This window comes from Varroa jacobsoni, unplaced genomic scaffold (assembly GCF_002532875.2).
Source record: "Varroa jacobsoni isolate VJ856 unplaced genomic scaffold, vjacob_1.0 scaffold_1169, whole genome shotgun sequence".
NCBI classification, from domain to species: Eukaryota; Metazoa; Arthropoda; class Arachnida; order Mesostigmata; family Varroidae; genus Varroa; species Varroa jacobsoni.
In genome coordinates, this window is record NW_019214071.1 from 401,534 (window position 1) to 470,537 (window position 69,004).

At 39.0% G+C, this 69,004-nt stretch overlaps 3 protein-coding genes and 3 long non-coding RNA genes across 14 annotated transcripts in view; 2 read left to right on the plus strand and 4 right to left on the minus strand.

Moving 5' to 3' along the window:
* LOC147752549 (uncharacterized) overlaps window positions 1-3,729 on the minus strand; it is a 4,385-nt gene extending 656 nt beyond the window's left edge. The window contains exons 1-2 of the long non-coding RNA XR_015313749.1: window positions 3,539-3,729; window positions 2,427-2,530 (exon numbers count right to left, since the gene is read on the minus strand). This is a non-coding gene — a long non-coding RNA (uncharacterized LOC147752549). The remainder of the gene's footprint in view (window positions 1-2,426; window positions 2,531-3,538) is intronic.
* Window positions 3,730-7,336: 3,607 nt separating this feature from the next.
* LOC111267321 (uncharacterized) lies at window positions 7,337-12,251 on the minus strand. 3 transcript variants are annotated; one of them, XM_022845509.2, is made up of 4 exons: window positions 12,123-12,251; window positions 11,395-11,477; window positions 8,077-8,257; window positions 7,337-7,695 (listed from the first exon to the last, which is right to left on the minus strand). In XM_022845509.2, the coding sequence occupies exons 1-4, from the start codon at window positions 12,166-12,168 to the stop codon at window positions 7,523-7,525; spliced, it is 483 nt and encodes a 160-aa protein (XP_022701244.1). In that variant the 5' UTR covers window positions 12,169-12,251; the 3' UTR covers window positions 7,337-7,522. The 3 variants fall into 3 exon arrangements, with proteins under 3 accessions (XP_022701244.1, XP_022701246.1, XP_086827382.1); XM_022845511.2 differs by having other exon boundaries at window positions 11,395-11,495; XM_086971256.1 differs by having other exon boundaries at window positions 11,395-11,991.
* A 4,062-nt stretch (window positions 12,252-16,313) lies between these two features.
* LOC111267320 (uncharacterized) lies at window positions 16,314-22,471 on the plus strand. Its single transcript, XM_022845508.2, has 4 exons — window positions 16,314-16,534; window positions 17,361-17,459; window positions 19,430-19,675; window positions 20,832-22,471. Exons 1-4 carry the CDS (start codon window positions 16,526-16,528, stop codon window positions 21,132-21,134), a joined length of 657 nt encoding a protein of 218 aa, XP_022701243.1. The 5' UTR covers window positions 16,314-16,525; the 3' UTR covers window positions 21,135-22,471.
* Window positions 22,472-31,138: 8,667 nt separating this feature from the next.
* On the minus strand, window positions 31,139-57,351 carry aralar1 (calcium-binding mitochondrial carrier protein aralar1). 5 transcript variants are annotated; one of them, XM_022845494.2, is made up of 12 exons: window positions 48,575-50,531; window positions 47,904-47,957; window positions 44,632-44,840; window positions 44,235-44,424; window positions 43,634-43,810; window positions 43,058-43,360; window positions 42,695-42,848; window positions 42,337-42,467; window positions 41,916-41,996; window positions 41,330-41,609; window positions 40,397-40,797; window positions 31,139-31,579 (listed from the first exon to the last, which is right to left on the minus strand). In XM_022845494.2, the coding sequence occupies exons 1-11, from the start codon at window positions 48,587-48,589 to the stop codon at window positions 40,400-40,402; spliced, it is 1,992 nt and encodes a 663-aa protein (XP_022701229.1). In that variant the 5' UTR covers window positions 48,590-50,531; the 3' UTR covers window positions 31,139-31,579; window positions 40,397-40,399. The 5 variants fall into 5 exon arrangements, with proteins under 5 accessions (XP_022701229.1, XP_022701228.1, XP_022701230.1 ...); XM_022845493.2 differs by lacking the exon at window positions 31,139-31,579 and adding an exon at window positions 37,865-39,905 and having other exon boundaries at window positions 48,575-50,530; XM_022845495.2 differs by lacking the exons at window positions 31,139-31,579; window positions 48,575-50,531 and adding an exon at window positions 53,229-57,351 and having other exon boundaries at window positions 37,865-40,797.
* On the minus strand, window positions 50,872-53,201 carry LOC147752550 (uncharacterized). 2 transcript variants are annotated; one of them, XR_015313739.1, is made up of 3 exons: window positions 52,886-53,201; window positions 52,117-52,173; window positions 50,872-51,277 (listed from the first exon to the last, which is right to left on the minus strand). It is a non-coding gene; the product is annotated as an uncharacterized LOC147752550 (long non-coding RNA). The 2 variants fall into 2 exon arrangements; XR_015313740.1 differs by having other exon boundaries at window positions 52,843-53,041.
* On the plus strand, window positions 52,917-58,966 carry LOC111267322 (uncharacterized). 2 transcript variants are annotated; one of them, XR_002684526.2, is made up of 4 exons: window positions 52,917-53,055; window positions 57,388-57,453; window positions 58,092-58,230; window positions 58,767-58,966. It is a non-coding gene; the product is annotated as an uncharacterized LOC111267322 (long non-coding RNA). The 2 variants fall into 2 exon arrangements; XR_002684527.2 differs by having other exon boundaries at window positions 58,106-58,230.
* The last annotated feature ends 10,038 nt before the right edge of the window (window positions 58,967-69,004 follow it).

Genomic DNA, 69,004 nt, shown 5'->3' on the forward strand with positions numbered 1-69,004 from the left:
ACAGGAATCCTAACGTATCGCCGCACTTCCTCTATGAACACTGCCTCGACGTTCTGCTAGATTCCGGAGCCCACAATGAACGATATCATACACAGGTACCGACCTCTGGCAGCTACTAACACAGCGCGGAACTACAGGCAGACGACAGCAGTGAGCAGTCGTGTACTCGCGAGTAATCCTAGGGATGAGGCAGCTTTTTCAACCTCCCTGAGTTTCTCCCAACCGCCAAGCGCCTGTCTTGTCGTATGCTGAGCCACAGTTAGATTCCACATAAACATACATACACATACCTTATTGCTATATTAATCAGAGATAGAACTGGAAGAAGCAAGATGGAAAGAGCATCCAATGACGTTAGTGGCAAGCCAACATGCGAGCGATAGTAGTGCCGCAAGCCTCGGTTGATCGTTACATACTTTTCTGTGGGTCCCTCGTGCTCAGCCACTGCTGACACCCTTTTACTGCACCTCTAACAGCCTCTCCTGCTCCGAAATAGGGCGAGATCGCCGAGTCTTTCAGGGAGAAAATTTGTTGGATAGCCATGCAAAAGGAGGTGCTCCGGGGTGTAGGGGAAACTTCGGAAAAGGATAGAAGTGGTAGTCGTATGCAGAAGCTATTGCTAAAGGGCACTGAAGCGTTGATAACGCGTTTTCGATATTTCACCCGTTCGCTAATATGTCCCCCACGGTCCGGACGGATCTCTTTCCGTCCGGAAGACGCGAACCAGTGCCTGGATTCCTCTTAGAATCGAGGGGCAGCGACACTGGCTCAATGAAGCTTCCGATGGCGCCCGAGTGGAGTCTGCGTATGACTTTTGCTTGAACGAATAATCTACGTGAGTAAGCCGCGTTTATCGGACAAACGACATTGGTTCCACATACCCGCATGGTGAATGAAAAAACTGGCAAGGTTAGACCCAGTAAAGAAAAGGATTAGGTGAGCGGGCGATATTAAACTAATTGTACCGATCATTTAATTTATATTATAGTAGCTATGGCTCCGTCTATTAATGTTGTTCTGGTTATCGTTTAAGTCTTTTTTCTGAGCCATGTCATTTTGCGGATACAGAAAGAGAAGACATTAGTAAACTTCGTCACTTTACTCATAAACAGTAACGCTAGCAGGCAGAAGGACACGCTCTTAACGAATTCGTATCATGATAATAATAATAATAGATATCATAAAATGACAGCCAACATGCCAATAGGTAGATAAGAAAAAAGTGTTACATTTTTATGAGCAACTGATCAAAAAGCGCCTGTCAAGTTTTCGAAAAGCAGCTCTGTCATACTAATAGTTAACAATGATATCTCAATCAAATTGAACATTATTTATATAGCAAATAATACTTCTTGAAACCAGTTGAAGGAAAATTTTGTTTTCTTTTTAAACTCTTTGATTTATAATAGAAATAATGACTACAATAGCTGCTCAAGGTATTCGACGATCCTGTCTTAATGAAGGATAAAGCAGAAAACAATTAACTAAATCTAAAATTTTACACTTAAACAGATTTCAACATTTTATATATATATTCATACATTGTTTGTCAGTCATATATTTTGGACGAGAAGATGAGAGGGTTTTATGCAAAATAGTAAACCCCAGTAGCTTTTTGACGTTATGTACATTTAGTGAAAATGAACGGCCCCTAATTAAATGAGTCTGGCCGATGCTGAGTTCGTTAGCTGAAAATTGATTCGATTTTCATAGAATTTATCGAATACTCTTGCGAATTGATACCTGTTCGGCCTTAATTGGTTTAGTTGAATCACAGATGTTACGCCGTACGTACGTAAGTAGTGCATCAGTGGGCTGAGCTCAACAAGCCGCCCGTGAACAGTAGCCATAGTCTAAACAAGAACTGAACAAACAGTTTAAACATACATTGAGGATTTTCTCGGGAAAAGTCGCTAACCCCACCGGCCACATTGCCAAAATTGTGCCATTTACCATAATAGACCACATAAATGTTGTATGCACGTGAATGCTTCAGCGTCGTGTGTTCGAATCCTTGTGAATGCAAAAATCGCTACGCTATCTTATGCAAGTAAATTTAGTGATCTGCGTACGAAAGAAGACTGATTTACACGGTTAGCGCTCTTGCAGTGCATCGTGCGAAGAACGTAACATTGGCTATAAGGCTATAGTAAATATACAGCCTGCGCGCGTTTACTAATCTCCTTACCTAAACGTGCAAACATACATGTCTAACCGATCTCACTTTCGTGTTTCAAATAGAACATTATGGATGCAGTATTTAAAAACATACAACGAAACGGTTAGCCTAGAGCTGGAATGGACTGTTTTTTTTTACTGCTATCATATATATTTCGAAATATTGATGAACTATGCACATCTATTTATATAGTAGCCGACCGGTTTCGTTTCAAACACAGACTCTGCTTTGGTTAACGTGCACTTACAATAGAGTTTAAGGCTGGACACTACACCACTTGTTGCTCAAGCTATCAAAGATGCTGGTACTGGCTTCACGGTGTATCGCCATCGTTGCCATGCCACGTTGTTCCTAGCCAAAGAATAAAAGAAAGGACCTGGGGAGGAGAAAGTTTAACTTTTTTTCCACTCCCCTTATATGAGAGGATAGAACCGTGATTAGTTGATTGTTAATCAATATTCGATATCAAATTAGGACATGTCTCGTTCTAAATAAAGCCTGTCAGTTAAGAATGTAACGGATATACTGCCTTGGAACGAATGATATTTCATAAATTCTGGAAGCATTTACGAAATGCTCTACGCCTTAATACTTCAGCCGCAGTCTTTAAAATGTTTCAGAAAGCGTCCAAGGAGGATAATCCTGCTAGAAACCGCACCTGATCTTTTGAGAGCTTTACGTAGTTATTAATTTGTAAATATTATAATACAACAATCGTTTGAGTAGTAGTCGCAGAATTATTGGTAACGTTCTGTTCACATGAGGGATGTGCATTTCCAGCGATCTGTATATACATATACCAAACTGCATACTATCTATTTACAGTTAATTATGACGAAGTACGATAAAATGAACTATTACACTATTGCACACTATCTTTGCAAGCGTAATTACATACACATGGGTGAGGAGGCAAGGATTTTTGACGCAAAGCTGACATGGTTGCCTACTAAATTTAAGGACGCATGAGGAAATGGAAACTTAATATATCCACGCCTTTCGCTCCAGCCACCTGAAGCAACGCTTAAGGACAATAACAGCCGACGTGGAACTTAAAACATTTCAAATGACGACTACAAAGACTTCATAAGTTCCCAAATATGTAAATATCGTGGTGTTTTCTATTCGTATTAGATTTGTTCATAGATACAGTAACTGTTTGTAACTTTTCGAATTTTGGGCATTTTGGTTCATTGGGTGCAGCTTTCTTGGCCTATAGGACTTGCTTCAGACCGCAAGATTTCACCACCGGCCGCAGACGTCAGCATGCTTTAGTTTACGTTCTTTCTAGTATTAAAAGGCTGCGGGAACGATTCCTTGCGTTAAGAATTTTGTAGTTATTATACGATGTGAACTTACCTAGCTGCTATCCTCTTTCAAAAGCTACTTAAGGCGATTTATGGAAAGTGAGAAGCTTTCCTTGTAAGTAACGAGCTTTTCTTGAGCACTAACACTCTCAGCCCCAGAATCCTTGTCTTGCACGTTTCGTCTGCTCCGGCTTATTACGACACCGTTTTGATATCCGTAAAAAACAAATGAAATATGTTGAAACCTCTTCCCTGTGATCTTGTCTACTTTACTATGGAGCCCGAAGATAAAATCGGGCTCCATAGCAAAAACAGTTTGTGACAAAGAACAAAAAATAAAAAACCTTGAAAAAAAATCATGCTAATAAACACACAAGGACATTGTTCGTGCACCGACATTATAGCTCCTAGCAGAATACCGGACGGTCTGAACGATGTGCTAATAATTAGAATGCTCATCACTGAGATAGATACACCATTGTTTTTCTTTATCTAACCCAGGTAGCACCAATGTAGAAACTAATGCAGACCATAAAATGTCTTTCATACCTTACCCCTGGCGTTTTCGTTATTAGGCATTACTTTAGATGGCCTGCTCCCAGCACGCAACGAAGCGTAGCTACGTCTGGATTCGACCTAGACCATAACTTGCTTTAAAATTCAGTATGCAAACCGACTAAGCCAGGACGTAGGCGGATGAATAAGATGGAAATTTCAAAGACTTTGACATTTTGTTCCGTAGTAACGTGGGCACTAAATGGTGATGCATCAGTGCACTGAAAACAGTGTCAATTAAGCCATTCTAACTATTCAGAGTCGTGACCGCAGCTGATTGTAGATGTTCGATACGATGATATAATGAGCAAACTTGTATATAGATACTGTATAAAGCACTGATCCCATATCTTTCAACATGTTTTTAATTTCGGAACGTATAGCTAGGTGTCAGCTACGTTCGAGATACTCAGATAAAGCATCATGTTCGCTCAGATGTCACCTTAAATTTTCTTCGAGTGTTTAAGCTACCCTATTACTGCGTATAGTCAGATACAACGTTGCGATGCACCTTTGTCGTTCTTCGAATATCAAGATTGCGTTGAAGATATCAAATATTTTCTTGATCAATGTCATGTTATTTCTTCGAAAAGTATCCATTAAATTATGAACGAAAACTATATTTGTACTCCGTGACGACGTAGTGTAGAACGGATGAACGCGAAGTTCTACACACCTCCAGGTATAATATGTTTCTCTCGAAATAATCTTCCAGTCGTCCCTGTTTCGGTAAGCTAGCTCACTTCATGTATCGCAGAGGTGTGAAGGTGTGGCAGCTCGTTGATACCGGACAGCGAAGGGTAATTTCTTTCCAACTTTGCTTGTACCTTTTTAATATCGTATTAGTATACTCTTTTTAAGGCCTCAATATCTGTGCGCTGTTTTGAGTGTTAGGGTAGCCTTAACAAACTGGATGCCCACACGTTCACACTGATGTTAATCTCCCTAGATATAATTTCGTTTTAAAAACTAGATGATTTCTGCACACTGTACATTGGGATAGTGTTTAATTTGTCATTCAAACAACGTATGTTTGCCTGCCAGCTTAACGATCTTATTTGAGTAATCCCTTTACTGTTAATAGTAATTATTAAATAAATACGATATGGTTCTTAGTCGCCATTTTCTTACTTCTATTTAAATTATGTTGTAAAACACTTTTTATTCAGTATGCGTACAGGCGCTGTGTTATTGTTCAGTTATCCTCAATGAGTAGAAGCCCTCAAATCACCCATATGACGATTAGACAATAGCTATTTTCTCTACTTGATTTGCTTTTGAAAAACTTTAGAGGCACGCTCTTAGATAACATGATGGATTGAAATTTATGGATAGAACACAACTTATCATTTTTCGAATACGCACTCCTTATAGTTCTAGCCATCAACTTTATAGGCTACAAAGAAGCTGTTTGCCAACGACCGCTTATTTTCCACAAGTATGACGGTTAGTTGTAGGGGGTAGGCCACTGCTAAGGACGATACCACGCCAACAACGCTGAACACCTATACAGATAACACTGTGACGTGCATTAACAACCCACTGGAAACGTAGTTAGTCGTTCGCACACTTAAAAGTAGAGGGTATACGTTTTCAGCAGGTCTTTAAGACAATTGAAAACAGGCATCTGGAATACATCAACAAACCCAATTTCATTGCTGTGACATATATAATTCTATGCTTGTAATGGAGCGTAGAATCAATCGATCGATCGACATCAATATCTACTCACTATTGACAAGTTTAGCGTCGGCCATTGTATGGGGCATGAACTGTCTTTGAAGAAAAGGAATAGACGCGGAGAGTTCGTATACAGATGGCTGTAAAGGCAAGCCCTAAGGTTAGTTTGTTCCACAAAGCGCTGCTCGGCTATACACTTACCGGAGACTGCCATTTGCATACGAATTCAATGAGCGGCTTGCAAAAGGGAGATATATTTCGAGTTCTAAGCTCCATGTGTGTTTGTACGCGCAAAATGATATCCAGACATGGATACGCGTAAGGGGCTCGGAGTAATGGCACTAGTAGACCATTGTGGAAAAAATGATGATAATGGTGATGGCCTTTCAAAGGATAATGGTGAATGCTTTTCAAATTCTGGTTAATAGTTGTCGGCATTTTTTAGTAAACAGATTCTACCACACTTCAAATACAAAGATTCTAACTGAGATGACTAAAGTGCTAGAAAAAAAACCCACGTAAGCATAATGTTGGTAAATTCATAAACAGATTGGTAAACGTTACCATTGACTTGAAGATCGCATATGTCTTTTTGCAACAAGACCATCATTTATTTGAAATGACAATATTCACGATTCTGTTATCTTCTACAATCGATTTAATCGAATTCGCTGATGCTGCCTAGTACATATCGAGCCTCCTATGTATCCATATGCCATAACAAACATTGTTTCCATGATAATGGCGCGACAAATAGGACCGTCAATACAGTTGTTCCTCGATATAGGAAATGGCGCTCAGCTACGCTAACCTTCATCGCCTTACCACCGCTGCTTGCATCAGTTACGTTTGGAGACTTTCGGTGTTAAGCTGTCGAGCCTGTCAAGGTTCTGCCGAAGAGTGTCGACTTCAAGCTCTAGGATATGGACATTCCTCGTGTACTTTTTATATTAGAATTTAACGAATAATCGGAAGGCATGTTTTTGTTTGTTTAGGTGGTGATAGATAAGGCGAACTGATCAAAATGCCTGATAACAATCTCTCAACTAGAATAAGCTGAAATCCCTTCAGGTTTCAAATTTGTTTTCGGCCAGTCACCACGAAACACATGACACATCAGCATCTCTCCTTTGCTTACAAATAATAATATATATAGTTTGACCTGTTACGCTTTAGGCATAGTATATTTTATTGCTCATCTTGTTGATTGCCCTTAATATGGACTCAGCAACAGGTATCAGTGAAAGTACCCAAATTGTATCAAACTTCTAATACGTCAATATATGCTGTGCATCCACGATATTATAGAAACATATATGACACATGTAGCAGGAATATATTTTAAGTTCACCACATTTACTAGAACCACAAGTCTCCTTGTTTTGGTTTAGCGTGAATAGTTCATCTAGTCTAAAGCTACCCGAAGTACTTTTACGTATATGGTGGCTGCAGTGCCCTCTTCTTCGACTGTGTTAACTTGAACATACAGCCGGTGAATTTTTTCCGATATGGGACACTTACATTTATCTAGTTACTGTCACTCGAAATGCAAGTTACTAGATCTAAACATAAATAAGCATTTTTAGTACTTTCGACATAAAATGGTTAAACAGTGTTATTTATGTTTCGAGCTAGCGTGACGCGAAGATCAGAATAATTTATTGTGTACCAATGAAATCCGTTGGCCTACATCCATGTCACGGTAAATGATATTATCGTCTGGTCATAGGCTCTCACAGGAGCTATAGTTGCAATCGCTTGAAGACAGTGTTAGTACTCAGTACGGTGATAATCGTTGTATTTATTCTTCTTCTCCGGTTCCTTTCATAGGGGTATAAAAGCCGTTATAGAGCATGCATTGGCCATTAACCATTTTACGAGCCCCCACACACAGGCAGTGATGTTCACCTTTAGCCGTTATCACACAGCGCGAATTCGCAGGACAATCGCCATCATCACAGAATTTCATATAACCTACAATCAAAAATAGGGCAACAATATATCACAAGGATAAGATAAAGCCTTTCTAATCCCTTATATTCGTTTTACCCAATTCTATTATTAACGAAATGTTAACTTGAAATTACGCTAACATTTTGATTGTATAATATGGAGGTTCGACACCCTCAAGGGATCTTTACTAAGAACCTACTACTGCAGTGCAAACATGTCTGTTGACAGTGGTATACGTGCCGACTTATCAATGATGTGATAACTACCGTTGTTATGAAGGTAATAAGTAATTTTACAGTGCATTGAGCAACTTAAGTAGGCAAAAATAGAGGACGGCTCAACAAAATTAACGGTTTGAAATATGCATCTAGCGTAATGAATAACTTTTACTCGTACCCTCACCTGGGTGTAGCAGTAGCGTGCAAAAGAGCGGAGCTCCGGCCAAGGCAATGAGAGCCAGCACTATAAATAGCGACACCGTTAAGTCCCAAACATCTAAAAGGAACCCACGGATCTTGCCTCGTCTCCATCGGGCTTCGAAAATGTTGAGGCACCAAGTGGGTCTCTGAGCTTGCTTCCGGATCTATTGTACAGGCCAATTGAGTCGTTACACAGCGGAGCTAAACCATACGTTGTATAGGTCTTCACTCCGCGAACTACGTAAATATATCTACATTCGTTGAGTAAACCTCTTTCTATTATGATAGTCCATTGCTCATGTTGGATAAACCCAATTTTTTATGTACGACGTAAACAAGCAAAGCGGTTTGAGACCTCAATACGCAGTTACAGTCGGTATACATGGTGGCTTTTGGTATGTCAGGCTTGAAAGAACTGATTGCTTTGGTCATAGTTAATCCTTAAGCACCTATTGGCAACGGTTTTTGTAAGTACTAAATATAGACCATGTTCGACACACACAATAATATGGTTATTATCTTTTTTTTAACGACTATAATAGATGGCATTGTTAAGTGGGGCAAAAAAATTGGAATTATTTTTTTACATGTACAAAATAGTGCATGTTATTTGAAGAACCGTTTATCACCGGCGCAGCACTATATAACAACCGGGACGAGAAGCTATTTGTTTGTCCGTGTTTTCTAAATCTGTTCTATTTACAGAAAGCCCCTCTGTTATTGCTTTAGTATATCAATACGTCAATCTAACCAAGAGTATCGATCAGTCACTTGATTTTTGCTTGTTTCTATATCCCATTTTTATGTGTTTTAGTCGCCTAAAGAGATAGACACTTATGCGAAACATTTTACTTGTATCTTTATACTCAGACAGTAGTGTTTAAAATCGCCCGCTCCGAAACCTATTTCTTCATTGTGATTTAGACTCAAGAGGACACATCTCTTTCGGTGATATGGAACACAATTAGCACGTAGCCTGAGCTTGTAGATTTATATTTCGAACGCCCCGTCATGGAATAAACGTATGGACCCGTATGGAAAAATCAAATTAATTTTTACCACGAATAAGATACAACACTTATTCTGTTTCCATCATAACCTCTGCATAAAACGGCTAAAGATATGATTATATTCTATGTCGGTTCAATGAGTTATTATCATTAAGAATCGTGCAAAATTTCATCTAATACTTAATATATTGAATACAGGTTAATATCATATATTTTAGGGGTTTCTGTTTCAAAAAAAGGAAAAACTAGAATTTTTTTTCTAATTTTTTTTTTCTAATTTAAATATAACTATCCAGCATTTTAACACGAAGACACATATGCTTGGCTAAATGAAGGTTTTTCAACGAAAATTCCTAAATGTCGTAACTTAGCCCAACTTAGGGACAAGCTTGAATGTATGGTGCGTATACGAATTACCAAAGTTATGAAACAACGTTATTTGTGGACGACGATTGAAAATCGAAACTAGCATCCTTTAACTTTGGCATTGAAGATTCTGAAATAATAAGGGAGATTAGGGCTATATGGAGGGGACGCTATATGGCCGGCTGGGTCTCATCTTTAGTAAGAGAACATTGATCTTAAATTTCAATACCATTAAAATTTCGGAATTGTACGCAAGCTATTTTTGTGCGATTCACGTCGCTATTTTTTAATTTTAGAAAATCAAACGCTATTACGTTCATTGGGATCCGTACATTAAATTAAAATTAAATTATAGGTTAAATTATAGGATTACCTTGGTTGCGAAAGTGAGAGAGCACGATATAGATCAGTATTACGTAGAACTTTTATAACAAAAAAAACGTCGGTGTTTTCCTACAGCATCGTCGAAATTATTTAAACGCTCTACCCTATTGATCAGTGCCAAATTATAGCCACAGATTTCGAATCTCATGTTTTGTAATTTTCTACAGTAGCGCTTGTTACTGCCAATTTATTAAATAGCATAGTAAAACTGTTTTAATAGTGCATCGTCGAGACTGCGCAATTCTGCTGACAAATGTATCATATATTTAAATATGTTATGTTCCAACATGATTTGAACGCCGTGTCCTGTAAATTATTGCTGGATGCTCTGCATCAGGCGATCACCTAAAATAGCCAGTTCCGATACTCCATACCGTCCTTGCTTATGCGGGACGGATCGAGATCATATCTTCTACCTTCTTTCGTAGAAAATGCTACAGTGGACAAAATGATACGTATATACAACGAATACTGACTGATAAAGATAGCCCTGTGAAAAAACCAGTTGCAGTTATCGCACACAGAGGACTGCCTGTATCAACATACATCCATTCGCGATTGTGTTCGATGCGTATTAAGAACTTTATTGCCCGATACGAAAGAATTATGTAAAGTTATTCCATATCCAAGGTGGGTTTAATTATCAAGCCAACTGAACGTAAACGTCCCCGACAACTGCCACGTGCTAACGAAGGATTGTCTACGACGTTTTTTTCTACGGCACGATCAGTTTTCAGACAAAAAGATGTCTTTGACTATGGGAACGGTCAGAGTTGCCTTCCGAAGTCCGAAGACAATGATCGCTATACAAGTTCACTAAATCACAAGTGATCAAGAGAGCCGAGACTATTCGCTTGAATAACACCAAGAAAACGTGGAATCCCTTGTTTTGGTATTTGGAACAAACGAAAGTTCCACCGTATTTGTGCCCTAGAGCGCACTTTAAGGAACGTATTTTAATGAATGCAGTTTTTGGAAATCAAGCTTTTCACAAATCTCCCCGAATAGATCACAAAAGAAGCGTTTGAAGAGTGTTTCCCTCGAAAAGCCGAATAAAATAGTCGGACTGGCAAAAGCGTGTGCGGGAATCATTCACGATGACAATTACCGTTCGAAAATCTCAGAAGACAGGTGTCGTTCCTCTGAACAAGAACGAATCCATAGATGATGATCGTGTTTCTTCAGTGGCACAGGCTGATAATCACTCGGGGCCGTCGGGCCGTTACGATTTCATGAAACAATTAGCCCACATCACCAAATCCTTAAATCTTGTTAAATTGCACAGTTTTTTTTTGTAATGATTCTTGTCCGTTATCTATTACTTCATGCACCGTTAAGAAATATACTTGTATATAATTCCTCATTTTCACAGCTTACGTTTGTTTGTGCCATTTAATTTGCAGCAAGCTCCCACACATCTAGAAACTACTTGCTCTTATTCCATCGAATTTCTAACTACTCACACAAAATTAAGTGCCGTTGCATTGACGGGAGAATACAATGGGCTGCAAACCTGCCAAGAAAAACCAACAATTGCCTACCTTTGACTTCCGGTCCAATTGTAGTGACATAGTTTTTCTAGACGTAGCAAAAGGTACCGTTGGTGGCGATCTTTGTTGCGACTCTGCAGAACATTACATGACTGAGTACAGTGTGACAGTTATTAGGTGAGTTCAAGGGTAGAGAATTATCAATTGTTGATGTCGATAAAATATGGCATCCCTAGACCGTCGTCGAAGTCCATACACTTCCACGCGTGACCGATTCTGCGTCCAGACTACAGTATTGAGACAAGGCAGTCTTTGCAATACATGGATGAGTATGTCATGCGTATATAGTAACAATCACTACGACGCTTTACTCGGAAGAATCGACATTTGCATGAAATACTTGAACCTGTTGCCTCGCTGCATATTGTTACGAAATTACCTATTATAACCTGAGCCTGTGATCTATGACTACTTGACAGTTCCTATTGTAATTATAATCCCATGTTTTGTAGATACGAAAAGTTGTAGCAATCCAATGAAAGCCTCGATTTTGCTCTGCTCAAGCTTGACATCGTTTCGTTTAGCCAGGTCTGACTAGTGTTCTAGCCTACCCTGTAGATTATGACACTATGTTGAATATAGCTGCACCTATAATAGAAACAGAAAATGTAAAAATTGCACATTCTACATATTAAAAATGTGCGGTGCTTTGATCGAACGGGGAGAGGCTTTCGAATACGTATGTTTACTGTATTTGCCACTCAAAGACAGATACCCACTGCTGAGAGAAAGACTCCGGTTACTTCCTAGGCTAATGTCCGTCATGATGTATCTTGCCGTTCGATAAGCAAACGCTGGCTCTGTTTGGACGAGAGTATACACACGTGCCTTTAGAAGCACAGCAACAGTCTGACCAATGACGATGTGCGAGATTAATGACGAAAAATTGTGTTTAGCTTTAGTTGAAAGTAGTATTTTTTTTTTAAAAAAGTTTGCGTACTTTTAGCCCACAGACTGTTTTTGCCGTCGATGCTTAAGTGCCAATATAAAAACTTTGCTTTATGTTGCAGTTTGCAATTATCATGCGCTTTTTAATATCAACAACCTATCTTGCCCTAAGTGCTTATACTATTAGCTTACTACAGGTAATTCTCGAGCCCGACAATATATGAACGGGTAAATATCGTCCAAGTAAAATACAGAGCTACGCTTATGTTTACAAATCAGCTTTCAAATCTCTATCGTACTATTTAGAATGTGAAAAGTTAATTAAAAGGGTCTTTTCTTTCATTACGATGTCTGTTAGTATAGCATGGAGGTGTTTTTTTTTCGTTGTGTTTGTTTCGTAAAACAACTACTCCAGTTTGTCGAGTACTAAACGACGTACCAATCTAACTGAATCAATAATTCGTTGATCACAGGTCGTGCAAAAAAAAAACACGTATGTCTTTAACATTAAGAGGTAGTAGTGAACACTTTGACATTTACTATTATTTATATATATATTTCTATATATTTATTATAGGTTAGAAATGTTCCACAAATTATCAATGAGTTGAATAGAAAATACGAGATTCAGCGCAATAGATCTCGCAATAGAACATGATCGTTAAAATCGTACCCATATTTTGGTTCATTATGGCATGTTTGGCTGTTATTTTTACGTGACCAGATCCTTGTCACTAGGCGTTTAGTCGAAGTGAATTTTTCTGGATTTTTTTTGACGAATCTTTGACACGACATGAGCAGCTACTTGTATATTTTTTCAATTCCTTATTTAGTTCCTGCTTTCCTGGTTATTAATTTTAGGCATTAGTAATAATTTTTACGCCGTTAGATAATTCACTCGGAGGGGTGCGTGCCCTCCACCCGTCTCATGGCCCCCCTTAAAAACCGTGTTTAGAAACTAATCACACATGCTAACTATCGTAGCCCTGAAGCTATATGAAGGTATTTCATCTATTCGGATAGTTTTTCCTGTTCTCACTATAACGTTATTAGTCGATGTTAACAAACAAAACCAGATTCATTTAGCGCGCTTTTAATAAGTACGTATTTTGATAAACAAAACAGTAAAAAACACGACGTTGTGATCTGTATCTGTACATCTAGACAATTGTCAAGCTTAGAATAAATTTGTACGAAGATGATCACAAAAATATCGTAGTCTATTGACCGCGAAAGCCGAGTTCTATTATCAACCACACCCGTTGGCATTGTTACGTGACTATTATTAGTAGCGCTATGACCTAATCATCTAATGTTTCTTTCTCGGGTGACCAAATCTGGAAAAAAAACACATAAAAACAACGCCACTATGGCAAGAAGAGTAAAAATTTGCCTGATTTTCAACGGAAGCATAAAGATGACTGTGTTGCAGTAGTAAAATTCATTCGAGTTGAGTTACGTTAACGCACATGCTAAAGCCTTAACATTTATTAAGCTGACCTGTTTGCCTGACCACCACGCTTCATCACCATGTACCCGACGATACTGCACAGACGTGGCAAGATAATATACTCAACAATATATACGAATCAGAAACAAGGCTTCCCGGTAAGAAAAATATCATGACGCCGAAACAGTAACAGGGGCTTCAATGAAGCGCAACACTGATGGGCGCACAATCGTAGTCAATGGCTAGTGAATACTGGGTTATATCAACAGCCTAGATAGAGACACGTCGGGAAAGAAGAAAAAAGGTTTATTGAATGAGAGACCCTATACTCGTTCCTTCCACTTGTTTATTAATCTAACTTTAGAGCAGATACAATTCCCAAAAAAAGACCTCCCACAAAAAATACCCTATTAAGGATCAAATCGTACACTTTCGTTAGCACAACATCCGCGCTTTGAAGTCGCTGCAAAGAAATCAACGCTAGAACACTTTCTACCTTGAAGCGGACAACCTTATAAATATGGTTATTATTATTATAAATATGGTTTTGGCGTACTAAAGCAGCTGCGCGTATCAAAAAATAAATATAGTATTTTAGCTTGCTACGTATCCAACTAGGTCCGCCAAAATCAGAGATGCCCATAAACTAAATTTCCAATGGCTATACTAAATTTTGTCCCTGTGACTTTTATTTAATTACGTTGATATTGTGTAATTATACTAATACGTAAAATAGTATACCTTCATCGATTTCCCCTTCTTTCTTTAAATAATGGCGTTGTCCATCCTACTCCAATGTCGCTATCTGAAAGAGAGGAAAATTCGAAGTACTGAGTAGTCACGGGCGTTACTCACTCACGAACCTTGTTAATGTATTAGATATCAATGATTCGTCCGTAACAGTACATTTTAGCTTGTGCAATAGGAACTCTCATAAGAAACCTTCTTTATTTACATGAATCTACGCTATATATGTCGTTCGACTCGAAGCAGTATCGATGCCTGCTGATCTATTGCAACAGAGGTCTGTCCAGGCGAGCAATCATTGTTTTAGGGCATCAATAAAAGAAATATTATAATTACTTTTTATTTTTGCCAAAAAACAAGACACGTAGCATAGAGAATGTATGATCTTATCTTTCTTATATTTTGTTTACTGCTCGGTATAAGAGAATATATAATTTGTTTGTGTTTTCTTTTGCGTTATATCAAATCGACAGTCAAAGGTCGACCGATGTGCAGCTGTCGTATATAGGTTCCTAGCTGTCTGTGCTATTCTTATAAGTCTATGTCTCTTTACCAAAACGACAACATAAGCGAGTAGAATTATAGGGCCAAAGCGGCTGGTATTAGAAGGTCAGTTTAGCTACTTAATCGAAAGTTGGTTACAAAGATCATTAGAAAGTAAAACCCAATATTTAGATTATTCGTGTTGGTACGTTCTGAGTTGTACCAACATCAGGTCATTTGTTGCTTCTATTTGGAACCAGGTTGAGTTTACCTCTGGCAATTGCTTAAACCTCTAATCTAGGCCGATGAACGAGAAACCATTACACGGCTCGTTTATATGGACCACTTATTGGGATAGCGTCGATTTATCTCTACTTCAATTTCACATAATATAATAGCAGCTACTTAACGCTAGGCTCTGCTCCGACACTGGCAAGGCGGCTAGTAAATCTCTCACCGTTAATTGCTAAATCATATAGATCTCTCTTTTCCTTTACTTGATATGGCATATTTCACTCTTTTGGTACATGTAACTTGCTTAAACTTACTGTATAATGCCGCTGTAAACATTTTGACTTTGTTTCTGCAATTTGCACCTCGTGCTACATCTAGTCATCATATCATACATTTGTTTTTATTTTAGCATGTTTACAAGTTGGTTAAGGTTTTTGGGGACATTTTGTTGTTATTGTTGTTCACTGCTCTTGTTAGCGCGACTAGCAATAATAGCAGTTGCAACACAGAGTAAAAAATACGGGCTTCTTCTGTCTTCAGTTCGCTTCTCTCTTATTAATACCGTTATTATCACGGCGTTTGTGTGTTTTTATGCAATTTGCCGACACTCAACGGATGTACAGCCAACGCCGGAAAACATAATGGCAGCGTGAATGTGCCCAACGTACCATTTGCATTTTCCGATGGCTTTATGGGAAAACTAATTCATCGCACGCGTTTATACGACAATGACATTCAGCCACCGATAGCTCACGAAAATAGCGTTTAATTTAAAAACCTATTGCAGCCATTAAATGTCACAGGCTTGTTGCTAAATCATGTCGGAAGACATAGGCACTTGTTGTGTTCTTAGTAGCGAAGTTGTGGAAAAGAGGCGACAACCTAGTTAAGTCATTGGAACGAACCGATTTTGCCCACAGACGTGGGTGTGCCAGAAATGCTTATGGGGGGACTGAATTGGCGAGATTTTGGGAGAGGGGTTAGCTTGCAAGGCAGGGACGGGGCAAAAAGTGAACACGTCATAGTGGCCAGCCGTTCACGTTTTCGAAAACCCGCCCCGGAGTCATGTAAGTCCCACATATGCTAGTTAGGGGGGTGCATCGGCGTTGGTCCGAATTTTGAGAGGGAGCTTAAGTGCTTGATGTATTTTCTTGTGGTAGCGATAAACGCTTATAAATTCATTGGCCACGAAACGCGAAGCACAGTTTTCACCGCAGCTCACCTGTTGTAACTTTACCTGGAACTGCCACGTTTAGAGGCCGATAAGTCTGGACCAAAGGACAGAAGATAGAATCCACTTGCATCATCATCATCATCATCATGTTCCGTGTATGACTGAGTGATATACTTCATATGATGATATACAACGCGCGGTGCGAAGTGTTTAACTGGGAGATCGAGGTGTTATGTGACCGCTGCACATGAAGCTTCTCGGGGTTTCAGTTAATTCATCTACGATGTCCATAAATCTTTGACTTTTAGCGGAAGTGTTGGACCATTAATCTAGTGCTTTTGGTGAAGATTAAAAGCGAGTTTCTAATTGCTAATTTCATTAGGTTCAAACCGTTTAGATGAAGCTGAATGGACGTAAAACGGCGTAGCTTGCTCGATCCAGGGCCAATATGAAGCTTCATTAGGTATTCAGGCTCGTTGTCATTATCTGTGTTATGCGCTCGTTCTGATAACATATCATTTGCCTTGACGTTATTATCAACATGAGATTATCTTTCACCAAAAGTCGTAATGAATAGACCGCAAGTACGAAGAAATGATTCAGCATGTGCTCGCCTCTGACGGGACACGACCGAGGCAGCTGGAAACAACATCTGCCTAGCTTGCAGCTGTTGTACGCTCTAGCTACCATTGTAAATCTGAGCGATTGCAGCTCCGTTATCTTTTTCTAGGTGAATTATTATATTATAGATTACTCTTATACAGGATGTGGTTTCCCTTACTACTGACTGACATTAACCCGATGGAAAATGCTTGAGGTTCTCTTTTTAATATATATATATATATATATGCTTAGGCAAACGCGCAAATTCTCCCATCTTGGCTAATAAAAAATTAACGTGTGACGCCGCTTGGAACAATAAGCAACGTAATTGACTTTTAAGCCATAATTAAGACGAAACGTCTTCATTTCTTATTACAGTCACAGTGGGTCATCGCTTTCTCCATAGTCGTCGTAGCTGTTCGCTGTGGACACATCGGTGCCAACGGAGGATCTTCACTGACTTACCACAAACAGAAGGTAAGCTAGTTTGGTTTCGGAAGTCCGTTAGGTATTTTTTGTCGTACATTTTTTTTTTTCGTTTAAACGTTCCTTTATTAATATGGCAAACACATAAGTACAGTGCCTAGTGAGGCAATCCTTTTAGATCAATCCCGTTAGAAGTAGCACGAATTTTTGAGCGTCTTGATGCAGTCCCTTGAAAAGAAACATTTAAGATAGTCTGCATTGGGTCGTATCTAAAATTTCGTTCTAAACTTCCAAAATATTTCGTAAACATATAGACTTCCGCAAAGCTCTGATATCCTGCAATAGTTAACGTTTTAAAATAGCCGGCAGATCTGGTCTCCGCAAAAAGCAGATTAAGACTTTTGTAACAATGCTGTGACAAAATGGGTAGAAAACATAGATAAAAAAAACTTGTAAAGTTCGATACCAGAAAAGTACAGCGAAGATATTCTTTTTAGTCATATAAAATATATACATTATAGGAACATATATACGTTGCAATTTAGTATGTGTGTACGACTGTACGAGGTTACAGATCTGTGTTTGCCGGAGCTCTAAAGCGTGGGGTATTGGCCTAGAAATCAAAAATGGGTGAGTGCTCAAGGTTAGCTATTGCAACTCGATCCTTTGACGTTGGGGTTTTTTCCTCGAGATGAACGTTGCCTATGTTTAATCCGTCAAATTCATTAAGTTACAGAGTGACTAACTTTCGTTCTATACGAAGACTAGATGATATAAATAGTTTTTACATAATTCTATCTTGTGGTGGATGAAAACATTCAGCACATCTGAACGCCACTAGTTTTGGTTGTAAACATTCTATCCATTCCCCTAACAATTAAACTCACTTATATTAAGTTTAGTTCGTATCGGCTACAGTCGTGCACAACTTTTTTTTACTCGTCTTACTTATGCAATTCACAATATCTAATTATATAATTACGGAATATAAGAATTATATATATAATATATATATGTGTCCCCAATTAATTGCTAGGAGGATTTTTGTGTGTACATATTAGAACACCAGAACGCTAAATTGATTTATTTCACTTTTCTTGACGGCGTCTAAATCGTCTACGTTAATAAACGTTTCATCATTAGCTAAAAACATATGAACAAATCATAAAAATTATTTGAAATAATTTTATTATCGTAGGGCCTATTCTTTTTCGAGTCCTATTGATTTGGTTAATATAGAAAATTATGTTTCGCCGTACCGTTCGTGCACAAACTTAATTCGCCTTAAAAATGTGATAAACAATGGACGTGTTATAATGATCCGGCGAACTCATGCTTCTTGTTTGTTTATTGTTACATTTCGCTATCTTAGTTGCTTTAATGTTTGTTAATATCTGACTCTTTGATGTTGCGCTTTTTAAGAACATGACAGATTTCAAGCAGATTGACCCTTGCAGAACAACACTGGCAATGGGGTATAGGCAGGCTTTAGTTGATACATCAGTTTCTCGGGGGGGCAATTAGGGCCTCCCAAGGATGCTGTTCGCTGCAGCTTACTTTAACTTAACACAAGCGTGAATTAAAATAAAAAAGTATATACATTTCAGTAAATGGCTGTGTCTTCTAAGTAAATCTATATCATTTTTTTAAATATGATTAACTCATGTTAAATGTTTTCAAATAAAGTTGCTACTAATTTACCCTTACCATACCGAGGCAACTGACGATAACTTTGGTGTACCGCAGAGCATGTTTTGGACGCTTTAAATGAAGAGATCAGTGTGAATATTTGCAGGAGCTTAACGATGCTAATTTGGCGTACGTTAGTATACGTTTGTTCCTAAAAGGATCCTCCTACATTCCTCTACAAGTGTCGCCAAGAAGCGATAAAAACAGTTCTCCTTTTTTTGATGTTTTCTGTTTAAGATATAAGCATTCCTCTTTGGCGTTTCTTCAGTATATTTTGATTGAAGCAGCATGACATACAATTATATACTTATTTCTAATTTTTCACCTTTTAGAATGTTGGGCATTATGAGTTCAGATACGATATTAAGGATGACCACGATAACATCAATGGCCGCCAGGAGAAAGGATCACACGGTCAAGTATATGGCTCGTACTACCTCGGCGAAGTAGGCGGTCCTTACCGTACTGTTGAATATATAGCAGACAAATTCGGTTTCCGTGCTGTTATCAAAACGAATGAACATGGAACGAAAACGTCCGAACCGACCTTTGCTCCTATTACGTCGGACTTCGGAAAGGTTTGTCGGAACTGCGGTTCACGCATAGGCTATAAAATCGAATAGTGAAAAAGACAAGAACGGTTTTAGACTGGCTAAACTGCTAATTACGCATTTTTTTTTCCATTATTTTGGATTAGTGAAATATTGTTATTAAACATTTTTCGGACACAGTTCAACTCGAAGTGTGCGATGTGACACTAGTAATAATACGGTAACTTAAATTTTTTTCCTAATGACGCTAAAATTTAGTGCAGAAAGATTATTTTTTACGTGCTTTAGTAGTTTAATAATAAGGATGGAAATTTTTGGTATTGTCTACTACCCACTAGCAGGTCTAGTCAGGATAGGTCCCGCTGGAGTTATCTGTGCTCTGTCTAATAGAACTATGAAACGACATGATAACCATATGCCATAGTAACCATTTGCCAACGCTTAAATGACCAATGTCATGGTAACTCACTCAACAAGACGCCGGCCCCCCTAACAGCGGCAAACTTCCCCCTAGTAGTAGATGTGGGAAAATAAATCATTAGCAAGCTTGCGAAGTGTTCATATAGTAACTATAGTTTATTTTAGAGTCCCAATAACGTTACGAAAAGAAAGTTTTAATTAGCCCATTTGATAATTATTTAGGAATTTGCTCTTTGGCCATTATTCTAAGGCTATCAGATAACTATGGTACAATGGTCTCTGCACTAACTATTTATCTGTAATTTGTTTGATATGCATTATGAGAAGCATGGAAAACTACTCAATCATCGAAATACTTTTCATAAACCGTTGGTCACAAATATCAAAGAAAGAAAAACATTTTTAGCGAAAACCACGCAAGCCTATTTTTGCTTGTAATTAAGAAATCTAGCTAAGTGTAATCCATTTTAGGCCCGGCTGGTTTTTGTTATAGTACAATGATATCATGTTTTGATGTGTGCGGAAGATATCAAATACAAGTGAGTGGTCTGGCTATATATCTATTAAGAGAAAGTATACTGATTTCCCCTTAGTTTGCAAAAAATATAGTTTTCTATTATCTCATCTAGGCTCCCTTTCTAATAATTCTGTTAATCTGGAACAAAGCCTCTACGTAGCCACTACACACTTTTCTCGTTCACCTTTGTTGTAATCTAAATTGAGCTTATAGGCCAAGACTATTTCTGCCGCGTTTATTTTTCAGATTATTCCAAGTGGTTCGGCCCGAATCGCAGGCCATCATAAAATTCACTATGGCCGTCACAAGCAGACACTGGGTGACCACAAAGCCAGCATTCAGGAGATCCCTGCACACGGCCAGGACGTAAAAGCCTCTTACGAAAGCCAGCAGCCCGCCTATAAACAATACGACCAACACAAAATTCGAATTCACACAGGATCTACACCTGTGGCTTACCACATTCCATCGTTAAATTACAATGACCTGTTTAACTATGGTGCTGGCCTAAATGGTGGTTACAGAAAGGTTCTTTTTGTGAAAAACTAAACAAATTACGTTGCTTCATTCAACTGATAGGATTATAGATCTTTGCCAGAAGAAGGGGGCTAATGAGTAGTAATAGGGCATACCTGCGTCGTCCATTATCGCATCGAGCTTATTCCACGTAAGATATGACGAACGCCAATTATCATTTGTAAAATTCAGCAATTTTTACATAACTATCAACCTGGAATGAGGACTTTTATTTTGGCCCATATAGAGGTATACATGTTTGTACATATTGCTTTTATAATTCTATTTTGAGTATGGATGCAAGTGTATGTGTATTTTGAACTGATTTTTGAGAATTAACTGTAGTTGAGCTTCAAATTCAAATGACTGGATCGCAGCATCAACGTAATATTCAGTTGTGTGGTGAACTTAGCTGAACCAGTAGTCGATAATTGAAAAGTAACTTGTGTTTTGCAGCCGTAATGCATTTGTAATGCTACCATAATGAGCAAGAAAGCTTTTTATATAGAATCAAAGCTTGCCATAGCACAATAATGTTTTTTTGCAGTGTATATGACTACTGTTATTTAAATGTACAACCACTATTTTTCTAAAATTTGTCGAATGTAGTTATGCATTGCCTCCCTAGTTTTATACAATGCATCTCAGTTTTGGCTGTTGCCCGAGCTAGTGGGACCCCGGCTAGAAACTATTCTGTTTGTTTAATAGATCCCTCAAGGCTATCATAACATCTACTTAGGAGATTTTTACATATCTCCAATGTTTTTTTCTATCATAGATTAACAATCCAAAACAATCACTCGACAACAAGAAAACTACGAAATCTATCTATCTAATAAAAAGCGCAGGGCGCACGTCTGCGGTCTGCACCCGAAACGGTACGTTTCATCCAATAGTGCACTAGGCGTCTCTATGTAATTACGTGTCCATAAAGGACAGAAAAAACGTTGTCCATCTAGCGATGGGTCTAAATGACGTACGTAGCGTCGTGGATACGAACAACGTCATTTGTTTAGATGTCAAGTTCTATGTCCTGATATTTTATCACCTTACTTCATCACCTCTTCGGTAACGCTTAACACTATTGGTTTTGGCCACACTGTGTATAACTGATGCGCGAGAAATTAGAGTTCGAATTTGTTAGAGTTAAAATAGTTTCCCTACAGAGAGGCTTTCTTAATATAGTATAATAAATATATATAAAAAACTAACGTAAATCAATAGCAAGAATCGGATCGTCCCAAACAAATGATTATATAAAACTCGTGTCCCTATGATCTCCTTTCAGTTAGTGGTTACATACAGCGACAAGCATGTTTCCATAAACATGTGTTTTTAATAAAGCGGCAGGAGCGTGCGTGTCGTGATAATCACGGTGTCTTCCAATTTTCGTTTTCAGTCACAGCAAAGTTCTATTTCTGCAATTGATGTTATATTTTATTAGATAGTAGCTTGCTCACTGGACATTGATGTGTTTATTAGAAAAATATCCTCTATCTAATGTATAGTTGAGCCGTTGTTAGAAAGAAATAAGTTGAAAATAAAGTCTTCATCGTTGTTGACTGTATTGACTGCTATGGTCGTTCGCGCAAACACAATAACAGCATCAGGGGACCGTCCACATCTTTATTGCATGGTGCACTGCTGCCTGTTATAACTCATAAACTGTGCATTTGGGAATATTAGCAATATGGAAGGTTATGGGGGATACCTAATTTTAAGGCCTAACAAGTTTTGCCGTAGCTAACAAGGCGCCGCTGCAAGCTTCCACTTGGTTATATTGTCAGTCGCATAAGGTGCGTTTGTTGCATCCTTCTCTGTATGAAATTTATTAGTAAATTAAATTCAGTCACCCTATATAAGTTGTGTTCTTATTTCAATCATCCGATTAAAAAGGCAGCAAGAAAATATACTTTAGATGAAGTTACTTATTTTACAGTGTGAATAAATTGATAACGAACGTGGTAGTTTGTGGTATAGTACATATTACATCGGATAACTAATGAGCCATTATTATAATGTGAGTGATCTCTAGACGAGTAGTTTGAGCAGGTATTGCCTTTATGTCTACCACATAGTCTCAAATGGTGTTTTTTCGTCATGGCTTAATCAAATCAATAGGTAACACTTTTGGTAAGCAGACAAATTTAAAATAATACGAATCCTTGAAACAACTGAATAAAATTTTTTTACTTCGATACATAAATGCCTTTTTAATTATCAAATGCAGCAATAGGTACGACTCGAGCTGCTAAAGGCAGAACCATACAATCATAATCAGTTTGTATAAGGCAATAAATATACGATGAAAAATTCGATTAAAGGGTCGCAATGGTTTGAAGTCGCACGCCAGCTTCGAATGGCGGTCATTTTTGAATAAGTCAGTTTCCATCCGAAACTAAGATTTCCTATAACTAATGTTATATCGACAATCGAACTTGATATGTTGCGCCTTTAATTCTGCAAGGCTGTTTTCTTATTTCGATTTGACTGATACAGATTAACGAACACTAATGTTTAGTATATGGCTTCTAACCGAAAGCATAAAACGGAGCGTTGAATAGTTTGCTAGCTCTGGTTCGACTGATAGTGATCATAGTACACCTGAGTGCTTTATGCAAAACTGAATGGAACCTGTTTCTTTACGCATTCATGAAAAATGAAGTGTTCTTTTCGAAATTTTGTTCGTAGACGATTCACATTACTCCAGCTACTAGGCAATCCTCAATTGGTTTCCCGTTCGGATAGTTCGCGAGGTGCTGCAAATGTTTCTGGTGTCATTGTTGGGGATTAAATCACAAGTACGGCATCTATACAGGCAACCTTAAATGCACTGAAGACAATTTAAATTAATCAAAATCGCAGGATATTACGAAAGCAATCTTGTGCTTTAGCTCTTATACACGATCTCATTTTCGGGCTTGACCCCTCTAGGAGTACAAAGTAATCCGTTATATCACATATATATATATTGCCTATTTATCTATCAGCTGGAACAGTGCTTACCCCAATTCTTCATAGACTGCAGCGTCAATCCTCAACTTAATTGTGTAATCCAATCTATTCCGGCAAACACCGCAAAAGGCATAACACTCGTATCAATAATTTGGCCAAACAAGAATTACCTCTTGCCAATGACGCGTGACCGGATCTACCATGCTATTTGTATTTTTGCTTGCCCGTGTCAACTTCATTAATAGTAAAGTATCGGAGCAACGTGAGTTCATAAAAAAAAAAACATGAATACAGGACAGGACTGCGAGAAACCGATGTTCATATCGGGCTCGTTTATTATGAGCACCGATATTTTGAGTAGAGCGGGTAACTAAGTCCATCATCATTACTACTTAGACAAAATATAGAAAATTACTACTTATGGCTAGAAACTGTATGTTTTTCCAACGCAATACTCTAACTAGGCTTTAGCTGAATTGATTCGGTGCAGAACGGTGTAGTTAAGATCGTACGAAACGATGCCCATTAACCAGCAGCTCACATGTGAACGTGACTTGTAGAGAAAATAGCAGTTTTACGAATTCACAGGTGGGGATTAAACTTACTGCGGTAGATAGGGCATGTGACAACTTCCACGATTCAATATATATGCCCTTTATAGCTTTAGTTAAATACAATTATGTACTTAGCATTATAATGGCAGAGTGATGACTAGCAGAGGTTTATATCCACGACATCGCCTTAAAAGTGTCGCGGCCAGTAAATCGGCTTTTTAGATCCTTTGTGTAGACGCAGTCAAGTAGTAACTTACCTATTGTTGCCGCGCCTTTATTAACATGTAGTGACTAAAAATCATATTACTACTACACAATAATATTCTATATATTTAAGTAGTTTAATTGTCAGTGCTTAGAGGAGTCATCCTGAACATAGCATAGAAACTTGTCCGAAAGCAGAGCCATTTCCAAGCCATCTGGAGAAGGTTGAATCCCTAATTAATCTGTATTGCATCGACTCCCTCGTATTGAAGTCCCTCGTAAGCTTAACCGTTTACTCCGTTCTAATATCTCAAATATCTTTTCTTAGGCCAGCTGCAATACGCTGCGATCTAATCTGTTCTACAAATTTCACACAGTTCTTGACAAATATGTTTTTTTTCTATGCGCAATAACAATTATTATGGCTTCGACTTGATTGACTACTGATCAATATTATAAGTTATATGCAGACTAAAAGATACATGTACAACTGGAAAAATTCCTTTCTGGTCATATGACCTAAAAAAAAAGTTCCCGTAAGTAAACACGCACAGTCCCTGTAATTTTTTTTTCTTATTTAAATAATTTATTCTTCATTTGTAGTTCTGTTTGCAGCGAACTGAGAAAAGATATTGGGTTCTCATTGTTTGATTGCACAAAAATACGGTAAAAACATCTATCTGTTTCCTGGGCGAGAAGAAACCAGCATGTTGAAATCACCTAAATCGAAGCTAGAAAATTGTGACACACTAACTAAATGCGGGACTAAATATCTTGAGTTGTTATATTAAAAATTACGAATACCAAAAAAATATTATAATGTCGTACTAGCAATTTTACTGCGGAAAATTTTGATTTATGCGAATTTCAACCGTTATAATCTTGTCACCGTAAGTGTATTGTGTATTTGCTAGGCAATTTATGTGCGCCTATGTATAATGCAGAATGGAAATGTCTATAGCAGCTAGTCGTTCATTGTGCAAAAATAATGTAGGACATAACGGTAACCACATATTTATAGCTGGAATATGTTTTCCGCATGTGGAATTCAAAAGAATTCTTTTTTGTTAAAATTCACCTTTCCCCTTATACGTCCAGCTATGTTAAACTGTTTTTTAAAATTCCTAAAGTAACTTTCTACTTTGCAGTGCAAACGGTAACTACTTTTTATGTCTGTACTAATTATCTCCTACACAGTATACCCCAGGTCAATTAAGTGGAACCAATAGTCAGTTCCATTGGTGACTATTACACCTATCAGTTTGGACTACAACTGGTCACCTAGGACCACTGCTAGGACTACAGTATTGAATATTAGCTTCTGGACGACCAGTTCATATATCGTAAGTGACATGGTCGTAGCGATGTATAGGTCACCGTCGCTGACGGTAACGTAGTCGATACTACTGACAGTATCGGCACGTTGCGGTCCGCTTCGAACCTGGAAATAGACATACTTCGTTTCGGGTTCTGAACCAGCCGTCTGATGGAATGTCTAACGGCAATACTGGACGTAAATCCGAAATATTAGAGATATTTAGAATATGGATTAAGCTCAATGCGTCTATGTTTCTGGATTGAAGAAACGCAGTTTAATGTACTAGCGAAGGAAAATTGCGCTCACGTTAAATTAGGTGTTTTAGATAATGTTTTATAGCATATAACTAAATGTAAGTATATAAGTAATTACATCATAAATTAATGTCTGTCATAAATTAATTCTGATATTGCCGTTGTCTATTTATTTGTACATATAGTTTAAGAAAATCGAGACTTACAGCTGATTGCAAACGACAGACGAGACAAGCAAGAAACAGTTGTTCAATTAACTCGGTGCCCCCGGGCTCGATTTTGCTCGAAATGCCAACCAATTGTTTAAAACGCATACATTAACGTTCGAAAATTCAAATCTTATAGATTCGATTGTAGGCGCCAGGCATGTTTTTAATAAAATAGTTTGGGTTTTGACACGTATATCAGATTGTCGTAATCTCACTTCGCAGCTTGGGTTGAACGTATCAAAGATTATGCGTTTTTTACCGAGCTATCTGTCTATGCTATAAATGAAGTACCGACTACTGATAGCTAGCACACGAATTAATTACAACCGAAGGCAACATAAAATAATGTCCGTCTCTCCGCGAAAAAAACCGACTTCTGCATGATAAGGCCGGCGATCGGAGTGTCACTCCTTTGCTAGAGGGGTCACGGTATCTTCCAGAAGACTTGAACGCGCGAGCTCATAGTTTTTTCAATACAATTTCATAACACAATTTCGCGCATTCGCACGCCGTCAGCGTACCTAGTTTAGCGCAGTTGGCAAGACCACACCGGGTATTAGGTATAGAAATGTAGATAAGCTCATTGATGTTATGTAATTTTTAGCAAACGTACACGCAATCGCTGTCAGTTGAATCCGTCAGCGTTGGACTCGATTTCACAAAGCGGCTTCGTCAGTAGCTCCGTCAAATCTCGCATCAGTCACTGCATGTCGCTGTCAACTATAATACTGCTTTAGTCACTAAAGCACTTGCACGGCGACCTAAAACCTGGAATTTCATACATTACCTACTTCTGACAAATCTGGATTTCCTGACAAGTTATTGTATCGCCATTATGACGCGTTTTAACTTTATGTGCGTGACGCGGAAACCCCCAAAGAAAAACTCATCCCATAACTTGTACTTGATCTCCTGGTGCGTCGAAGTGGACCCCAAAAAAAGTGAAGACCGACAAATTGCTTGTAATCCTAAAACTGATTCAACGAACACAGTAGGCCGCACCACGGCATTCTATAAGTGCCGTATTGCGATCCACTATCCCACGTGACCATTCGTACCACAATCCGTTCAATGCACGTGTCCGAGCTGGTCATGACTACTTCTCGCCAATATATCGTATTACTAGTCGCGCCTTCAGGGCGACTGATTTTCGATGAAACGACCATATCACGTCTTCGGCAGATTCAAACCGAATACAACGGACTCTGTCAAAGCGCAGCTTTATCTAAACGATGCAAGCCAGTGCGGAAAAGAGACCGACAGGATATTTTCGCTAGGCGATTTCGAAAACCAAAACCTGTGCCGAACACTTCGAATCTTCGTGCTAGCAGTCAACATTACCTAGGAACTCTTGGCAAGCAGCTTGTCATGTATGCTGGCTGGTTCAGCCTGCAATTTCACTGAGACTTGAGCCAGCTTCCTAACTTCTGTGATAAAGCAGAACGTAACAGATCTGCAAGATCATACTTGTGCTCGATCGTAACGCGTAATGGTCGTAGTAAATACACCAGTATCTTCAGGCCTGGTTTGAAATCAAGTAGTCATGTCCGCTGCATTAGGTTAAACTGGACACAGAAAATAAGGCCTTTGGCGAAGAAAGGAGCAATTTGGGTGCTGAACCCAGTTAGCGAACAGTGGCAAAAAACTACTAGCCCAAACAGAGCTATTATAAATCTAACCTCAGAAGGTTCTCCGTGTTGAGAATAAATACTGCGCTGATGGTTCGAAAATCTGTGGACAACCAGGCTTCTTCAAAGTCAAAACACTCCCAGATAACAGGGAAGGCTCTGATCTAGACAAGTAGATGGCTAACCACACCTATTTAACTGCTAACTGGCGTTTCGATAGGCAATGAGAACATCACGTGGTTGCCTGTTGCTAACGCTCATATGTATATTCTCGGGGTCGACTGTTGCCATGCCAATGAGCCATCTGTTTAGAGTTAGCCTTACTGTTCTTGACACATGCACCACAATCAGCGGCCTGGAAGACATCAACAATGTGGTATAGCAGTTCATACACTCAAGTGAAACAGTCGTACCCATTATTTAAGTGATATCCAACTACACTTCCTAGGCATTATACTGTGGTGGGGATTCCGGACCCTGTTTGTCCATCTCTGTCACATCTTACTTACTTAATAGACAACAAACTTGGGAGATTTATGCGTAATACACCCAGTAATAGGCTATTGTTTACCTTTGTGCCATTGGCGCTCGATAGTATTGACGGCAATGTTTGTTTGGCACATTTCAGAAAAAACGACATTTTTTGTTGACACGTTTCAGTGGGATCGATAGTTCCGTTTGCGACATCTCGTATAATTTCTTTGGCCATTGTTATAATGCCTTACCAAAGACTCTGTTTAAGCCATAGATAAACATTTATTTCCTACTTTTGTCTGTGTATTAATCATGAATCAATTGTCGGCAACAGATATTCACTGTTAAATAGAACAATCCATAACGTTGCCTTGGACACATGTCGGGGCTATGTATTATTAAATCCCCCCAAACTGTTCCCTTCCATTTGATCTGTAAATAAAACCATCAAGAAATGTATAAAAAACAAGAAATACAAAACACTTGTATTTGTATTTCTCGGATTGTTAGTTCTTCGCCAACATTATTGCACACTGCTGTTTTATCAACTAAGGTCGTTTTTTGCTTCCAGCTCTCATAGTATCCTTTGAATGCTAGCCACACATTTTACACGCGGAAACAATAATAAAAATGTCATTAACGACACTAATAAACCTGTTCCTCTTGGAGGAATGAAAAAGTAAAAAAAAAAAATATCAGATTTTTAATAGTTTCACGAAATCGCCATAACTGCTCCCTGTAATGTTACGTCAATACGCATCCAGACTGAAGCAGTAAATCCGTGTCATATTATGGTAATATTGTGAAGCATGAATGAACAATAATGCATTTAAATAGTAACGACCCAAAAAATCGCCGTTACCTACTGAATTCGATTTCTTTGTATGGTTTGACTTTCGGTAAATACTACTATGATGTCGAGCCCGATCCCAGGTACAGAAGAAGAGGCGCTATTAATCGAAAGAACCATTTATAGTACTCATTTATAGCTTAGTTACAAAATAAACTACCAGCACCTTATTCTTTGAAGTACCCAGCTAGCCATGAAACATAGAAAGCAACGAAAAGCCAAACAAGTAAAATGACGACTATATGGTGCTTCGTGTTGTACAAAGTCACATCGTTGCTTAGGCTTTCTTGTTTATAATACAGGACTTTTTTTATCAAGCCATTTTTCGTTGTTTGGTGATACTACCGTTAGCAATAAACTCGAAAATAGCAACCTTAACTAGTTCCTCACAAGAAATTATACCCCTTTTTCAACGCGCTGTATATATAAGTATGATAAGTGTGCTGTTTTTAATACCGCCACTTCAAGAGACAGTTGCCTCGCACTGAATGTTCAGCGCGACGCTACTAGTTCAACAACGCGTGGAGAATTGTTCCTGAATCCTCTTTGCGAAGCAAAGACATGTTATTGTCTTTACACACACCGATATGTGGCACGTGCCGCCCACAACATTTCTAAAAATGATCCTTCCGTGAAACCCAGTCTCTACCCAAAAAGCTAGGGTCACTCGATGGTTCTGAGTCGCCAACCTGGTGAAAGTCTTTTCGTAGGTCATATTTTCCTCTATTCTACAGTTTTGTTCAGCTTATATTCTCTTTGTGACTTTAAGCATATTCGATTCCGTTTCCTTATTAGACAAAGTGTGTTACAACTAACTTCTCTTATGTTATTTCGTTGCGTTATTTTCCCACAGGTGATATCAATGAAGCCTTTGCCCTTGTAAGTCACGAGCGGCATAAACGACGAATGCAATATTGCTGAGGTTTTTTTTACCAGGGTTATGCCATAAGTTACTCTATCTGCCTCACAGTCTTGTAACAATTTAGGTGCCGACGTAGGAATCGGATAAAATTTTTAGGCAACCCCGAGGAAAGCTATAATAAAAGACAACAAAACAAAACATGGCAGACATTGTAGTGTGTAGATTGTCAGTATTGTACCTCTCGGATATAAAAATGCAGGCACTTATTATGAAACCTTTTCGGATCAGTGTTCCGTAAGGTACAAGTTTATTCTTAGGGATTTGGCATTGGATCGGTTTAGGTTAAGTAATATTATAATAGGTAATATAAGCGTTAATTTCGCTAACGGTTAATTTCGCACGATTTAAGTCAAGTGAAAAAGGAAAAAATTGTGACCGATGATAGTTGATTGACTCGTGCCTGATGTCCTACATCCGCACGTTAATACGTTTAATTAGAATGAAAACGTTTGTTTGTCAGAACTTTCGCCTCTTGACAAGAACAATTAACGATCAGAGCTAATCACTGCTATAAATCGTTAACTTAGTTGGTCTACTCTAAAACGTTACTTATTCCTGAATATTTGACCAACTAATTGATGGGTATGTTTGCAACAAGTGGGAAGGTCATCCTTTGCCTTTCTGAACCGTGGACAATGTAACGGTCTAAATCTGAAGGATATCTATGGATTAACCGTTGCAATTGATGCTTTTAGGGCATATATTCTATTTATTGAAATGATTAAGAGAAGCCGGTAATTGCAACGAAGACACAATCGTATTTCGATATTTGGATATACATATAAATATATACTGTCCAAAGAAAATTGTTTAATATATATATATATACAGACTACGATACCTAAGTTAAGACAAACTCAACGTAACGGACATGCGTTCATCCGCTACTCCCTGTACAATACGAAAGCTATTTTTTCCTACAACGAAACAGCGAACTTATCGTGGCAAACGACAATATGTCGTTTTCAGCAACAATCAGGTATTGCATAATCTCTACATGCTGGATTATAAATATCCTGTGCCACTCCAAATTGACGGTGCTCCCGGTTGCAGATTTCTATGCGGCTGCATAGAAGCAGGTTTTAGTATAGCACACGGGTAAATTTACAACTGAAAAAGAACATTGAGGATTTGAGGTAATCAGTGACTTCTAAAAGTACATTTCTAATGATCTATCCTTTAATCACAGTGCTAGTGAAGGAAAAGTAGCATGTACAATGTTACGGTTGTTCACAAAGACCTCAGGTATGTATGGCAAAACAGATGCCCTGCGAGGGTAGTAAAACCAAAATATTCTATTGGCTTTGGTTGTTACTTCATTTTCTAAAAAATGAAATAGTCTGAGTTTTCTTACAAAAATTTTTCATCAGAAACGGAAAACCAAGTCACAGAAACGATCGCTGATTTGCGTACGCTTCAGAAGGTAAGCTTACTGCTGGAAATCTGTGTCTGAGTTTTCGGTCAAAGGTCACGTTCTGGATGTGATGTCCAGTAGAAAAGATAAACTACCATTATAATTTTTCAAGATAAGTGGACACATCACTTAAGAAGTATTTGCATGTCCTACGAACGGTTGAAGAATCGTGGTTAGCTAAAATATCCGAAGGAAAATCGTATCCTTTTTAACGGTGGCTAATACATCCAGCCCGAAGCATAGAATGAGAAACAGAGTCAAAGTCTTTGAAATAATTTATGCAAAATAAAATGTACAGATAAATCGAAAAATAATAAAAAGATGCGTATTGTGTTCTGCTATCCAATAGTCTAGTATTGTAGTTCTATCTTTCACTGTACAAACACGCATTGCTTGTCAAATTCAATGGGTTTTTTCTTGGCTTTAATGCTGGCCAACAAAATCCCCATCGCCAAATGATGATAAGTGAGACACGGGCGGATCCTCAAAGCTGTCGATATTCGGCGACGACGATGTGACTATCGGTGCTTGCTTTTAATCCACCACAAAAAAGACATCAGCGTTCACGACTTCTGCCGCCAGTGTTCTTTGAAGCCTACCAGTTGAAGAACAATGAAGATATTTTTGTTAAAGTCTGCTACTCACAGGTTAGACAGATGCTCGTCATAGTTTTTTGTCTCAGATCGTTGATAAACATTTACTTGTCTGAAGTTGCGCTACCAGTCTATCATCATGAGTGTGTATGTCTACTTCGAGGCCGTCAATCAGGTAGAGCAATAGAGCAAGTAAGTTGCAGTTCTCAGGTATAACATTATGTCGTGGGCGACCTCCAACAAAACAATGTTTTTAGGATATATCCGACGAATATTCACGTGGAAAGGGTACCTTTTTGTTACAGGACCATAGAAATTTAAAATTTGTTGAGTACATCTTGTTATACAACTGGGTTCCTTTTTAATCTAATACAACAAATTAAGTCCTACAGCTACAATTTCCTACAACTGGTATATAAGATTCAACTAATTGAAAAAACGATTTTAGATATCATTGGTCATACCGTATTATCTGTGTCATTATGTACCATCGCGTCAAAATTCCGATGATAGGTGCACACTCCTAAGCCTGACTAGAGCACGGTATTGTAATCAGGACAATGCGTACACTTATATTGACGGCTTCGCTAAGCGAGTAGACTGTAGCATCAAGCCTCTTGCCGTATGTCTGCTGGTACTCAGTCATCAGTTTCATAAAATAATGATTACTACTAGCTCAAATGTTTAAGCTTACCTATATTGGGTGGGGTTTGCCCAGTTAAAAGCAGTGTGAACGAGGAATAACTTTTAAAAGAAACGGACTGAGATAGGTTAATTTCTTAAACACTACATTGATCCGTCTGCCACGTTTCTCGTAGCCTTTCATAGCTATATTTACATTATTTCTACCCCAAAAAAGAGCACGTAATTAAAAGGCAGAGTACAAAACAAAAAACATTGCTTATAGGCAAAGAGTTTATCTGCTGCAGGCACACTTTACAGTGTAAAAAGTTTTGGTGTAAATTGTCAAGCAATAAAAAAAAATCAAAAACAAGCAAGACTAACGTCTTGCTGTTTGTTGGAGTATTGACCGAAACGTCGAACTGGCCAATCATTGTGACCCTTCCTATATACCTAATACTATCCAGCCACGTTTGGGAACCTAGTATATATATATATATATATATAGCTAAACACGATGTTTAAGCAGTGATTGTTGAAAGACCGCCAAAACTGCATGAATGTAAATACAAAATAAAAAACAGTGTGCAGGGCCAAGTAGGGCTGCTTACTGAGCATATGACGATTAGATCTCGAAATAAAAAATACCATCGACACGTCGATACTATACATACGTATGTATTCTGTGCTCCATTAATCGTATTCACTACCGTATTATGCGCTAGTACGATGAAGCGGTCTTAAAGCATATGTGTACTCGCAATTACCAAAACATCAACATACGAATCTAGTTCAGCCATAAGAAACTTTCTTTGAGGCATGCAAAATAGACAAAAAGGAATGGCAAAAACGGAGACGAACTAGGAAATAGTTTTTTCTTCGGAGATTTTGTGTTCGGAAGGGCCATTAAAACAACTTTTCTACTATCTTCAAGATACCAATATAGCCCGCATCTGGAATAGCTCGTAAGGTCTCATATGGCAGAATATCAGAGATGGCTCTAGCTTTACAAAAACACACTACTAAAGAATAGATTGCTTCTTACTGAACACTCACTGAACTTTCAATAAATTTAACAATAAATTTTTATAGTGTAGACAAAATGGAAACATTTACGTTGAATCGACAGTACTGCAAATACCTGTCTGCGCAATTTGTTCTAAAAGTCAATTTTTGTTAATACTATTAACATGGAAATTTGCTATAAGTGCATTAAATTGTTCTTTATATGATTCATAACAAATGTCAGTCCTTTCAAATTGACACAACGCCTGAGCCTGAACTTCATTTCGCTACTGTAAAACATAACTGATGTTTAGTAGTATCTTAGTTATATTAATTCGTTATATTAATTAAGTCGCCCCCATTTATATAAAAGCACCTCATACATTCAGTACTTGCTACGTGCACGGTATTACCAAATAAGGCGCTTAAGCAGTGTTATTATGTTGTGAAATGAAAAAGCCTAGCAAACTTAGTTTGTATTGGCTAGAAATTTGTTCGTTTTCATTTTGCATAGCTAGGGTATTTGTTTTTGATGATCGTACGGTGTCTTTTTTGTGTGTTGTCTATGAGCCTACATTGTATGATGACACCTTCACACCGAGTACGAAAATCTGCCTACCGAAAGCTGTTTAACTGAGACAGTTCTTTTTCCGTAGCTTGAACATGAATGAACGATGGACCGAGTGGTTCTTAAGTCAGTTAATGGTTTCATGCACCGTCATGAAACGGCTTCTATCACTGTTTTTTTAGCTATATCAAAACGGCCCTGTTTATTCACGTATTATAACAATAAATTCTGTCATCTCTCCATATCGTCAGTTATTAGTAAGCCTGAACAGAATAGACCACCGCAAACTCCGAAGGCGAAAGTGATGCGTGAGTCTTGCAACTGTTTCCACTACATTTTCCTACATATAAGAAGTCACTAGATCAGGAACCCGATCTGTCAGGATTCGATATCGTCAGCCAGTACGAGTTTAAATGCTTCTTACACAATGTCAGTCGAGCCAAAAGGAATTATAATATTACCCTGCTGCAAAAAACTCCATTCTTTAGAATGTTTTTTGCGTCGTCGATTTGCCTTGCATATAAAAAGTGGAAGTTATTGTTGCCATTTCAAGTTTCTTATTCACATCTAGCAGCCTAGTGTCGACCTTTATAAACAGGACTACGGGCTGATAAAAAAGGATCAATGATATTCCTCCAGTCAAACTAACTGCTCGCTTAATTGATACTAGAAACTGAATGACATTCCGTAATCGGCCGATTTTTCACTTTTTTATATATTTCAGATTACTCCAATAAAGATACGCAGCGGGTTAGCAATTTTCTAAGAAATACATGGAAAAAATTATATATTGAATTTAATTTGTTATGTCGAGTACTACGGCATACGGGCCGAATAGTTGAGAAGACCGTTTTTTGGCCTGCCTGATTGTTTTTAGCGAATTTTTTGTCTAACAATACTACACGACACAGTTTAACAAAGAATCGGATACGGTAAATCGGGTGAGGTTAATTAATAAGATAAGCTGATAATTGTGATACAGCTATGGGCGGAGAATTTCTAATTGTACAACTGTCTGGATGCTGCTATCGCAGAACTGAGTCAGCTTTTTAACTTACGAAAACTAACCTAAACCATAACCCAAATGGTAACTGAATCGAATGGAACGATGCGGACCCTTCAAATTATACTCATGTGATATTCAAATATTAATTACAACTTCTAGGAAACGGAAAAAGGTTTAGATCAACTTTCCTTACAGATTTAAATGCAACAATATTTACTCGTAGTAGAAGATTCGTGAAATTTTTCAATTAATTTCGGTTTACCAGATTCGGGTTTCTCTTCGTTTCCATTTTATACAGTCTACCCCCTCCGTCCTACACTAGGTATCGTTTAAATGAGATGCCCGCGATACATGAACAGGCACCGAATGTCAAATATTTCTTATCTGAAACATTCCCAAGAAGAAGCCCTACCTCTTCGAACCTATTCCTTTAATCCGATCAAGCCAAAGTTTTTACATGTTCCTTGCCTACTGACATTGCAGCAAATTAATTTAGCGGAAGAGCCGCTGAATAAATAGTGTATCCAAATGTTGTTTTATCAACGTGTAATATATTATCAAGAAATACGCTTAGGAATTAGCCCGGGTTTCTTTTACCAATACGACTCGGCAGCGCAAATCTTTAATTCGTGTCACTTTCGTTTAAGTTCAGTTTCGATTTGGGGGTCGCCTGTAAATAGCCCTGCTATAACGTTCGGCAACGCTGGATTAAAGTCGTAAACACCATTAAAATACATGACAAATGTTACCGTGTGGCACTGATATGGAGCGTCAGTTGGCGCTTCCACTTAAATAAATTCGAATAGATTTAGGCGCATCGAGAAAACAGTCCTATTTTTAGCAGATCTTGATGTTCTCATGCAACTGTCTGGGACTTTGAGCAGTTTATACATATTTTACCTAGCTTAAGATTTTTTTTTTATATTTCATAATAACAATTATTGTTGTAAATATATTTACGATCTAAAGCGGATAGACCAGCTAAGAAAGATGTAATAGTCCGTTGAGTTTTTGTTCAATTACAAATAACTGATACTAATTTGATTAGATTATCATGAAATATACCATCAGATAGTCTGAGAGCTGGTATAAGTTTATCCTGGAACAATTGATTACGTTTGAAGATTCTAAGATACAATTTAATAGAAATAATTCATTAGAGCATTGATCATAATCAGCCCAACTAGCTAAGGCCGTAAGTAATTATGTTCGATAACTTCGATGCATCACCGTAAGGGGCGTTTTTTTTTGCCCTAAAATATTATTCTTCTGCAAAATATTCTAGTAAAAAGTGCAAACTGCCATTGGTGTCAGCCTGAAAATCGTCCCCTTTCAGTTGAAGGACCACATTTTGTTTGGTGCAAAAAAGTGCGTATAGAATAAATTACCGACATATTTCAAGGTCAAGAACTAGTATCATAAAGATCATATAAAGGTATGTCAATTGAGGAAAATAGCCATGGCGGGAGCTATTGCCTTTATGATGTTACAAGAAATTGTGATTAAACTGCTTCAAATTGTAAATTTAATATCCGTTTAATAATCACATTCGTAAGAGTCGCTCCACGAAAATGCGGTATCCAGATATGAACAAATTTCGGCTTATTAATGTACTGTCGTTCCCTAATTGGAAAATTGGTGACAGTCCATAAGCGTTCGCCTGTAAGCGTTCGATCTGCGACGGCCAATTTTTGTATCACTTACAGCGAGCGTTCAGTTTCATTAACGGATATCGTGTATTCCTTCAAGGAACTATTTTTCAGGCATGGTTTCAACTTTATCTCTCGTACTGCTGAGCTGCTTCGAATAATCCAAGTACCAATATTGTCTTCTGTTATACACAGTACGCCATTAGTAGTACAGAACGCGTTACCCGTCGATGTTTGCATATAACAGCTGTCATTCCTCCTTAATCTCTTTCTATCCTATCCTGTGTATATATCTAATAGTTAGATAAAAAAAAATTGGTATTGCATTGCAGTACCGGTGATCTCAGGCTCAGGTTCGCCTGTTGAACAACTTTCGTGCCAGCTTATAGCGTTACCACCATTTGCATCTAATTCATTAATTACCACACGTGGTTATCTACCTAAGAACATTTTTGCCGTCAGAGTCATAGTTTTGCGACATAGTTATTAACTTTAATCTCTTTTTCTACTTCCACCACACCGCAATATAACACTGCGCGTCACTCTGGTCAGACCAGACGCCAGTATAACGAACATAAATTTATTAAGACAGCTTTTCTATATGTATATATATATAAATATTTTTTTTAAAACTCACTTTAGTCTATTTTGTTTTTATATTATGGTATCGTATATTAATCGTAATACAATGTCTACATTTTGTAATTTCTAATAATAATTCTGTACGTTTGTTTTGAACGCCATCGTAATTCCTTCTAGATTGAAGGAGGTGGGGGAAGCGTTCGACCAGCTCCATATTTCGCCGTAAAGTTCGCAACTATTAATATGGTTCGTTCGTTTGCCGCATGCACTTTAATTTATCCGTATAACAATAATAACGCTCTTCATAACTATCGATCTCTCTTTTGTTGTCTTCGTGAATTTTTCATTTGACATAGGCAGTATTATGTATCGTCTATCTCTATATATAAAGTACAAGTATATCAACTGTATTCAAACATACAGCCAGTCTCATCTTCTGTCGTCACTACCGTGTTTTGCATAACGGTGACTCGGTGCTTTTTTTTTATAGTTAGGCGTACTGAATGCCTACCATGCCATGTGTGAAAATGGGGCAGTTGTGTGAAACGGAGGATTGTATTATTCGAGTCGAGCTATTCATTTGTCCAGAGCGCTAACGGGACGTCCCATTGCCACAATCGCCGTTGTGTCAAGGTTCCGCGGCTTTATCGAGACAAATGTATGTCTGTTGCCATGGCAAAGACAACCCAGTAACTCCAAACTTGTCAATTTCCTAAAAATGTCTACATTACACTCATATCAAACTCTAGTCAAACTTTCTAGTTCACTCATCGGTCATTTGATTCTTGTATCATTGAAAAGATTGTGAGAGTCGAGACAGATTAGATGGCACCGAGTACACCTACAACGCATGACTCGAAACAAAGTGGCAACGACTAACACCTTGTTTGTATAATGGATGATCCGTTTGAATGAGAGGTATATACGAAACCTCGTTCATTTTATTTATAGTGAGTCGCCCGGTACAAATATGTTGCGTACTTCTTAATCGCGTTCAATGGTGAACGATCATTCATTAAAAAAAAGCAATCAATTTTCTAGAAGTTAATCCCATATCGTCACATCGGAAGTATACGACACACAAAGTTCACGGTTCCTTGATACCAGGAACCAGTGCAAAAACGCTTCCAAATGACATACACTTGTTTCTAAAGCAGTAATTATAGCATTCCTGGTACAACACCCCCAGCAATCCCCCCTGTCGATATACAGATATAAGAAGCACCCGCAGAAACGAATTTATTCCGCCGCTCAAAAAAGCAATGGTTTTCAACTTTTTTCTGAAACTGCACAGTTTATCGTTAGTCATTTGCCATTGTTACTGCCTCCTTTTCCACATATAAACCTCAGATACATGTATGAGAATGTAAGAAAATTCATTCATACTAGTAATTCTACCAAGTAACGGGAAGGCTATACCTGAGGGAAGTATATTCATAACGTACCGTAGTAATGTAAAAACATGTCTATGGTGAACTTCTTTTACGTCAGTCTCGTCGTCTCGGGTACTTGTATCAACCAGTAAATAACCGGTTTCAACATGCGTTTGAGTTGAAACCGGTTATTTACTGGTTGACACAAGTGTGTATATATATATATATATATATATATATATCGGTGTAAATGGGTTCATATAAAATCTTTTCGGTGCAACATTTCTTCTCTACACTTCCGTAACAACAAGCAACATGGTTTTCTTGTATCAATGTCCTCACAAATTGGAGCCACCACTGCGTAAGGTGGCCTCGTGACAACGTGACCCGGTTGTGAAGGTACAAGAAGTAATGCGATGGATGAAAGGAAAGCTGAATGCTATAATTGTTTTTGGCGAGAGCTACCTGTTGTAACAATCGGCGTATATTCGCATTGCAAACAGTATCTTATTCGAAGAATAGGCATGGGGAATATCGCTTGGGGAAGGTTCGCTGTACTACAAATGAAGAGGATATTAGGAGAAGCTCGTTGAACGCCTCAAACCTGTCTCAAACCATATCATGCCTGCAAACAATAATATAATCAATTATTTGTCTCATTAGAGAGGTAGTAGGTTCACGAGTCTGTGTGGAACGACACCGAGGTTGAATTGTGTATACGCAATGGAGTACACGTACTGCAGTCCACCCTCACAAAATCAGATATTGTTGTAACTGGCATGGAAACAGCGCACTGTTAAAATCCGGGATTTTTCACTCATGCAGTCGTTACAAAACAAAGAATAGACGAACAACATTTCCGTACAGTGCTTGACTATCTTGAAGATAGAAAGGTGTCTCCGAGGTGGCTTTCCGACGCTTTTTTCGACGATAGACTGTGACAATTCATAAGTTTGTTCCTAGTCAATCTGTGCCTTCTTGCGACGATGGTACATTGAGCCCTTCCAAAAAAAACTTAGTTGGCGGTATTGCTATTCAATTTAGTTGTGGCAGGCCTCATCAGCAGCCGGCAATCTAGACTTGTTTATTATAATAATTACACTCGGGACAACTAACCGCTTAACCGAATTTTGGCAGAAACAAGCCAAACTTTGTTTCGACCCCCCTGAAAGTAGCGAGACCCATTTTATAGCCTCCAATATGGTCGGGGTTGTGTGACATGAGTTTCTCCATCGGAGCGGGCGAGGTCTCGGAACCAGTGGGCCGACGGCCGCCAAAATCGACATAGAAAAGCCGTTGTAGAACTTCATAGGTTAGCAGAGTAAAGCCAAATTGCGGCGAAGAACGGAACACTCGAGCAGGGCCGCCCTTCCAGAAAGCGCTGAATCCTTCCTCCTTAAAAATCTTGCCGCATGCGTCTATTACGCCAGAATAAGTTGTTTGTCCAGCTCGAGCTGCCACCTGGAGGCGAGTTTTGATTACATCAGCTGGAGTCACTAGATAGGCTGCAGGAACACCTGTAATAGGAAACAGAACTGGAATCTAGCAACAGGTCGAGACATAGGAAAACAATCGGACCCGATATACCGATATATCATATACTATATAAAGCGAAAGTCTTTCGAAGAGACTATACTTTTACCTTATTCTACGTGTATAGGGTCTATTCTATATGTATAGCATTTTAATTTATAAATCGTAGTATGTCGGTGATGAGTAGCAGTAGTAGGAGCGTTAATCTTCGCAAGAAAAACCACATGAATGATAGTAATTCTTCTTCCTTGAAAAGGCCATAAACGAAGCATTGCAGTTATCTTCATCGGTTCACTTTGATTAGATCAACTTTGATTAGATCAGCACAAATTTGTTCAAGGAGCAATCATACTGATTATGACAACAATGTATTGCGACTAACAGGCTAACAGAACTGCTGGCTAATTTATTCTTTTCATAAAGTTTTTGTAAGCACTTTAATTCAAAGCTGCAATTTCCAACCGTTTTCCTGGCTGTTTGTCTGTAATTACGATTAAATATAAATGTAAGGTTAACCTGCAATAAAGGCCGATCCCAGAAGACTTAAAGGCGAGTTGCGGCCTTCATCGTCCTGAGTTTTGAGCTTCATATGGGCGTATACTGGGAAATAAATTGCAGAGAATGGAACGTCCCGAAGAAAGCAGGCACGCGAACCCTTGTATAAACCGGTAAGACCCAAGTCCCGGATAACCCCAAGTGCTGACACTTTGTGACCACCGGCTATTTCACCCGCCACCTGCAAACGGATCTTAACGATCTCTAATGGATTTGTGAACATCACCTGTGATCCGCCAGCCTGAAATCACAGCAGCGGGTCAAAAGGTGATTAAGATGGCATTGATAGATAGAAGCGCGCTACTGAAACGTCTCCAACCCTGCGCCTATTCTATAAACGCAGAAGTGTTTCTCTGTGTTATATTTTAAATAGTAACTCAATTCACAACATCATGACATTTACTGTGCTATGTGAATCTTATTCTTTACATTTCCACATATACAGGCTGCGGGGACAGGAGGTGTGATGATAAACTATTACATAGTGTATAATGGATCAGAGTAGACCTTAATGTCTTACGGACCCCATGTAGATAAGCAAACCTACCATAGCTCCAGCGAGAATTTCTGCCCAGAACGGAATGTTGCCTTTTTCGTCTGTAAATTTGTCTCGAACTAAGTCGTTCATCTGGATAAGTTGAATAAGGTAGAGCATATAGAAAATGAACAGTCTTCGTTAGTTCATGACAAAAATTATTAATATACATTTAACTGTAAAATTATTCAGCTTCTCTAAAATAAAGTTCGATAATCGATCATTCATTTCAGTGTATCCGGAAACCGCCTACAGACTCTGATTGGTGTGAGTCGACCCTAGGCTATTTAAGACAAAACGGCTGATTAGTCCTTCTGCGCTACGGTTCCAAGCCAACGTAGGTATAGATCTACTTATACAAAAACCACATGGCCTAAATATCCATTTTCTGATATTTTTGGCCAGCCAATACTCAATATAAATGCTATCTTACCGTAAGTTTAATGGCTTTTTCGGGTGCAACTCCGACGAGCTGAGGAAGCAGGCCGCGGTAGAAGCCAAAAAGACCTTCGTGCCGAAGTACCTTCTTAGCACAGTCCAAACTATTTCTGTACATAATTTCACCTAAAAGGTAAGTGCACAATTATACAATTTAATTGGAATATGTAGCTCATATTCAAAGTCGGCGAGGGTTTGTTTGACGTAAAAACGGCGCATCTGTAAAGAGTTATGTATTTACCCTAAAATAACATTCGACCTTGACCCTCAATGAAACAACGAAAATACTATGATTATTATTATATAACTATTTTGTTAGTTGATTAGTTTTGATACAACCGTATAGTACTGACCGACAATTGAGCCGGTTCTCTGGTTCTGCATTCGTGTTTTGACCAGGTCGATTGGATACACCACAGTGGCTCCGCACGCACCGGCGATCGAACCCAACAAGAAGCGATATGTGCTCTCTAAAACTTGGATTCCGATGCCGCGGTCCTCCGGTTTCTATCGGTGATGCAAAATTTCCACGGAAACAGACAAGAGAACAGTCCGAAGAGCAGCAAACATTTGAAGAAAAACATTGTGTAAAATTCAGAGACTTTCTGAAATTAAATCATTCCTACAGCCATTCAGTGCACGCAACTCGCTCGAGAGGAAATGAAAACAAAAATGTAAGTGAAATTTGCCTAAACTCATGTAGCCACTTAACATACCTCCACAGCCTTGACCTCTGCAATCGGTCGGAGTAGAACCGCCCGCGTTGGTCTGTACGGGGCGACCTTTTCCAGATCGCTATAAGTGATTCGCCCACTGCTGTTGCTTAGGAAGCTACAAAGGTTGAACAGGATATCAATTTCAAGCGGGGTCATATGAGACATTTGAGCAGATGTGGCGGCAAACTCCTCCCTTGTCATCTCAGTACGAGTGTCACCCTTAGTAAAATGCAGGTAAATTTTCTTTACAAGCTCCATATTATTCAGTAATGAGCAGAAGGCCATAAAGTAAGGGAATGACACCTGCACGCAAAAGATAAAGAAAACGCATAGAGAAGCACGTTACAATCATAAGCATCTCTGCAGATCTAGCATCAAGCCAAAACCTGTGAAAGTAGTTGCCTACGATACTATGGTTTATGGTCAATAAAGCGTATCAATTTGAAATATTATTAATGCAAGCTGAAAGGTGAAATGCACGCGGTAATAGGCGGAGACTGAAGTACCATTCAATGCATTGACGTAGAGTCCGACTTAATGGCGAATCGGCTAAAATCAATGAAAATGTAAGCTCACCTTATGGCCTCCATGTTCGGAAGCGGCAACTGCAACCAGGTTTTTCTTGACATTTTCAGAAAGTAGATGAGACTTGCAACTAAGCATAATGTCAGTAAAGTCCATCGAAGTGATGGCACCAGTCTTTTTTGGGTCATATTTTTTGAACGCTTGCACGGCGTGTTCTTCGTGAAAATCCTACCAACGAAACGCATTAAAGTTAATACACAACACAAATTGCAAATAGTCGATCTCAGGGATTTTTATGCAGTAACGTCCGCTGCTACGAGAGTAACTAGAACTACGATTTTTAAAGAAACCAACTAATATTGCAAGTGCGATAAATGTGGGATACGGGTCTGAGGAGTACATGAGAAGCTAACGTTCTATGAATGCTATGAAGCTAAAGTTCTATGAATGAATTTCAGATCCTCATTAATAACACACAATGATTAAACATATAATAGGAAACATTCTGACCTTAGTATGTTTAGATATATAGTTGCCTGACCAGTGTACCTCAGAGATTACGCAACATCCTTCCCGCAAATCGAGTTGTCTAGATTCAATACACACTAACGACTAGTTCTAAGTTTTATAAATTTAGCCAGGTATAACTTACCTGGAGAACCTGCGAAAATTCAGCGTATGTTACTGTCCTTTTACGGTCCCCGCCAAAGTGAAGTACGACAAAATCGGAACTGAAATCAAATGGGATTTTTTCGTGTAGAGTGGTATGCTTAATGACCTGTTCGAACTCATTTTCAGTAATATGGCCCGAACCGTCCGTGTCGAATAGCTGGAACGCCGTCCTAAAATATTAAATGATTTATGTAATTAATCCACTTGCATACATGGCATTTTCATTCGTTATGGCCGTTACCAGATAGAATGCAAGACTTATATATTCGTAGAACGATGATAAGAAGAGTAGCCTGCAAACTGCCAAGGTACATTAAGCTTGCGTACTTTTCATATACCTTTCACATACATGCACAAATATATTGACCAATACTAACCTGTATATTGCTTCAGGGTGACATAACAGTCCTTCATACGCCTCAAACTCACGGAATGAGATGAGGCCATCTTTCGAAGTGTCGAGAATGTTCCCCAGTAAGGTAAGACTCTTCGGATTTGCGTTCGATTCAGGTAGAAATCCCAGATATCGCACTACGAAGTCATTTGCTGTCATATATCGCTCACCTTTCTGTTCTACAGAGGCATACTGCACGGGTATCATGCAAGCAAAAAACGTGTTTATAATCATCGAGTACATTAGTGTACACACAGAACTCATACAGTATTGCCTACTACACAGCAGAACAGTTTCGCTTTAACAAAATAGTCACATCCCTCTATCTATCTAAATTGTAAATCTAAACATCTAAATTGTGCGCAACAATTAATAGGAAAACAAACACTAATGTTTAATCTTTGCTAATTGTTAATAACACAATATTCCCAATAATAGAATTACTATATATAACAGTTTAAAACACTACGTCCTAAATGCTGTATAAATCTGGTTAAGTTTATAAACCCAATTTAAGCGATTTTTTAAAGGTGGCACCAGAACGCAACGAGTGGCCTCATAACTATCACAATTCCCCCCGCGTCTGGAGCACCTACATGTATCGTCATGTTCGTAGAAACCCGGTTTTCTCCAGAATCTGTGGTGGAACTGACGACATGCCTCTTTAATCGGTTCGTCCCTTCCCACTCGTTGTTGCTTATCGCATCCCAAAAACAAGGGAATCCATATCGATCTTTACAAATTTTTACTCCCAGTTTTAAAGGCTGGCCTTCAGGGCTTTGGTTGCTGGAGCCTCAAAGCGACGACGTAGATCCTTGGATGGCAGTGACAAATGGACTACGAGATATGCGAGGTAAGTTCGGATCGCTATATGTAGTGTTAACACTTCTTTCAGGAAGGAGGCTTTGACAGGATCCGATTGTCGAGGTTCTTCACCGTCAGATCCTTTTAATTGATGGAAACTACTTTGGTACAAAATAAGCTAAAAGCGGTTGCGAGGGGCGAGTGATGAGGCGGTTTGATTGTCCTGCAGCCAATATTGAATTCCTGCAACTTTCGATGACGGGCACAATGAAACTTTTGCCGTTTGCGGAGAAGAGCAACCCCCATGACAGAAACTGGTAGCATAGGGAAGATGAAACTCGGTGAGATGCAAGGCGTCAATAGCCACTCTCCTGCCCTTCATTACTCCACACTGTTCAGGCTTACGGTCAATCTCAAGTGCGTGACTGTCGCATGGAGCCGTGCTAAGGCTTGCCGCACTTGGACCTGTTTGACTCCTATATCACTATTTCGTTTGCATACAAGATAATTGCGCTAATTTCCTCGGCCTTTTTATTTGATCAGGGAAGCCCTTCAGCAAGGTGAAGAATAAGAATAGAATTAGGTTGTTAAATAGTGCCATCCAGCACAATGCCAACACGTCGGCGCACATGAGATGCTCATTGCATACATTCTCTGTACCGACATCTTTCCACCTGTGTAGGCTCTCAAGATTTTGCATTAATTCCTCGACTCTGAAATTTTAATTTTCTTTTAGGATTGAGATCCCCTCTATACATGCTACAACGAAAAAGGTATCGCTCGTGAAAACTAAATAACTTGAGGAGTTATTTATACGGGCCAAGAACCACAGAGCATATTGCCGAGCTGCTATGGTCGTTCCGCATCGGCAAGCAAACGGGTTTCCAGCTTTTAAAATATTGCTATCTTTGTGAAGGATACGTTTTTCGACAGATTTATTCACGCAGAGACCAAAGGGTAGGGTTTAGAAGCATCTTAGCCCTCAGGCAAGGGTGCAAATGTGGTTGAGGTATGACCTGTGTTTCCGTGAAGGACAGAGAACCTGTACTGTAGATTCAAAAATTTTAATTGGATGTGCTGAAACTTATTTGAAATACTATTGCTGGTTGTATTCGGCATAAATATATTGATAACCGAACTTCTTGCATGTTTTAGGAAGGCCAATGTCAAGGTAGGACCGCAATACGCGCACGTATCTTGAAGAGTTGTAGGAACTCGAGCTCGGTTTGAGACGAGTTTGAGGCAGAATGGCGAGTTCCTCCAACGATACATACGTTGATTTCGAATTATTCGGCCGAACCTAGACTGTTATGAGAGATTTAAGCTCCAACTACGTAAGGCAATGACATTATTTTCCGCTAGGTACGGCCTGAGGTCGCCTATCATATAACTGTAGAGAAGAGAACGGCCTGGTCCGTTATTCTTCAGTAGACAGAATGGAAACATGGTTATCTCAAAGGGATAGTTGTCCAAGTTTCGTTAGACCGAAAATATCTATGCTGTTCAAATTTTCGGGGGATAGCGGCGTCGGAGTTTTAGTCCTCTCTTAATTTACTGTGCAATCTTTGTTTCCTCGAGGTCCAGCATTGCTGCAAACTTCCGTGATCGTCCTTATTGCGGTTATGCATAATGTCCTATACTACTGTTCGCCTCGGTGCTGCCTTTTTCATCGGCGGTACTTGCAGCAATTTCACCTTGACTCATTTTTTTTGAAGCTGACCCGGTTGCCGGAACGTTTGGTTGTGGGAGTTGAACTGGCTGAGTTTGATGTCCAAGCTCCCTCGTGTTATTGTCATCGACGACCTTTAAGTGAACACCTAATGTTTAATAGGATCTGTTACATTAGTCGATACTTATAATCACTACGTACAGACTCAGTGGCTATATTTGTTATTTACACCTTGCATTTTCTTGTGTAAGCTTATTTCTCTCACGAACGTCATTTTATACCAGTAAGAAGCCAGCGCGTCAAAAGAGGTGAGCCTATATAGAGCAGATGTGGGCAGAAAAGATTACGTCAGGCCTATATTTATTTAGGTTAATGTTAGCAATAATATTGTTGCTTCCGCGTGATCTACAGATGTGAAAAGGTCAAAACATTTTCACGATTCATTGCGGCTGCTGACTACAGCTGTGAATCCCTTCGATAGCTTACCATCAAACGGGAACAATCGGAAGTCAAATGCGAGTACATATATATGTCTTCGTTGTATTCTATGGTAATGGTAAACAAGGATGCGGTTATTTGTTCTATTTGATTTATTGATACGTCATTGCCCGTTTAATAGATAGAAGCCGCGTAGACAACTTGACATTTGTATTTACGAATAAACTAATACTGCAAAAACGCACTTGGTATATAGAATTGAGACTCCGCGCCAACATTCGAAATATACATATATGAACTAAACTTATCTGACTCACTTAGTGCAACGCGTGGACGCTACATACCTTATTAAAAATATCCCTCAGTCGGTTACTGTCCGCTCGTCGAATATACTGGGCCTGTAATTGGCGTAAAAAGTTTACAGAAACAACGTAAAGCTTTCATACGAGTTCAGTGACTACGCAAACATGAACACGCTGTGCTATCTGTCATTTAAAAAAAAAAAAAGAAATAAAGGCACACAAAATACTGGTAATTTTCGTTGTTATTGCAGGAAGTATAGTTCATCACAAAAAAAGGTTATAGTACCGTTAGTTAACTGAGACGAAATACAGTAAGAAAACTATGTGTATTAAGACATTTTTTCACATGACTATATTACATGGTAAACTTAGTTCCGAGTACCCTCCATGCTCATTTCAGGCAGTTGCTTTTAGGCTCGTATGTTAATAATACAACGAACAAATGTAATAACAGTGCAACAAAGGTGTAACAAAGTGCGACTCCAATATTATGGAGTCGTATATTGATATCTCGGCTGTTCTAGAGCAAAAAATTGAAAGACGTCGCCGTTTCATCATTCAGTCATTTTGCCATCAAGTCGTTGAGTAGATCATGCAACGTACAGCGGACTCTTGGACGCTTATGCTTGATCAAGTGCCCTGAATTTACTGTAATTCTAACGCTAGCTACGACCTGTACTCTATGAATGTGTCATCCTGGCTCATTGGCCTACCTGCCCTGAAAACATCCTTGTTTTCAATTTTTTACTGCAGCGCACTATCACAAGCTTCCGTGTCAGCGGCGATTCGACGTTACCGGTTCTTCTTAATAATATTCCTTTTTCTATAAATCACAGTTTGCTATTTTCATTTGAAAAAGCAAACCTGGTTACGGGCAATAATTTTGGTAAAGGTCTCAAAAATCAGTTGAGTTTGATGTGTATTCTATTTAGCCCGCCCTCTCTCCGTTGACAAATAAGCTAAAAGAGACCACTCAGCGAAGCATTCCTTCGCGTTGAATATTACAAAGCGTTTTCTCTCGAGACGTGCTACATCACGCGCATACCACGCTATAGATCTGCACATCACTGTTTAATAAACGTCTACTTGATGCTTATAAGTATATATATTTGTGATGTTGTGCTATGTGATGACATGCATTGAAACATCTGTCCGTCGCGGACTATCGAATGCAATAGAGACGTTCAGCGCGAGCGGCGGGAAATAATTTGCGTGGAAATCGATGATGTGTTTTATTCGGGTATTTATACAGGATTAAACCAAGTGTCAAAGTAAACTATTAACTTCGAAAAACCGTAAACTGTATCTCGACGGAGGATTTGTTACTTATGCAACATAAGAAAGTTTTTTAAGTCCGATGCGGAAGTTCAGAATTATCCGGCTTTATCTGAAAATCTTTTGGCCAAATAACAAAAAAGTGCAATAAAATTCTAGAACGTATGCAAAAATGATTGGAATATATATACAGTCACTCAATGTGTTCTGGTTAGTTCTGAGATTTACAATTTCATAGTGTTTGTTTTATCAACAGATGGTCTTTCAATTGTCACTCGATGTCTAACATTTCATAGGTTGCGTCCGGCACCGCGAAGGTACAGACTTCAAGTAAGAGTCGAACTCTATTTCTATATTTCTATGTATGTGGTCTATTCCTACACATAAGAAAGGCCTGCGCTTGTAAGTAATTATCTCACAATTATGCTTTCCTTCTGCATCTCTCCGGGAAGCGACATCTTTTTCTTAAAAAACAATCTTTTTTTGGATGAAGCTCAGCGCAACTCGTTTAAGAGGCACCGACCTCAGGCAGCTACAATCACCCAAAATATATATATATATATATATTTTTTTTTATATATATAAATTTTATAGTGAGCGACTTCATTAGAAAAGGACGAATAAAGATCAGACATATACTAAAACTGGCTAACTATTGTATAGGAAGTCGACCATCAGCACTCCCAGCTACCATACATATTTCTGCCCAAGCTGTATTTCGTTTTTTTAATATAATTGCTTTTGATGACAGTCTAATTTACTTTTTCTTGAAGCTTATTAAAATATTTCTCAGAATAATATACACATTATTATTATTATATTTCGATTCGTGAACAGTTCGTTATCATCGCCCCTTGGAATTTCAGGCATTCATACAAATATCGAAACTAAATCCCTCTTTATAATACTGGCGCACAGAAAACCATTCCTCTGTATAATAAGCTTTGTTTTCTTTTACTAAGCTATTCGTCGTCTTCGCAAACTACTTGTCCCTTCATAGTGCGTGTCCTCAATGACGTCATCACGTGTCCAGCACGTAGAAATTTAACAAACACAAGCGATGCCTATCCGCCATTCAACTTTTAAGCGTGATGATTCTTGCCGCCAACAATGAAACAGCTATTGCTTAGTTCAGCTTGCGGCATGACAGCAAAATGTTGGTGCTACCCACAGAGCTTCCAGCCAGCAACCCTTTTCGTTTCTAACTCCTCGGCGGCATTCACTGTAATCACAATCTTATCATCATACTGCGTACAAAATCCTGTAGACGAGCCGTATCTTACCGCGGCATCGATCTATCATCTAATCACGAGGGAGGTATATATTCACTGCCGTGGTGTTATCTTTGCGCGGCGGTGGGAACGAATAGTTTTCCTGCAAGAGCTTTTACAAAAAGTTGTTTTAACAAAAAAATATAGCAAGTATAACATTAATTATTACTCCTTTGTTTTTAACCGGCGCTAACAGTGACTTGTTTGGTAAAGTTAAGGGTATGAAAAATGAAACGTACAGAATTAGAGCTTTACGTTAGAATGATGTGGCTAAGAGTTAGTCCTCTTGGTTCGCCGATTCATTGGCACAGCTGATGATAAACTGACCAGTTTGTTTTGTTTGGCTATTTGTACTATGCAGAGTGGTACAGCGTACTCCTTATTAAATCAATAATGCATATCAAATAAGATCAGGTCAGTCAACGTGTGCTGTATTGATGAACTTAAACCAAAGACAGTTTACCAAGTGTTAATTATTTTATCGTTTATTGATAAGAATCTTTGTGAAGTCAAATAACATATTAGCGACATCGTACTGAGTAACGAATAACGTATTCGACATCAATCTAGGGACAATTTTTTGTTCTTAGTGCACCTTGTTACAAATCATATTACGCCATTTAGTATATGCACATATTGAGAAGGTCAGGCATACAGACGAAGACGAACACAAGTTCTTTTTGAAACAGAGAACGGCCTTTTCGGTGAATGACGTTGGCGACTTTCGTAGGATGCTACCATATATGTATATTCTGGTCGGCATCGTAGGTAACTGCTATTGTTGTTTTCGAAGTTGAACGCTGTTGCAATTTAAGTCACCCCTGGATATTGCAAATCTGACGTACGCCTTTCATCTGTCACTTCACACATCTAGCGCAAAGCGGTATATTCACAAAACAAAAAAATAAATAAAACTTAAACCGGTAAACTCAAAAACATACGCTCTTTTTGCGAAAGAGCGAGAAAAAGAAACTCCATAATTGCATTGGGAAATCGGAAAAACTTCAAGGATGCATTGTATTTTTTTAACCATACAGAGTATGACAGCAGAGGGCATTGTCATTTACCCACAATAAATGGAACCGATATCCTTCGAAGCGGTCAAATACCGCACGCATAGGAAGGTGAAAGAACCACGAAACAGTTGTCAGCTACGTCACCAGGGGGTAGGAAACGCTCACCGCTTTTTATAATATTGTACCATTAGTGAGGCAGTATCAATGACAGCATAAAATAAAAATAACAAACGTCTATCAAATACAGTGGAAAAAATCTTTTGTTAACGGCCTCTCCTAACGATCGGCATATTGTTGCCGCTGAACGTCAACGAATCGTCACGTATTAAATTAACGTTTACGATTTCTGTGCTTGTAAAATATGAGCTAAGTGCGTCAAAATACAAGCAAGTCGGTGAGTTAGTGTAATGACCAATAATGACGATATATGAACGGTGTTAACCTCTTAACGTTGTGCCATGAATGATAACGTTATTAGTGAGCGCGTAAGTAGTGGTCTTTCAGGCACATAAGAAGCTCTCTGAGAGAAACCGGACAGATTTTCTTTTTAGCGGGATATATCACTGTTTCTCGATTCGAGTGTTCGATTAAAGAAAGCAAGTGTGAAAAAAGCCAATTTTTGATAGTAGACTATATTTCAGTCAGTTTAAGGCAGGTGTTGACGTCTTTGGTCGAAATGAAAATACCATATACCTCGCATTGAGACTCCAAAATCAGGGACAGTGCTCCTCTCTTCAACTGGGCTCTCAGCTGGTGGACGAAATATGTAAACAAAAAAGACAATAGGTAAAATAGTTTACGGGGCAAGGTATCATTTTGTCAACGGTTTTTCTTCTCTTTGAGCAGTACTTCATGACTTAAAACGATCACCTGAAAAAAATACTACTGATTTATAAAACTGTGTTCTCTTCGTAATACGAAAACCACTACAGAACTACAAACATTGTTTTATTTGACTTTTTAAACGGTTATTGCAGAACAATAGTTCAAACAATAATTGGAAAATTTCAAGTTCACACACACAATACACCTAGGCACACAAAAGAGCGAATTGCGGGATTTTTAGTTGACAAAATTTCAGAACACCCGTTTTTAAGGTAACGGAAGCGGGTTCATCATGCACTGCTATGAGTCATACCACAAGTATCATTGATCCAATGCATCTAATACGTAATTAACTGTGTTAGATCAATCAGTCGGGGTTCACGATGCACTGTTTTTCTAAAACGATTTTCATATGATATGATCTACCGCACGAGGCTGTCACACTTAGACTTTATCGTAAACAATAAGTTTCGTCTGTTGAAATTCAATTCCCTTTCTCAAGCGCGTCTTTCCTTCACATTTTCGTATTTTGCTCTATATATATATATTTACAGAGCGAATAGATTATATATATATAATCATATATGTATGTACCAGCTCAAACACCAAAGTTTTCGCCGTTCCAACATATTTGAACCTTTGAAGTGGTTGATTTGGCATCCTCTACACAACAGTGGCAAACATTCGACGTTTACGGCGTTCTCGTTGTACTTATTGCTCCTGATTTGTGTAATTAGCTCGAACGGTGCATCCGCCATCTATGCCATCAGTTTCATTACCACGGGCGTCATTTGATCGAACAGAACAGTAAGTAACCTTGCTCCCTTCCTTAGTCATTCTATCGTAATTGTCGGCTGAATGAGAAGGACATAATGGGTTTATCTCACTCGCTGTTCTTTCGACATTGCGATCATCGCCCGCCACGCTGACCGCTGCAGCCAGGGTATTGTATGGGTTCTATTATCTATGCGAACTCTTACCTGTTCCATGATGACGTGAATCCTGTCGTTTTATCCTTGTAAAGCAGAAGATGAAAGTCAAGCGATCCAGTTAATTTTCTTGATCTCTATATCGCGCCTGAAGCAGACTCATTCACAGATTTCGACGCTTGATGGTACGGGGGTAGACGGACGAATGTCGTTTGGTAAAGGTACCAGCGCGGCGATGCACTTTTCGGCCGCGAGTATTGCTATTTCCACTTTTTGCGTTATCGTTACTGATATCGTTGACAGATTTTTGATTTCTTGCCCTGTTTGTATCTTATGCCTTTTTGCTGTTTAGACTGCTGGAACTTTCTTGCATACGGGCACGGATCCGAAGTAAACAAAAAATATCTCACCTACACTCTTTAGCGTACTTCTTTCATTAATAGGTTGTACTTCCTCGTAAAAGCTTTTTTCTTCTTGTATTTCGTTCGGGCTGCCGCCGCGCCGCACAGTATTGGCAGAGCGACCTTGCTGCTATATACAGTTACGGTGCAGGCCCTGCAATTGGCGAACCCTGTATTAAGAACCCGCCACTAAGAAATCACTAGTTATACCAACTATGTACGCTAGACAGCACCTGATGAGAATCACAGACTTTTTAGCAACAGTCTTTTCTTCGTCGTTGCCGTTTTTTTTCCGAGACAAACGGTTCGCGCACGAATTTTTTTCCACCTTCAAACTACACTCTTTTCCACAATCAGCACCACTATAAACATCTCTCACGTCGAGGACATAGACCGATACACGGCAAACAGCAGCAGCCTGCCTTCTCTCGGGGCTCGCTTACCCAGGCCTGATGCCTTCTTTTTCGATTAGGCTCACTTCCTTCCTTACAGGAGTGATAACGGTGGCAACGATAGTAATCGTATGGTCGCCAATTTATTTCAGACATCAATAGCCAGCTGTCTGGCACATACAAGATACAAGACTTAACCGTAACACCTATACAGATAGATACACACACGTGCAAACAGAACGACTCAGTCACAGAGTAAACGCCAGCAGTGGTTTTAACACGGTCAGCGGGTGAACATCGAATGCGAGCAGACACAAAGCGGTGGCCCACCACCCTTCGCCGTGACCCTGTCTTCGTCCGCTACACTGCTGCCGTAGACTACCGTTGTCGTTGCGTTTTCCTGTTATCGTGACGGCGGAGCGAAGCGAGACGCGTTTTGTGGCTCTATTAGCCGCGACGGGCGACATCAAGTAATGGAAAGGAGCATTTCGACTGTACCACCTACGGAAGGACTCACACAGAGGCTGCAACAGCAGTCCGGCTTACTAGTAGTTTCACGTCTTGCCCCAGTGACGGCAAGCTGAACAACACCTCTCTCAGAAAGAGATTACGACAAGCGTCACGCGCCACTTTGCCATACGCTTTTCTTTTTAGGCTGAAACAAAAGACACAAATGCATTTAATGCAACTGCCAATCGACTCGTCAGCTTATCCGACGGACAGATCCTGAATCACTAGTTCACATCGGTACCGTCCTTACACTATACTATGGTGTGCATGTAAATCGGCCTAATGCTGGTCTCGATTTTCTGTGACGACCGCATTATGTTTTGCGATTATTTCTCCGTTGACACAGCCGAAGCCTCTATTCGTAACAAACAGCATACGCATACGTCGCAAGTTGTAATCATTGCAATCCAAGCACCATTACTTCGTTTTGTTAAGAGTGATTACTGGACGCAAGCTTGTTCAAATGCTCGATTTATGCCGCTGCATGTACAGCAGCAGCTGGTTTCATGCTGCTGGACGGAGGGCGGTCGTAGCGGGCGTTGTGGTGGCACTGTTCGGGCAACGAGTGTGCGCCAGCGCCCATCCGAACGACGCAACGAATCAACGGGCATTTAAGAAGTACCGCAGCTGACCGGATGAGAACCAACTTTAGAAGTGGTCTGGTTGTTTTCGACGAGCAGCGACAACCAGTGGCGATGTTTGCGTGAAAGTGCAACGCAAGCAAGGACATTACCAAATGCTGAAAAGAACTGTGGCGCTATGGCCGCTACTTGCTTGTTCCTGCAGCGAGCTGCGCAAAAATCACTTACCACGACAGGCAGATCGCTCTGGTATACAGAGTGTGCACCAGCGCCGAAGAGAAGGGCCAGAGACGACAATGCTGTTCCATATTTCTGTTGGCTTGTCCTCGGATGTCCTTCGTGCGTTACACGTGCCTGACATCTGCTGTCGTAGCAGATATTATTAGGCTAAGCTTGGCGAACATTTTCAGGTGGCCACATTCTGTCTCTCGCTAATCCTGTCGTTCCGTTGTGTACTTCTGTTTTCACAAAATTAACCCCTTGGCTAGCCTCCTACTCTTTCTTGCTCTACTCTGAAGGTACCGCGAGATGTTTCACTCACTATAAATGTTGTTAGCACCTCTAATGCTGATTTTGCTTTTTCTCAGTAAACCTCCGCTGTGGTCGTGTTCCATTTTTACGACTACCTCAGATAACAACACCAAAATACATCTGGTAGAAATTCACCCTTCCCTTCGTTAGCTATAGCTTGAATAACACTCCGTTTGTGAAAGCCAGCAGAAAGTCGATCTCTCGAACGGTCGCACCTAGAGCTCAATCAGTGCGCTCACAATTCGCTCCGATTTATGGTATTCCCCTGTACCCCTTTTGGCGTAGTGCTGCTCTGACCGAGTGCGGGATATGGTGCGAGTACGCGCGGCTGGGCAGCAAACCAAAACAATATCGCGTGGCCCAAGTTGAATGAACGCATTTTCTGACGAATAGGCAAAACGGAAATCATTATAACAGCTAGTGCGCTGACAAAGGAGCAACCCAAAGCGGCAGAACAAAAAGAGCGTCAGACGTGGTTATGTGATCCACTATTTGGCGGGAACATTTAAAATAGCAGCGAGTTTTTTTTGTCACAATTTTTAGCCTGCAAATGCCTGAAACGCACTATAGAGAGGGATCATTAATGAACAAAAACATGTATGTACATGATGTTCAGAGAAATACAAGAAACTTTGATACACAGGCAATGGATATGTTCATTAATGCTTATAAAATGTCGTAAAAATAATTACAGGGTACACATATACAACTACGAACTAGAAAGGAAGTGCTTTTTATATAAAAGTTTTCGGACAATGTTTTCTCAAAGATCTCTACAGAAAATCGGCTAAGCTTAGATAGGCAAGGGATATTCACAAAAGAAGCAAGAATAGTAGCGCATGGTATGACGGTATCTCTAATGTAATATTTTCATCAGTGTGTATATGGAACCATCGAAAATGAATACAAACGTAGCTTTGGACGAATGCAAGAAAGTTTTCACTCACGCTTTCAAGCTACTTCCTTTAATAACTAAACAGTCCTAGTAACGATCCTTTAAAATGGTCATGCCATATGTCGTTCGGTTATTCAGATAAAGTACAACTGATTCTCTAAAATGTACTTATATCAAATTGTGTGATACTCAACATAGTTTTTACACCTTACAAGATTAAACCCGTTACTTTTGGGATTAACTATCACATTAGAAAATCTAGTGCTTCGCCATTTTATGGATAACGTCGAAAAGGTTCCAACTACAATTTACTCTAAAATTTAGAAATAGCAGACTGCAATTTATACATACTTGTTTTATGTAAAGTCTATTCTCATCTTTTCCGTTTTACAAAATTCTCTTAAACTATGCCGTAAAATTCATGCTCAGCCTTAATAAATCAAATCATGTGAAAATCAATTCAAAACTAAATTGTAGAAGTAATAGTAAGTATGTAATAATAAATAGTAAACTATTTATTTTTAATATCGTTTATTAATTCACTTAAATAGTTTAAGTTAGCGTAAAGACGAAGAAACACTCGCGTTAAAAGTGAAGGAAATGTAACTTGCCGTGGAATTAAGTTCAATTTACGCTGTTGGCCGTTGGTAAAATTTTTCGCTGAATAATATTTAGAATCGTAAGTGCAGTCGCGAAGACGGACCTGTACACAACCTTTACCTGGTTTGTAATTTCTTTCAAGGCCCGTTTAAATTTCAAGCCCATGGAAATATGGGCGGGTTTCTTAGGATACTAGACAGTCGATCTCTCGGAAGTTCAATCCGCTTTACTGTGTCACATATTCATTTGTACGTCAGCCGGTCATGCCTTTGACTCCAGACATGTGGCATTTTGTTTCAGGTATAATCGTTTACTGATATAACACAAGGAAGTCACTGCAAATACTACACGGCATGAGCGATTATCGTGAGTGTCCTCAGAGCTTCTAAGCGATATTAGAGATTTAATGGATATAATATTCCATCATACTTTCATCTATAATATTGTTAAATTTCATCTGTCCTAGTTTTAGAGCGCCAATACCACACGTATAGCTATAGGTTATACCACGCCACTGCATAACTGTAAGTTTTATTTTTCGTTATTAGTGGCTAATAATAAATTATATGTGAGTATATCCCAGTATTTATTATCATTAGTGCATGTAAACATCTTTCATCTTTGATAATTGTTTTTAAGTTGGCCTTTCTTCTCTCGTAGAACTACTGATGAAAATAGTCGTATCAATCGTGCTACGCGTCGGTTTTTTTTTCTGTGGTTTTCTAACAAACACTATGTTATATATATATAGATAGATATAGTCTGCAGGCAACATCCATCGAGACCTTCCGCAAGTAGGGATTTCGGACTGATTCGGAATCTGAGTATACATTTTCTAGTAGTGAGCTGGTCCACTCCAACACGCCAGTGATAATGTCTGATTAAATATGAAAAAGAGGACGCGTGTTATATAGGATTTTGAAGGGAAGAAGATTAATGACGTTTTAGGTTGTGGCAATGAAAATATATCTGTGTAGTTCTGTATAGCATAAGGCATTTTTTAGTAATACTTTCTCAGGTGTTCTGAGGCGCCTTGGTGCGGCAACTTGTGGTAACAGCTTTTGGCAACAGCCCGGGAGCGCCGGACTGTTGCCAAAAGCCGGAGGACAGAGAGGAGTTTGGCATCCCTGACCATTTACACAGGTAACACCTCGTATAAGCTCGTCGTCGACGTGTTGAGCTTTTGTACGTTTGAGATATTTCATACCCACAAAGAACATCGATAGCTAAGCTTGCAGTAACGTAGGCTAACTAAAATTGATTCATATAACCTACATGTAAAAGGCGCTTAACGAACTATTGTTGGAGCCGTGGGACAATTTAGACGTGAGACACTTGTATGATAAATTCTTAAATAAATCAATTATAACCCATAATGAGAAAGCACTCTAATATGTCTCTATGTAAGATTTAAGGCTCTTAAACCTAGTAATCTCTAAACTTTTAAAGTTATAATTTTGCAATAGTCTATCGGGCAATTGCACCATGCGTATGACGACATGGTGGCTTGGATGGTCAAGCCCCTGGTTGAATGAGGCCAGGGTTCGCCATTTATGAGTACCATGTTCGAGGCCGTTCTTACTTTCACAGCGGTCTACTCTTTTCGAGTGACCCCTACTGGTGATTGATTAATCAATTGGTATTGACACACACATGTGGTGTTTTGTTGTATAATATAGTTATTACAGGTAGTTCCGAGCTGCCACTTCGCTAAATTTAAGCAAGGTGAAAAAAGAAACTGGGAAAGATGACTCCTCAAGACAACGTAAAGCTTTGAATAGAATGTATTGCCTATGCTTACACAATACCATATCGCATACTCCGTACATCTAATTATGACTACCGTGTGTCCCTTGATTGGTTTATGCTAAAAGTATATTTAAAAGAGTGTGTGATATGAAAAAAGGCCTGAAACGCCGTTACGTGTAATACTGGCTTGTTGTTCTTGGGTACGGAAACTCCACCTAAATCAACGCATTATTTTAACAGATACCTTTTAGGCTAGATTCTCCAAACATACGCCATAGGAGTCTAGTATTAAATGGGATGTGAATTTAGTTATATCGAAGCGAAAACGTTCGGATGAAATAGTTCGAATAGTTAAAAGAGTTAACAGTTACGCAGAGATTTTTAAACTTTCCACACGGCTTTGGCAATAACACAGTCTCAGATGGTATTTCCTCTTTTGTTTATATCGCTCCTAATTTTTCCATAATTAGAAACGATATAAAGAAATATAATTACAGAATTGAAGTATGATATTATCTAAGGGTCCACATTATTCCCTGTTAATTGTAATTGTATAGAATTGGCTGCAATGATGAAGTGGGCATACATGCAAGTATGTAATCCACTTCCAAGTCCAAACCGTAGTTAATGGTCACTTGGTATGAGGGTTTACTCAGCCAATATGGTTTAGCTTTGAGGAACCATTATATCCGTATCTGTTAATTTCAAAATGATACCATTATTCTGTATTAGCAAATGTTATTTGTTGTAACTGTCCGGACAAGCGTATGCGTCACCGGTGATTTTAACTTCTCATGTTAAGTGATAGGTTTTTTATTTAAATACACACCAAATTATGCTGTCAGAGAGCCTTTGGGCAGAGACCAAAGGTATTGTACATCGAGGTGATTTGATCCAACGTGAACCCGACAGCCTCCATTCGTCGGCAAGTGTCTGTTATCGGGTAAATTGGTGCATGCACGTTTACTATCCTCCTATATTATATTGAATTTAAATAGTTAATCAATCTGAGCTTGTAAGTTTGGCTAACAATCGTTCTGACATTCTATGAGCTCAAAGTTGCGGAACAGATTCGTAAACGAGTTCGATTCGTGCTCCGTAGCGAAACATAAAACCAGGTAAAGCTTCGACGACCAATACTGCCTAAATCTCCCATTGCTTTCGAGAGCTGACGACGGCTCATTCGGGTTCGGAACGAACCCTGTATCTACCCCCGGCTTTGAACCCAGACCATCTCACGTAACCTTCGATAGACACGTTACCGCTGCGCCATTGTGGCGGCGCCGGGTCTTAGCCATTTCCGCCCGCTATACAAATAGTCGCACCGAGAAGACATAGCCTGTGAAGTACTCCGTAAGTACAGCCTTTATAGGGTTAGGCAAACTTTCGTTACGGTCTTTACGTTACCTAAAAGTGCATTGGATATTTCTATCCGAATGAAAATTGACGCACTTCGTTTAAGCTAAAATCAAGAAACATGCAGGGTCCCAATATTTAGGGCACGCTCTTGCGAGTATACGTTGGAATTGTGCACTATACGAGACCGCCAGAAGGTTACTCGTTACTTAATGTATCCTATAACACTAAGGATACAGTTTTACCCCATGGACGCACTTTTTCGTTAGAAGAAGGAGGAGATGTCCTAGAATTGCTTCGAGAAGATACCACTCGAAAATAGTGCGGCTAACCATGTGACGGTTGGCCAGTCTGCAGCACTTCTGCTTAGATGGTGAACTTTTCGAGTGTATGACTGAAGTATATCTGCATATATTTAGAATGTAAATGTGCATACCAGCGCAAACATTTACATAGAGGTATATATTATTATACCATCTGATTACTGTAGTTGTCTTTTACGGCTTCACATGTCAAACCACACGTACTTCTCTTTAGCATTATTCCATAGACACTATAAGGTTAGTAAAATGAAGCACCCTTAGAAAGACCAGCAGGTGATATATTTTCACGGAGAACTTGATGAAATGTTTCAAAAGGCATTTTTCTTTTTTGTATAAATATAGGATTTTCTAATCATGAGATATTAACCATTTCGAGACAAAATATTTGGCTAAACTAGCATTATCAAAGCAAAAAAATAGCATTACCGGTGGATTACTTAAGAAAATTTTATACTTGAAGAATCATGTACTACAAGTGAGTATTTAATCAACTATACTTAATTGTTGCTATAAAATAGGCGATATACGATCGAGGCCTGGAATCCTGCAGATCAAAAATGCAGCTTTGCCTATCAGGACATCCTAATAATTAAAGCACACACTGGATCTTTACTGCCGCTTTCTCATTTTTGGAATTATTTTTACTACGGTTGCCTTATTGTCTCTTATTAAATTATAAGAAACGCATTATTATACAGTAAAAATCACCAATTATAATTAAAGGTACTACGGTCTGAGTGGTCGGCCAACGCGCAGCTCTTGTGCGCGTTGTCGCAGTAACTGTGAAAATGTTCTCAGCGGTAGATAAAATTTCATCGTTAATAAATTATTATTATGGTATGCGACCACCGTGCCGCTTTGAAGAAAAACAAGCAAGTTGCATTTGAAGTAATGTCGTATGGCTAACATACCAGATGTAAGAAAGTTAAGATTGCAAGTTACCGCTAAAGTGTCTCAATATGCCTCACGCTGACTCTAACCCAATATAGTAGTTTAATTGAAATGGACCGAATGAAATTTCAGAAGCTAGCGACGATTATTGAAAACGTATTCTTTAAATAACGGCAAAAGCTAACAGCTGATTCAGGTAGTACTCAATCACGGCTAAGGTAGAAGCTATAGATACCGATAATAAGGGCAACTTCCGTTGTTACAAAAGAAGCTAATGTAAAAGAAGCGTTGAAAAAATAAGTTTTTTTTTTTTTTTTTTCATTTCACCGTGCTGTTTTCGTCTCATACAATTTAACGATATGTCACGTTACCTATTGAGACTGTATATTGTCCCTGTCCTAGTGATAGTAGTGTCGATTATAGCTATATTTACATTGATTAGCTCCTATGTAGCAATTTTAACTAAATGTTTGAGCTAAAGTAGCTCACTTTTAAATGATAGGTCTTGAGCTAAGTTGAACAGCGCCTTAGAATCCGTCCATAGAAGCCTAGTTTACTGCACAGCTAAACGATGATCGAAAAAAAAAAAGCTGTCAAATTCTGTCAAAAAAAATATATCAAATTCTACCCTCACACGATTTACCCTATTAGAAAGGCTAGCCCGATAAACGTGGGAGGAAATCTATCCAGTTGTCGAAATTTCACCGATACTGCCGTGTTCGCTCGACCACAAAAACTTCCCTTCCTTACCTCATGTCTCGATATACTAGGACAGCTTAGGCGCGATTACCGGAAAGGCTGGACCAGCAAATGGAGACAAAGGAATTTCGTTTCTTACGGTTGAAAACGAGCAGGGAAAGAGTTAGATTAGTTCGTGGAGAAGTGGCAACTCGGACGCAGCGGACCTTCCGTCATCGGGCCTCTGGCAGACTCCAGGTCGACGGGTAATTCGGTTCAATTTTACAGCGGAAACCTGTATTTGTGTTTCCTGCTATTGCTCATCTGTACGGCCGGTTTCTGCAAAATGGAAAAGGCAAAGATGAAAAAAAAATTGTTTTCTCCGATATTGTTACACGCTGTTTGGCGATATTATCTCAATTTCCCGCAGGTTAATATCTATTGGATTGGAACAACCGTAGGACCGCCGTACGTTCTAACGAAGCTTTATTTTATGACAGGATTTCGCCAATCCACCGACTGGCGGATCGACACTGCGCATCGACTGCAATTGCCCAAAGAAAATGACTCAAAAACACTGAACGCTGTTGTCTGTCTATTAGAAGCTGGAAAACATACAATTGATCCAGTTTGTCCAGCTTGGATATTTGTTCTCAGTAAAAATGTTATCGTTAATACCTCGTAGTGCTTACAGATTTGCTCTACAGCAAAGGTGTTAAAAGACTTCTCCTATTTGGTGGCATATGTCACTTGTAGCGTATGTAGAAATCTACACGAGCCCTTCACAGAGCTACATGACATACTATAAGATGCATTCTGCCCATCGTTTTTCTCTTCTTTCACGTTCAGCTCAAATACACGAATTATCAGTTGAAGTCGTTAATTCAACGTTAGCATTTGAAGAGCTGCTAACGACGAACGACTTTCTCGCGGAGAAGGTATGCCTATGCGCGTGTTACTCTCATATAATTAAAATATTACTTGGATCTAATTCACCGGAGAGCTGAGTAGCAAATCACCAATAATAATATCGTATTCGTTTATTATCGGCATACGTTTTCTATATATTATCGATAAATGTCATATAAATCCTCGTACCTAAATGAGCTGTGCTTCAAGTGTCTCAAAAGAATTAAGATGTAAAGGTCTCAGGAGCTACACACCACTGACCAATTTTTTAACGGATCATCGTATACTAAAAGATCATCGTATCTCTTTTTCATATATAATTTGAATTTGGAGAGATTAAGTTCTTATGTTCTAGAAATGTGCATACTTAAGCGCTTGGTATTTCGACTTCGTCAGTCCTCTCGGAGTCACCACACTACAAATAGATCGAAGCATCTTTTTGACTAGTAAATACGGTAACCGTTTGAGTGCAGCTTTTTCACGGCAAGGTTAAGTTCAATCATGGTAAAAGGTATATAAACGAGAATACTTATACGTAATACACGCATAGAAACAACAGTACACGCCAAGCCTCTCTAGACATATGGAAATGTTGTTCTTTTCCTTGCTAGATCGAAGCAAATTTCTGCCGCGGCTGCGCCAATAGCTGTCAATATATGAGCTGGGTCATAGGTCCCGAAACCTAACTGCCATGTGACTTGGCTCTTCGTAGGAAAAAACATCGATGCCTCGCCGCATTATAATCGATCGATCTCAAACCAGAGGTCCTCTGAGCCTCATAATTCTCGATGGGTAAGACGGCTGAGTGCAGTGACTAAAGCGCGCAGGCCGTTCAAGGAAAAGTAAGGGCTCGAAGGCAGCCGAATGGAGAGTGTAGTTGGAAATGTAAAAGAAGGGTACTCAAGTTTCAGCTGATTCCACCTTCATCTGCAATCAAGGATGAAGGGAGTCAAGTGCCAGAAGTCTGTGCGCTTGCTATTGCTACTACATACGCTATGTTACCGTGGCGTTACACTGTGGCGTTTGCTAACCGGTCGGGTTCAGATTCAGGATTGACTGCGCGCTAAGGTCCGATGACGATCAACGTTAAAGGGCGCTACTGATGCGGGGGGTGAAACATGCCCAAGGCGAAATGCTCTCGCCGTCTGCCTTCGAATGCAAATACTGGATCCGGAATATGTATTACTTTGATTTTGTTACCGGGGGTGATTCAAATGGCGCAATTCAATTATAGGTCCTTTCAATGGCCATTACTTATAAGCAGACAAGAAACAATCTCTACATAACAACGACAACAACACCGTATGGCGTTATTATGAAGAAAAAAATAAAAAAGGAATAACACGATTTAAACGAATAACACAAACCAGTATTGACTAATAACATCTGCTGACATTTTCAATTTATGACAAAAATATGCTGTGCTTGACAGAACTCTCTAATGATATTTTCTATTTTGTTGACATAATGATATCACGGGGACGGCTTTTTTCAATGTATGTTTCTAGTATTTACCCTTTCATCTATCGAAGAACGACACGTCATAACGGAAGTTCTTACGTGTTTTTTTGCATCTCAATCGTACTCTTCTGGGCACCCAACTACAAAAAGCCGTCCAATTATCGCTTCTTTGTATGTATTTCACATAAACAACAGGACGTAAAATTTGTACAGATAGCCTAAAGCTACATGTATGCCTATGAAGGCTTTTTTTTATGCAAATGACTGGAACAGCGATAAACTGTAAGAGCTTGCTAGCATTAAGCGTTCAGGTAAACACTTCAATGCTTTCTACACTGCAGCAAATTGAAATTGAAGTAACTATTTGCAGTTTGCGCGTGTTACAATGTCGACCTTTATCATCCTGTGGGCAGTAATAGTCCAGCACAAAGTTATTAAATAAATTAGATCCATCCTATCGGGTGGATTTCACGCATAACACATAACGTGGTTTACCTGATCTGATGGTTTTGTTATGTGGTCTTGCTAAATACGTCACCGTTAAAAGTGAGGTTCCTATACCCTCGCTGTAAACGCACTTTGCCCTCTATTTTGGGCTTATGATGCTGCAATGGGATGCAAGGATCTTTGTTTTATTCGAACTGCTTATTTAGTTAAAGCTTTGTGGTCGCTTTTGCGACTCTTCACTCGGTGGCTACGTAATACTGGCTTACACACGGCTCATCACTGAAGACTGATTCCGCATTTCTCTACGTCCATACAGCTCTTTAAGATATATATTACCATGTGTATTATTAAAGATATCCGTCACTGATAGTCTGGCTCTGGACGAGCATTTTTATGACATTAAACCTATATTAAAAAGTAATTAAATTTCTTTTCCAAAAAGCTTTCTATTTCTTCAAAGCTTTTTGGTGCAATTCATTGTCGGGGTATCGAACACCCTGATTCTCACGAAGCCTACCTAGGCTCGCCCCATTGGCCCTTCTGGAGCACCCCGCTCATAATTTTGGACGTTGTTCTCATCGCCTTTTCGTATTTTAGGTTGGGCAGCACTTGATTCTTCCAGTAGACTCTAAAAACCATTATCGCCTTTAGAGAAGAGTAATTGTAGTAATAATAAAATTAAATGAAAGTAGTTTTGGTCTTGAATGATCGCTAGACGTTTGTTTTCAGCAATATCTTTTTTTTTTTTCTCTTTTTATAATTTAAGGATGCCTTTCCAGTTTTCAGCTTTTCTTGAATTTTTGAAACGGATTAAACACCAACTAGACTCTGTGCCCCACTCACTTTGCAGTATTCAACGTGCTGATAGGTGTGTCTATGCAGAACCAAGACCAGGTCGTTTGAAAGCAGCGATTCCGGTATCTTGCACGCTTTCATTTTTAAGAAGTTCCAATAGTAGGTGTGAACTTTCGGCAATATCCAGCCATTAGTCATCATGATTTAGATGAAATAGTATCGATAATATTATATTACCTTTTAGTCCGTGCCTTTTGATTTTGTTTGTCACTTGCGATGCGACACACGGTTAATGAGTTGGACCTTAATTTATTTTCCTATCAAAGCTATTGTTGTCGAAAGCATTTAGAGGGACTTGAACGAGGCTGACAAGGATCATGTGTAGCAAAAATTCACGATTTTCATTGCTATAGACTTTGTCGTGAGATACACAAAATACATACAGACATATGAGCTACAAACACAAATTTAGAAATCTTCAATTTATTTTGTTTTTCTTGTAAATTCTAGCTTCTAGTTTTTTTCCTCTATACTCTTTCACTAGTTTAGCAGATATAAAATAAATACTTTTAAACCGACAAGTGTTTTTTTTTTTTGCTTTTTACTCTATACATTAGACTGCTTCTGTGAGAAATGTGTGATTTTAGAGAAAATAACCACAGTTCCGCCCGTTTAACACGCTGAGAGCAACAGATCGCCGGAGATCAAAGATGGTTTCAACACCGTCTTGCTATTTGCACTGTTATCTATTCGCTTAAAAATCACAATTCTATTATTTGTAGAGGTTTAGGTATTGTACTTCGTATTTTGCTCCTTAGTACAAGGAGTACAATAAAAGTACATACTGGACACCTTTATGACCACATGAGTCCTACAAAAGATATAATTTATGCCATGTTTTGTACATAATCTTCCTGTGCAGCATTATAATGCCATGGTGTATTATAATCCGGGTTCTATACAATGGAAAATGTAATAGGAGTATACGATTATACAGAAAATAATTTGCCTTAATGCTTTGCAAGGTATCTATACCAGCGATGGTCATGGATTTCTAAGCATTCATTTGAGGTATTTTCAAATAAACGAAAGCGTTACAATATTTTTCATTACTTTTTTTTACTCACATATGCAGACGAAACTGTGTCTATTATAATAGGACAAATGCACAAAGTGCTTATCCTTAACGGATCGGAAAGCTGTATACAATGTCTTGTCAGCTTTCAAGACGTTGACAAAAGCTTACCGGCTCATGGAGATATATTGCGAAGCCTTTTCCGCCTTGTTTTGCAATACGCAGTACCATTTAAAAGTGCCAGAGCAATAGAAAGAGAGAGCTATTATACATGAACACTTTTCTTCAAAAACAGTATACCTGGGCCCTTGGCTACCTTATATTCTTTTCGACAGGCTCTGTAGACCTTATACTACAACAGCATAAGTGAACGAATTCGTAGTAACTTCGCTAATTAATATCGAAGTTGAATAAGCATCTGCTCAAAAAGTTATGTCTTATTTTGTGAGTGAACCTACAAATTTCTTGAAGGCTTGTAAAGCTTACGATACGATTGCCCGAGAGAATCCCCAGTACGTAATTTGCTCAAGGTCCTCATTATTACGTGGTGCGTTGTTAGTGTATTAATTCGAATAAAATACAGACAGCGCGTCACTGACCATATCAATCAAACCCTCTATAATGAAATATCATTTTGATATGTGCTAGGTATTGGCTTTGTAAAAGCAATTTGAGGGTCTCCTGCTTTACGCTAGCAAATAATAATTCGTCCTTCAACTTCGTGTTGAAGTCGTGTACCTTTCGATCCCTTCGTTTTCTACTAAAGATTACGCCGGACTGGCCCTCCATCGGGAAAACATTGAATTGGAGATATTTCGACGTCTGGAAAGTAATACTAATTCCCAGAAACTTTCATCGATTTACTTCACACTTAGGAGAAGAAATAAGGTTCTATCTTAAATCATAAACAGCACCATAAACAATATTTTTCTCGTCCAGGTTGACTAAGTAAAAAACTTAGCTTCGAAGAAATTCCGCAAACTATCAGTTCATATATTGAGAATACGAAAAGCCGTTCGCCGAAAACCGTTCGTATGAATCCGGCTCTCGTTGTACGTATATGACAGACATGGATATCTATAGAAATCAGTGTATAAATGTCAGTTTTCACGCCTATAATACGTTTTAGTATTGGCGCTTTTATTAGATGCTAGATAGTGCTACATTGCGCTATGTATCTCCATTTCTTTGAGTTTGTACCTTGTGCATTGGGGATAATGCCGCTAGGTCTATTGCACTGCCTAGGTTCGGTCGAAGGCCAGGGAGAGACCGCACTATACTCTGTGCACGGTCCTCAGCCACCTTCTCGCCAAGTTCAATTTTCTCTATTCCATTTTAAATCCGTTATACCAAATAAATAACCAAATATTTTGAGTTTACGCTTTGTTTTAGACAACTGACATCTTTTAGCAGGAAACGAAGCTACACCACTTCACTAAGTGTTCTGAAATGTTGTAAACAAACCCGTTAGCGCTACACCATCACGCTGAACTGCACGCAGTCATCAATCTTGTTATCACCCAGACAGGACCTAACCGGTGAAACAAAACTCTGCAATTTCTGTAGGCCGTACAGGCCAACCATGCCTGTCCACAATCTGCTGTACGTGGCTGGAAAGGGAAGTTTCCTTGGACGGCCTTCCCTTTCCTAACGGGGGAGCACCGTTTCTGCCCAACTCGACCAAATGCCTTCGAGCCGCCCACGAGTCCTGCACAGCGAGACAGCGTGGGCCGGTCAGATGCTTTCGACGGTAGACAGTAGTTGACCGACAGGGACAGTCTCGAAGAAAGAGAATGCGAAAAGTCGAAAAGGTGTGATGAGTGTTGCCTAGAACTGTCCTATCGGCGGCCTGTAGGCCCGTGTCTGTCTATCTGTCTGCCTGCTCCGTATACGTGCTCTGCTGTACGCGCTGCCAAACACGTGTGAAAAAGAAGCTGTGTAAAGGAGTGTTGCATAAAAGTCAGTTTATCTGTGCACAAGCTGATATTTTTATAAGCGCTTATCACAGCTACCAGTATACATTGAGCTTTCCATTCGTAAATTTATACCTATACACACATTATTCGAAAAACGAAATAGAAAGAAATTCACTTCATTCGTGTGCGTTATTTGATATCGAAAGAAACATACCAGGGAATGGTAAACGAGTGGACTATAGGCCTTTTTGCCACGGCGTCTCTCGCACTACTTTCTGCGTGGGTGTCTGTGTGAAAGTGGTAAAATTGCGTAGCCC

Bases quoted from the DNA above. Each gene is read 5' to 3' on its own strand.
- aralar1 (XM_022845494.2), bottom strand. The intron at 44,841-47,903 runs GTATGTAGCGTC...ATACCCGTGCAG, and splicing joins TGAGGGATATTTTTAATAAG to TATGCCTCTGTAGAACAGAA. The intron at 44,425-44,631 runs GTTAGTATTGGT...TTAATATTTTAG, and splicing joins CACCCTGAAGCAATATACAG to GACGGCGTTCCAGCTATTCG.
- LOC111267320 (XM_022845508.2), top strand. The intron at 17,460-19,429 runs GTAAGCTAGTTT...TTCACCTTTTAG, and splicing joins TGACTTACCACAAACAGAAG to AATGTTGGGCATTATGAGTT. The intron at 19,676-20,831 runs GTTTGTCGGAAC...TTTATTTTTCAG, and splicing joins TTACGTCGGACTTCGGAAAG to ATTATTCCAAGTGGTTCGGC.
- LOC111267321 (XM_022845509.2), bottom strand. From the start codon at position 12,168: ATGACGGACATTAGCCTAGGAAGTAACCGGAGTCTTTCTCTCAGCA. The intron at 11,478-12,122 runs GTGGGTATCTGT...AATGTTCTGCAG, and splicing joins CCGGAGTCTTTCTCTCAGCA to AGTCGCAACAAAGATCGCCA. The intron at 8,258-11,394 runs GTAGGCAATTGT...CCTGTACAATAG, and splicing joins AATTGGACCGGAAGTCAAAG to ATCCGGAAGCAAGCTCAGAG.